The sequence below is a fragment of the Xiphophorus hellerii genome, chromosome 7, assembly GCF_003331165.1.
Source record: "Xiphophorus hellerii strain 12219 chromosome 7, Xiphophorus_hellerii-4.1, whole genome shotgun sequence".
NCBI lineage: Eukaryota > Metazoa > Chordata > Actinopteri > Cyprinodontiformes > Poeciliidae > Xiphophorus > Xiphophorus hellerii.
Genome location: NC_045678.1, coordinates 6,623,715 through 6,691,933, shown reverse-complemented (window position 1 = coordinate 6,691,933; position 68,219 = coordinate 6,623,715). Strand labels below are relative to the sequence as shown.

General features: G+C 39.5%; 1 protein-coding gene across 3 annotated transcripts; it reads left to right on the top strand.

The window, feature by feature from the left end:
* The first annotated feature begins 36,266 nt into the window (after positions 1-36,266).
* Positions 36,267-64,353, top strand: wars2 (tryptophanyl tRNA synthetase 2, mitochondrial). 3 transcript variants are annotated; one of them, XM_032567804.1, is made up of 7 exons: positions 36,267-36,383; positions 49,284-49,544; positions 53,905-53,985; positions 55,219-55,301; positions 57,039-57,157; positions 61,046-61,521; positions 63,493-64,353. In XM_032567804.1, the coding sequence occupies exons 1-6, from the start codon at positions 36,279-36,281 to the stop codon at positions 61,492-61,494; spliced, it is 1,098 nt and encodes a 365-aa protein (XP_032423695.1). In that variant the 5' UTR covers positions 36,267-36,278; the 3' UTR covers positions 61,495-61,521; positions 63,493-64,353. The 3 variants fall into 3 exon arrangements, with proteins under 3 accessions (XP_032423695.1, XP_032423696.1, XP_032423694.1); XM_032567805.1 differs by lacking the exon at positions 63,493-64,353 and adding an exon at positions 62,218-62,432; XM_032567803.1 differs by lacking the exon at positions 63,493-64,353 and having other exon boundaries at positions 61,046-62,432.
* Positions 64,354-68,219: the final 3,866 nt, after the last annotated feature.

The following is a 68,219-nucleotide window of genomic DNA, read 5'->3' as shown; positions in this document are numbered from 1 at the left end:
AAGAGACTAGAATGAGCCTCAGGACGAAATAAGAAATGCTAAAAATGATGCATTATAACGATGTTCACAAAGATGCCATTAGCTGTAAGTAGCTAGCACAAGCTAGTGCTAGCTACTATATTCAACACTGACACGCTGACCACAGTCCTTGTTAGTCTAAATGTTAAACATTAGTCACTTTTAACCCATTTGAAGTTGTTGTGTTAAATCAACCCAGGCTTAGATGAGTCACTGATGCAGGATCTAGCTTAAAAAAACCCCCAACAATTTCCAGTGTATCTGTGGTGCAGAAAAGCCAGGAGTGAGTATAATGCGTACATGACATAGAAAGCATTGGCTCTTTCCAAAAAGTCCTGTGAAATCTACCGCATTTCATACTCTGTAAGATCACTCTTTCACAGAGATGATAATTAAATAATGTTCTCAGAAAACTTAAAGGGTTTTAGGAACACTGTATTTCTCTAAATAAAACAAAGTAAAACATTTCAGAATAAGGTTTTCCACACGCCGGTCCAACCTCAAGCGACATTTTTCAGCTCCTAAAATGCATTCCAGTACTTTAGATGCTCAGTTAGTGAGACAATTAGCGAAAAGCATAAAAACATGCTTTTAGGGATGCCAGATTTTAGCATTTATTTAGTTGCTAGCAACTTAGATTTCAATTTCCACAATGATGATGGCATACAAATCAATGTATTCATAAAAAAAAACATAATTGAACTATTTCCATCAACAATGACTGAACATTTTATCAACGTCTGGTGAAACTTGTTCAGGAACTATATGTGCCAAAACTCCAAAAAACATGGCTATATTATTTAAAATAGGTAATTTAATGACAAGAAACAAAACAAAAAGCTGTTTTTTTTTGTGTGACATAACCCATATGTATTAGTTGATGTCAGACCACAATACATGAGAGGTGCTACCATTCTTCCTTCAAGTAAATGGTAAAGCTAATTTTCATTGACATTGTAGTTACTAACTAACAGATTTACAAATAAAGAACTGGATAAAAGGTTATATTATATTTGATATGTGTATTTAAATTGTACTTAGCAGTTGGTGTGTAGGTTCAGTTCACTGAGAAATTAGCTGGTAACCGGTTTCACACTTGAACAGCCCTGATTAGCACAACCACAGAAGGTAACATCCATAGTCTTCCTTAGCTCCGCTCTTACGGATACATCAAATCAGCACCAAGAGACTAGCTTTCTGGCAATACTCTGGACCAGGGGTGCTCAATACGTCGAGGGAAGGTTTTGAGTCAATCTCGGCAGTAGGTGACAAACTGGACGCTGCCTGAGACCAGCACTTCCTCTTCTGACACGCTTATCAGAATATTCACTAAGATCCTAAACGTTTGTAGCTTCATTAAAGAATAATAATTTTTTTAAAAATCAACAAAAAATGTTAAAATTAATCATCTCAGTAATTATTGTTTCAACACGGTGTTGTGCAATCCAGTGTGTTTCGGTTTCATTAAGAAAAACAAGGCGACTCAAAGACCAACTGACTAGCAGAGCAGGAGTTTACATTAGCTAATCCACCATCGCTGTGTTCATGAAAGGCTTATTAGTAATCAAGAAATAAATATCAAGCCTGGAAACCTGATATAGTAATGGGCTGAATGTTATGTTTTTGACGTAATCTTTGCTCGGCTTGCAGGGCGCAGGCAGTTGCCACGGCAACGGGTGTGCTTAACGACGAAGGGAGAGAGCGAGAGTAAAAAGGTAGGAGTGGTTATTTTACTTTTGTTTACCTTTGCTGTGGCGCATTACAACCGCTGTAGTTTCTAAACGTTCAATAAACGACAAACTTGGACTCATTACCTCGTTTGTGAGTATACGTCATTCACAACAAACATCAATATATTTAAGTTTTAACAAACAAATGGCTTCTACCGCGATAATTATGTGAAATTAAATTAATTATATCCCAACTTCAGAAGATTTGCCTTTACCTTTACAGAGCTCTTTGGTGCCTCCTATCAGTCTGTAGCTTCTCATATTGAGGTCAAAGTTCAGATCTACCATAACTGACTGACACCTGCTGGCCTCAGGTTTGCAACCAGCTTGTGACTGAGAAACCAGTAACCTCCTCCCAGAAGAAACTGCGTTAGGTTTTCTATCACTTTCTTATTTCTGCTATAACTGATGTATATTTGCATATAAAATAAGTCAATAGAGTTTCATTTACCATTTTTATGTGTTCGTGTCATGAGGTAGATCTCAGCCGGCTGGTGAGAGAAAAAGTCGATCGTGGTCTCAAAAAGTTTGGGCACCCCTGGTCTGGACCGATGTTCCACAGAAAACTACACAAATAAGTGCATCTTTGAATACTGAACCACAAATAGACGGGAATCCAGTGTAAAGAAAACAGAAAAACAACAAACAGCTAGACTTCAACAAACAGGAAGTTGAACATAGAACAGCAAAGTTGACCTCTTTAATCCGTCATGATGGAGCATGTTGGATTAAGAAATGTTGCCCTTAAAGTTAAGGTGAAAGTCTGCAATCTGTGCAGATAATACCCACACAGTCTGCTGTCAGTGACGCTAACTGTGCTAATTGCTAAAGATGCCGAAGAACATTCAAAATGTTTAATCTGTAATCATGCTACCCTGTTTTGAAGCAATGACGCTGTAGTTCTGCAGAGCAGTGTAAATGACTAACGATTGCGCATAACAAAGAGGCCCTTTATTTGCCATAGTAAAGGATTCAAATAGTAGAAATCTAACACATCTCACAATAAATCAGACTTGTTTCCTTTTAAAGTTGGACCCTTTTGGCATTTAGAATGAAATTATCTTGTAGAAAAAAATTACAAGTTTTTGTTACATTTTCTAGAGTGCATAGAATAAAACAAAAGTTAGAAAGCAATAATCACACTTTTAAAAGAGTTAAAGATGCATTGCAATTCTTTCTAGGTGGATTTTATGAATAGATTATATTTTGTTCCAAAACTTGGATCAAAAATGACTGAATTTGTAGATTTTCAGCTATAAATCTACACCACTCCAAAACTGTTTTGGAGAAATCGTTGTTTTAAATGACTCTGGAACAAATCAGTTTTAAATTAAATCTGGAAGTTAAAAAAACAAATGCATTACATTTATTTTATTTTTTTTAAGAGAAAATGTAATCAACTTAAATTAGTGTCTGCATGTAAAAGGCTTTAAAAAACCAGGTGATCCACAGTTAAACAGTAAATTTCTCTAACTAGGACCATGCTGAAGAGATACTTCATCTGAATTGACGCCCACTAGGCTATAATGGACAAAGACCAGAGTTAGAAAACACTGTGAAGGAGAAGAACTGTTTCCATCACAAGTCTTTTAGAGTGCAGTTTCCAGCTATGACCACTGGAGGGCAGTGCAGTACTGATGAAAACTCAAAATGCCATCCAGCATCTGTGTGGCAGATTAACAATAAATAGACCTGTGTATATAATCCATATATAGTTCACACCCTTCAGTCTGCTCTTAAAATACAAAACAATCATCTATATCCGTTAGAAAACTCAATATTTTGTTACATCCTAAGTTTCGATGAAGCAATGATTTTGTTTAAGATGTGAAAAAAACAATCTGATTAAAACTATTCAACTATGTCTGGCTGTATACTCCATGAAAACCAGTACAGTTTTTGGTTTGTGGTTTAAAACTGCCATCTTCCCCAGTTCTCTGCCTGCAGCCTCGTGGCCTGGTCTGTTTTGTTGTGCTGAATGTCGGCCTCTGTTTGCCGCCCGTGAAAGGTGCCGCTCATTTAGAGCGACTGAATGGCTGCTGGGAGAACAATGTTCAGTTGAACTTCTGGAAAGTGTTGACATTCTCTGTACTAAACTACAACCACCAACATAAAGATTTACACCGTTTAATATTATTATTATTTGCTTTTCTCAGATTCCCTAACCACTCTCAGGCCCTGACACCTTCCTGATGTCTTTTTCATAGCTTTTATTTTTGCCAATTGAAAAACCTCTGCCCATCTTGATGAAATTTGTGCTAAAACAAAACGGTTGTACGTTGTTTCCGGGTTTGGAGGTCAAATAAAGAGCACACAGTGTCATCAGCGTACGAAACAAGGCGGATGGAATCAGTCTCTTACCTGGCGTCGAGCTGTTTAATGGGCCCACGGTACGTGTTGGCTCACCTCTCATGTGACGGGGTCATGTCAGAGGGCAGACCCCTCTCCCCAACTGCCCCAACACCTCCCACTCTCACCCCTCCACCCACCGACTGGCTCCACCCACTCCAGCTCCACATCAGCTGAGCTGCTTGTCAGCACTCTAAAAAAAAACAAAAAAACCTTTGTTTCTTTCAATCACTCAATCAATCAAATTTTATTTGTATAGCACATTTCAGCAGCAAAGCATTTCAAAGTGCTTTACATCATATCAAACACAGAAACACAATGCAACATAGAATCAACAATCAAACCACGACATTAATTCAGGTTCCATCAATAAATTTGTAATTGATTACGTTTCAAATACAATCCTAAACAGGTGGGTTTTTAGTCGAGTTTGCATTCATAGAAGGTTTACCTGTTACACTCCTACTGTGTTATATGGAACAAAATACCTGTTGCTATTTTTATTCCCACTCACAATCACACAGTTTAAAATGATGTAGACAGCATTTTAATGCGCTTCTGGCACCAGGCTCTGTACACCTCTCACGGAATTTCGCTCTGGGACTCCGTCGTCCCTCACGGATTTTTGTGCAATTTCAACATAGAATCAACAATCAAACCATGACATTAAGTCAAGTTCCATCAATAAATTTGTAATTGATTACATTTCAAATACAATTCTAAACAGGTGGGTTTTTAGTTGAGATTTAAACGAAGTCAGTGTTTCAGCTGTTTTACAGTTTTCTGGAAGTTTGTTCCAAATTTGTGGTGTATAGATGCTGAATGCTGCTTCTCCTCGTTTGGTTCTGGTTCTGGGGATGCAGAGCAGAACCAGAACCAGAAGACCTGAGAGGTCTGGAAGGTTGATACAACAACAGCAGATCTTTAATGTATTGTGGTGCTAAGCCGTTCAGTGATTTATAAACTAACAACAGTATTTTAAAGTCTATTCTTTGAACTACAGGGAGCCAGTGTTGAGACTTTAAAACTGGTGTTATGTGCTCTATCTTCCTGGTTTTAGTGAGAACGCGAGCAGCAGCATTCTGGATCAGCTGCAGCTGTTTGATTGATTTGTTGGACAGACCTGTGAAGACGCTGTTGTAGTAATCAGTGCGACTGAAGATAAACGCATGAATTAGTTTCTCTAGATCTGGCCGAGACATTAGTCTCATAAATTCTTTAATTTATTGGTGCATCTCTTCACTTGGTCTGCCGTTCTTTTCTTGCTTCGTTTCTATGAGCAACGAAGCAAGTCGTATCCGTACTTTTCCTAACGCAAATGTAGAGAGGTCTCTGTTCTGTTCTTGGACACTTTTAAAGGTTAGAAGCAAAACCTTGACGCTATTAATGGCAGATAGTTCTATACTTCTCAAATTAATGATGGGAAAAACCTCATGAAGTAAACAAGAAAGGGAGGAAGTATGGAAGGAAAGGAATATAAATAGGAGAGAAGCAAAAAGAGAAGAGGAAGTATGACCGGAAATAAGAAAGAAATGGCAATAGGTTGGATAGATCGTAAGGACAAAAAGGATGAAAGAGGCTCAGTTGGTGGAGTAAGGAAATGAGGGATAGGAGGAAAGAAAAAAGTATGGAAGAAAGAATTGATAGATCTATAGATTGTAGGAAGTAAGGAACAATGGAAGGAAATGAAAAAAATAATGATATGATGGATAGGAGGAAAGATCAAAATATGAAAAAAAGGAATGAAGGATTGATGGATATGATGCAGAAAGAATGGAAGCAAAACAAAAGAAGTATGGAAGAAAGTCAGGTTGCACCAATTTCAGTTTTCTGTCCGATTACTGATCTTTAAATCGCCTGACCTAAGGAAATCAGCCCCGGTAAATCGGTGCACCCCTAGAAGAAAGGATTGACAGAAACAGATTTGGGAGGAAGGTGGGAAAGACAGATGGAAGGAAGAAAGGAAATAAATGGAGAAGAGGAAGGATAAGCAGAAAAATAGAGGGAAGGAAATATGAATAGAGCATTTTTTTCTAATATTTGAGATATGTAAAAACAATTCTATACTTTTCCAATCTCCATACGAAACTTATATTCTTTCCATTCCAATAATTTCTTTCTGTGACTTTTTTGTGCAGCTTTCCTCTCTCGTGCCTTGGATAAATCATTTAACTTTATATATAAAGAGTTTAATGCCTAATTATCAATGTACGTTGCAGAAGTTACGTAAAACTAGGGTTTCAATGTGAACACCTTTGGTCAAAAACTCAACTCATGAGTCTGAAGAGTGTAACTTAACTAAAATATGAAAAAATTTGCTTAAAAAAAACTTTTAAAAAAATAGAAAGAGAGAGAGCATCTTGCCAAGTAGAGGACAGATTGACAGACATTCTGAGTATACGTACATATAAAACAGATGTCTCGAGTTTGATATCGCGAGCCTGTTTTTTTTTAGGGTCCTACCCATACGCGATTGATCGATAGCAGGATGTGAGAAGAAGAAAAACACCAACGCCACTGTGTCTCAGCTCTCTGAGGACGAAACAAAACGCCTCAAGAAGTTGTTCAAGCATTTTAAAACAGCGCTGAGCTCAAATTAGATTATCCCTTTCTTATTGCATTACGGCGTTTGAATTCAATTTTCTCTTTTCGCAAAAGTAATATTGTTGGCAACAAAACCAGCCTTCCTGAGATATTTGCCTGCCTCCTGTCGGGACTCCGTGTTCGTGGAATGCGTGGACCTCCACGTGGAGGCGTGGGGGTTACCTGTACGCGGAGAGAGGGGGTGCAAATGGTGTTAATCCGCAGCTGGCTCGCGACGCTTGAAGCCGCGGCGGTATAATAGCGGTGAGCGCCGGGGATCCCGGTGGAGGGTGCTGGGCGTTCAGCTGAGTGGAAAACCTCTTCCACATGCCGGCCCGGCTGAGGCCATCTTGCCCCGAGGCCCAGCACACCGCCGCACATGTGGGTTGAATTGTCAAGGTGTTATGCGGCCCTGCTGAGGTTTCCAGCTTCACTGGCCGTCTCTCCCCGGGTTTATTACGAGACTGAATACGTCAGAATGCAAGGACAAGGCTCGCAGATACTGGGGAATATTTGTTTTTACTCTAAAGTCAGGTCTTAACCTTGTTTTGACGTAGACGAAGGCTGCCAAGGTTTTCATTCTGTATAGTTCGACATTTAAACTGAACGTTTTCTGGGACATGAGAGCCACTTTTCAGCTGATTTAAAGGAAAAAGAACATGATTTCTACCATCCAAGTTTGTATGCCCCTGTTAAAATAGCAAGTTTGGGGGCATGCTGTGGTGGCGCAGGGGGTTAGCACGCCCCACGGTTGGAGGCCTTAGTCCTCGACGCGGACGCCGCGGGTTCGACTCTTCCCCCCTCTCCTCACCCTCTCCTCACCCTCCTTCCTGTCTGCCTACTGTAGAAAAAATACAAGCCACTAGCGCCGCAAAAAAAAAAAAAGTTTGTGTGCTGCAAAAAAAATGAAGCCATGATAAATAATGTCAAATTTAATTTAATCATTCAGCCTTCTTTGTGGGAAGGTTGAATGATTAGCATCCCACATCCGGACTTCGTAACATTAGTCCAGTGGCTCTTGTGAAATTTCTTCAAATGTACTAAACCACAGGTGTCAAACTCCAGTCCTGGAGGGCCACTGCCCTGCAGCTTTTAGATGTGCCTCTGCTGCACCACACCTGAATAGAATAATTAGGTCATTAAGGCTCAAGGAGGAGGTAATTAAGCCATTTCATTCCTGTGTTTTGTACCTGTGGCTCATCTAAAAACTGCAGGACAGTGGCCCTTGAGGACTGGAGTTTGCGCCCCCCCCCCCCGACTGTCAGTAAGGACATCTCTAGTCCACAAGTGGCCTCTCAGACATCCTGTCAGGTGTAGAACTGGACTTTGACTAGGCCATTCCAAAAAGTCTAATTTTCTTCTCCTGAAGTAATTTTTTGATAATAAGGTATTTCAAAGAAAATACCTAAAAACATTAAGATATGGTATATATTTTTACATTACATTACATTACACTACGTGGTTGTATATTGCTTCCTGGACCAATCTGATAAGAACCTGTCTGCAAACTTTGGCTTTAGTGAAAGGGTTGTGACCAAAAATCAAGAAAATCGTAACATGGCAGCCAAACTTGATTCCCGGTACATTTGAATCACTAAAGGCAGCACTGCATTGATGTTGGCTTTAACTCCTGAAAATGAATCTAGGAGGCGGTTTAACAAAGTAGCACTCAAAATGGGTGCAAACTTATTCATCTGAAACATTTCACTTTCATTTTTGTTTTCTCTGACAAATTTGTTTGTTTTTCAGATGAAGGAATGTGAACCTTTGGCAATGACGGTGTAATTTTTTCCCCAAACAGTTGACAATTTTGAAATTAACCAAATGTCTTATTTATATTTTAACAGCCACTTGCTCATTTTGATATTTATTGTTTTTCATGTTTACTGATTAATGTACTGGAGTTTTTATTTGCCTGTTTCAGTCCATAGTAGGTGGTGTTTTTATTATTTGTTTTGAAAGTATTTCTTTTTATTAGTATTTTATATCAAGATTATATTCATCACCATGTTTTTTGTCAAAGTAAATTAATTTCGGTTCTTCATAAGGGCATTATTAATTTCTCCCTAAGGCCAACATTTCCAGTTTTCTCCGACATACTACGGTTGTACTTTAATTAACATGTTACTCCTGCAGTATCTCACTGTGTTTAAATCACACCAGCGCCTGAAATGTCACGTAGTGGATGATTGATGGATACTTGGAACATATTGTGTCTGGAAAAAAATCAGAGGGAAACTCACAGTCTGCAGTCACAGCACTTCAGACTTTTATGACTTACTTCACTGTTTCTCCAGGTTAAATTTGGATTCACATGAAGGATTTATTTCTGCGTGAAGTTTTGAAAATCAAATTGCGATGTCTGTGGGCTCCTCAGCAACGTTCACTTCCGTTTAGCCTGAACACTTTTCCTCCTTCTGTTTTCTTTCATACGCTTTTAAAATTTGATCTTTTGGCCAGTATGAAGCAGTTTCATTTTGTGTCTTTGGTGTAAATATTATGGAACTCTGTCCGATTCGGTTATGCAAAGGGAGCCTGATTTCTTCAGACTGAGTCATGCGTCACACACAAGTCAGAACTACAAGTCCCGTGTTTTCAACAAAAAGGTTAGTTGGGCATGACAAGAAACCAGAGGTGAACTAGCTTGTTTAAAACCAAGAAGAAAAGTACAATAACAAAAGATGTTTAACTTACTTCAGCTAATGCTGCCTTTTTAAAATTACCATCCAAGCCAGATTTCATTCCTACCTTCAGATTGGGTTTGCTGCATAAATGTGACTTTTTGTGTTTTATAGGTGTATGAAAACACAACCTGTCCAACGAAAAAAAGAAGGAACTTTTTTTTTTAACTCTAAACTTCAAAAATACTTCAAAAAATAATAATTCAATTCATTCACTTCAACCTCATATCTTTTCTATGTTCGGGTCAAGCATGTGCCTAAAATAAACTAAGTGAGATTTACTTTTGTACTAAGCAGCTGGAACTTTTATTTTACTGTTAAAGGTGCAGCCATTTTCAATAAATTAGAATATATGTTCCGATGAGGTTCTTTTGTCATATTAAAAGAAAGTTTAGAAAACAGAAACCTTTAAGGAGGTGCTAAACATACTTTTCTTTCAGCCCATCATTAGTCCGATGTAATATTCCAATCTTAAACGATGTTTTCATTAGTAGAAATTCATCATGATAATCAAAAAAAAACCTTGCAACCCATCAATCTGTGTGCAAATAATATTTGTAATGCGTCTCATTTGGTGAGCTGAGTTATTGAAATAAAATCAACTTTTCAATCATTTAGAAAACGGGTCAGCGAATCACTTCAGTCATATGAAAGTTAAACTGGAGGTTGAAATTTCGGGCGCGGATGAGCGGACACGAAGCCTCCCAAGCGAACCTCAACGCCAGGCAGAAAGTCTTCAGACGATGAGAGAAAGAAGTAAAAACAAAGAAAAGAAACAAGACGAGGACATGCACGTTGTGCACAATTTATGGCAGTGATGCATGAAATTGGTAGTCAGGAGTTTTAAATTGATCCAGAATATTTGCCACATACATAACAGTGAAGGGAAGCTGCTGCACGTCACGTGTTAATTTTATGCTCTGTGTGTGTTTTGGATTATTTAATGTCTTGAAGTGAAGGATTTAAACAGGTTCAAATGGAGCTGGAGAGGCTAGTAAAACTTGAAAGTTGTGAGTGTATTTTATTTGTAGTGCTAAATAGTGATAGTTACTCCATGTAAATTACTGGATCGTGAACAATACATTTGATTTACTTAATTTTGATGTCTTTAGTTAATTTAGAATAGGCCTTTCTTTAGATTTAAACTGATTTTGACTAATTAAGCTCGCGCTATTTTTCCCTCTCAGCTGGAATTACTTGAATGTCTCAACAAATCCACAATTAACATTTTGAATTTAGAAATAACTACTATCATCATTATTATTATCACTACTACTATTATTATTAATAACCTTACAGGCAAACTACGGCTACACATAGATGCAGTATGAAAAATGACATGCTACAGAAAATCCCCTAGAGGGCACCATACCACTACACATGAACTATCAGTTAAATGCAATAAAAATACACAGGACAAAAGTGAAAGGAATGGCAACTTTCATCTTTACAATAAGAATATGTTTGAGATATAATTTTAAATAAACCCTTCCACTATCGGGAGCCAGAAAAACACGAGGACAATGTCACCCCCTGGGCTAATTACTGACGCGAACACAAATTTTGGTCCGGAGAAGGTATACTTGCATAATAAAAACGTACACACGCCTCATGCACACTTGGTTAGCAAATGATTGATAGCATATGGCCATTCCTGGTCCGTGGATGCTGTTTTTATGTCACAGAGTCACACCGAAGCACAGAAAGGAATTTGCTCAGCTACATGAGATTGAAACTGTAAAGCAAACGGATGCATCATGGGTAACGTAGTGTTAAATGAAGGGACGAACTTTTAACAACAATAATAATCATAATAATTCGTCAAATTCGTATAGCGCTATAAATTTTAGGACATTAACAGACGCTAATCATACACTAATAATCTATTAACCCAGCCAGCTAGCCGTCTAGCTAGCTAGACTACTAGCAAGCTAACAACACAGCTAGCTAGCCGTCTAGCGAGATAGACTACTAGCTAGTAAGCTAGCTAGCTAGATGTTTAGTGGAAAATTATGTAAACAAAAAAAAAAATTGCCAGACAATTACACTTAACTCAAATACGTAAAAGGGGAGTTAAAGTTGAGCAGTTTTTAACTGTGGTAGATTTTTTGTCTGAGCAAAGACCCATAGTAATGCGTTTTCTGACTAACTGTGTCAGCACCATCGTCATGGCAGTGAGAAGTCATGGCAGAATTTCAGCTTTAATGATAATAATAAAAAAGAAAGGTAAATATATCAATTTTCTATGCATTAACTCAACACCATCCACCCACCACTAACTTGGCCTTAAAAGGGATTTTTGTACAATCTGCCCCTTTGATGTTGGAATCTGGCTGTGGGAGGATTTGTTTTTGATTTAGACTGAAGGCTAAGCTCTCATTCCCCTCCCGCCCCCCAAAAAGAACTGGACAAACTGTGGGCTTTTCTGTATACCAGCTGGCTTTGAGAGGGCGGGCATGTGCATACATATGTTTTTTGCATGCGTTTGAATCAGCTAAAATCAGATCTATGCCTCCAATTTCTATTAAAAGTCATTTAATTCTTAAAAGACGCGGTCGAAGCTTCGCCGACCTTCCCACAGACGCCGCCTCAATCCCCGAGGCCTTGTGGGGTTTGCTCCTCACCTGAAACAGAAAACCCAAAAGGCAAAACGCGAATGGAACAGGGCGCTGCATTAACGTGATGCTTTTTTTTTTTTTTTTTTTAGCTCGATTCGACAGGGTGTCAAATCTGCGAAAACACAAGGCGTATCAGATCGCAAATGAGAAACATTTTAGGGTTGTGTAGTTTGAGTTTGTGTGTGTGCATGTAGAGGAATTCTTTTATAAGATGAAGTTTCTAACTTTTATCCTCTACGCCATATGTCATCGCTGCAGGAAAATCAAGAAGGATTCTTGTTAAGAAGTCTAATCCAAAACACCAGAGTCGCAACACAGCTATTGGCAAACACTGGTTGTCTGATCGCATCAAGTCGTCCTGGTTATTCATTTTTTATTGTCTCTTGTGTAAAAAAGCTATAGCTGCTCCGGGGCGTGTGTGTGTGTGTGTGTGTGTGTCTCACACTGATGAGATGAGAATATATTTGATAATGTACTTTTCATCTTTTCTTACAAATGGAAAACATCCAGACCAAAATGTTTCTATCTGAGTTTTCCTTAGTACAAGTGCACAATAGCATATTGTTCTATTGGTGAAAATGAGAAAATAAAACAGCCTGACTGCATAAAAATGAACTTATTTCCAGTCAGACATGTAATAGGCTATCAGTTCTGTACTAACCCCTGGAGTTTGAAGTCCTTTGGTAAACACATAAAGCTCTGGCAGATTTAGAACGTGCCGTAAATCAAATTTTACTCCTGTTCTAGATTTCCTTCCTCGCAAATCTGATAAAAGTGCACAGAACAACCAGCAGAAAAGCAGGTTGAAAATCCTCCTGCTGTTAAAGACTTTTTTTAGGAAGATACAAAAAGAAAGATCAGGGCGGTGATGACAGATTTATACTCTCAGGAAGTAGGTTGCTGTCCTGAAGACGAGATTTCGACTGCGTGGAAAGTTGGGGTGGTTTAGAATCCAACATGGCTGCCCTGCAGACGAAGACTCGATCACAATACTCCCATTACGTCCTACGCCCCTCTATAAAGTGTTCACTCGGTTGAAGTACACATTAGTGTGCAGATTACACGCATGTAAAAATTGGAGGATTGGGACAGTACGGATTACTTCATAGAAATCCAAAATGGCAGGTCTAAGTGAAACAGTAATAACTGCCATAAGGATTTTAAGAAGGTGGCAGTACAGTGTGGTAAGGACGGGCATTTATTGTATCGATTTTTTCATTTATCGTGATAACCTTTTTTAATAATGTGAATTTAGATTTGTCGCTGTCACAATAAATTCCTATTGATGATGTTTAAAATCCTCCCAAACTGTTTATATTGTCAGGATTGTTGTTTTTACTATTTTCTCCAAGGTTTGTTCAATAATAGTACCAATACATTTGAAAATACGATTAAACGTGTGCAGTTTAGTGACACAAATAAGACTTCTTTATATGACTGGTGTCACATAGAAGCATATTATAAATGAGTATTTGCGTTTGTGGGACTATGATTGCTCTACCATGGAGGCACAGCTACACAGTTGTTTAGAAGATGTTTAATAAACAGTTCTTATTGTCACATTTATTATTATCGGAATATTACCACAAAATATGGTGATAAAACTTTAAGTCCATGTCGCCCACACCTACAGCAGAGGTATTTTTGCTTTCCAAAAGTAATTTCAGGAGATATTTGGCTGTGCAAATGTGTTTTGCTACGACTTTTTGAAAACAGAGCAAAATGCAATAGTTTTCATTCATGTACAGTAGAGTGAAGCAAAAATGATCTCAAAACTTTACATTTGAAAACTTACAATATTTTCGCGACAGACACGTTTTGCTCGGTGAAGGTTGCCGTGTTGCCGACTTTTAATTCAAGACGACACATGCAGCCGTGAATTATGGGTAATGCAACTTGCCAAAATCCGCTTGGATGCAGGCTTTAGCCGAAATGTGGCTGAAGGGGGCAAAGAGGGCGGGGCAAAAAATTACTCCAGAGAATTGGGACACACTAGGCACTTAAACCCTTCAATGCAAGTACCAGGATCGGGTCTGAATGGGTTCTTAAAGGAGCAGTATCATTTAAAATCAACTTTCATTTGAGTTTTACATCATGTTATAGTGTTATTCACTCATTAAAAACATCCATGGAGTGTTGCCCTGATTCTTTCATGCATGTTTGAGAAATCCTTTAATCTCCATGGCAACCATTCAACTGTGCAAAACACCTGGGTGAACCTAGCTCTGCCCTCGAGTTGCAGCTCCTTCTCAGAACTGCAGATTCCAAGCTTCTGCGTCACAGAGCATTCCTCCCCCACTCCGCTCCTTCAGACTAGCCAGCAGCAATTAGCAAACACCTGCAGCGCTACTTATATGAGCTACTTCTCAGTGCAACACTGTTGTTAATGTTGTTAAGGGGTTAACAGAGGAGCAATGTTGCCATGGCTTCCTGAAGGCGGAGTTTCAGAAAAAGCAGAAGTTTCTTAAAGCGACAGAGACCCAATTTGAAATTATGAAGTCAAATTTCTTTGAAGGTAACAGTTACTTCATTGTGCTATAGAATGGCACTATGTGTTAGGAAAATACATAATAATGCCTCTTTAATAAACCTGTAGCATCCATAGTGCTGTAAAGTACAAGTTTTTGAACATATTGTCTTTTGTTTTGGAGCGAAACATACAGCTATTTATTGTATAGCTGTATGTTATACAATACAGCTATATTGTATTGTATAACAATACAATTTCTGTTTCTAAAAGGACCGAATACAAACAGGAAACTCCTCTGCTTTCTGAGCGTCCTTGGTTTCCACCTGTCAGCTCAGGTGAGAAGCCCCTACCTGGAGACCCCAGGTCTTTATTGACGGTCATCAGTTTCAACAAGCCGTCCCCGCGCGTCAGAGAGCAGAGAAACGACGGAGCTTGCCCGTACGCACCGTGCGGGATGCCGCAGCAACACAGAACCTGGTTCCAGTTAAAAGCAGAAGCCCCCACAACAAAGTCCCTAGCAGGGGGAGTCGCAACGAGGAGAATATCATTTTTCTCTGGCCTCTGTGATCTGCCATTCTTACGTTACACTTTCAAAGCCCGGCTCACTGGCACAAGTTCTGCTCTCTGCATCTCTGAGCGAAGGAGGGAGTGCTGCGCTCCCCCCTCTCTTCCCTTCTCCTCACTTTACCTCTCCTCTTCTGGAAAAAAAAGGAGAGGAGGAAAAGAAGTAAGGACTTTGACACATCTGGAATAAAATCTGTCGAAGTTTTGTCTCTACAATAATCCCCCAACAAGCTGTTTAAGCCTGATGGCTTCCTGCTACAGAATTCTTTAGGATTCACAGGCCTTTTATAAAAGATACACCAACATGAACATTTGAGCCAATATCAATATCTGATATTGATATTGTAGTTGTAAATTACTTTTTCTACGAGATCATGTATCAATTTTGCCAACCTCCCCTCGCAACACACAAATGGCAGCAAGATAAAAATAAACACTGGTTATTACTAGAGGTGTGCCATGCTTCATATTTTGGTATTGATCCGATACCGATACTTTCTATTTAAGTTTGGTATATCATCAAACTTCTGACCTTCAGGTGTTTTTGTTGTTTTTTTCTTTGAAGTATTCTGTTCAAACCTAGGACAGAATTTGAATAAAGTTTATAAATGCTTATGAAATACTTTAATAGAACATAAACATGATTTGTGTGTATTTTTCAGAAATAAGCAAAGTGGAAAATATTATCATTGAGATCAAATCGGAAACAAAATCTTTTTTGAGATAGAGTTGACAAATACAAAAATAAAACAAAATTGAAAGGGTATATCGGAAACTAAAGTATCAATCTTACCACTCTATTATCGATCCGATACTAATACTGAATTGTTATCAATATTATTGATATTTTTGAATCGATCTGCCCTCCGTACATAGTAGGCCAAAACAGATAAAAGTCCTTTTTTTTTTTTTTTTTTACATAAAATTTACTTATTTTTATCTTTACTTCATGTTATAATGTTATTCCCTCTTCAAAAACATACATGGAGTGTTGCCTTGATTATTTCATGCATGTTTGAGAAATCCTTTAGTCTCCATAGCAACCATTCAACTGTACAAAATGCCTGGTTATACCTAGCCCCGCCTTCAAAGACGAAGCTCCTCCTCAGAGCTGCAGTTTCCAACCTTTTGAGCTTCTGCCCCACAGAGCATCCCTCTCCTCTCGACTCCTCCACTCAGCTCCTTTAGACTAGTTAGCAGCAATTAGCAAACACCTGATGGAACTGAGCATCAGCTGAGCTCGTTATAGGAGCTGCTTCTCAATGCAAAGGAGGTTAAGAAGTTAAGAGGTTAACCTCTATTAAGAGGTTAACAGAGGAGCCATATTGTGATGACTTCCTGAAGGCGGAGTTTCAGAGAGAACAGAAGCTTCTTAAAGAAACAGAGGCCCAGTTCCAATTTCTTGTTAGTCACATTTAATATATCCAGCATTTTTTTATGACCACTGAAGGAAACAGTTATTGGATTGTGCTATAAAATTACCTTGTGACTGGAAAATACTTAATAGTCCCCATAAAAAAAAACTATTAACAGAGGCTGCTACTGACGATCTATTGTGCATCCCTACTTCTTCTAGATTTTCCAACTTTTGCCACTGAAATGGACCATAATCCTTATTTTTCTTAAACTCTCTGAGTCTTGTTTGTAAAGTTTGCTCTTCTGCCGTTGCATTAGCTTGCTGTATAACCTGCTGTTTGGGTTGAATGGCAGTCAAGCAAACCTTTTTAATTAGCTGAACTCTGTCACAGGTGCGGCCTAATGTGACTACTTTACAATCTTGTCCCTTTTGCCACCCCATACTACAGCCACTTAAATTTGATAATTTATTATGAGCTGTTTTCAACCCTGATTCCCAGTGATACAACACGCTAAGACATATTTAGCGCAATAAATTAGGAGAGTTAGGTGTCATATTTTTGATGGACACGTCTTTAAATGTCAGGCCAGTCGCTGGATTAATACGCCGCTCTTTTCATCTGGAGTTGCGCGATGCATAATGTATAGCCCACCGAGTTATCTCCTGAGCCTCTCATGTGTTAAACAGATCTTGATACCCGCAGCAGGAGGTTGGGGGGGATATTATTCAGCGAGCTGGTATTTATAGACGGAAGGAAAGCGGCTTTGATAGGACGTCTCTTGAACGTCCTCCAAGAGGGGATATACTCGTGTCCTCAACCTCTTGCCACATCCCCTTTTCATCTCTTTTTATTCTCCGACGAACAATATGTGGACCTGCCGAAAGTCTGTGCGCGAAGATCTGATGTTCCGTTAAACTGTCAAGAGCCACAAAAAATCCCATTGAACTCATTTATAAAAGTCTTTACAGGTCATCCGAGGCCCGATCCCGTCATCAGACATCCAAGGAGTGGAAAGCCGATATTGGTTCAAAGCGAATCTCGTTGTCAGCTGGCATTCCTGAAAGAATTTCGCCGAGAAATCTGATTGCTTTTCTGACACTTACGGCGCTTTTACAGACTCATTGACACCCTGTGAACTTTTTTTTTCACACTTTTTTCCCACTTTGCAGAACTAACTTCAGAGCGTTTTATGATATGCATGTGACAGACCGACGCTGCAGAAACACAAAATCTCACCAAGTCATTCCAGCACAGTTTCTAGAGCAAATATCTCAGTACACTTGAAATAAGACAGAAATAACTTAGAAAGCAACTTTTCATCAACTTATCTCTTAGACTTCTTTGTATTTCTCTGGAGATTGTTGAGCAAAGGAGGATTTGCCATAAAATCAATAACATTGCGGTCAACACTGAGCATCTTCTTCATGAGACTGCTATACAAAAACAGAGGGTCTTCAGTCAGATGCTTCTACAAAAAAACTGTAACAAAGACTGCTACAGGTGATCTTTCCTGTCCACAGCCATCAGCACCTACAACTGATGGAAATTGGTTAATGTGAGTTAAATCAACATAAAATTTTCTTTTGTGATAAAGGAAGTATTTTTTTATTGAATTGAAAGTCTTAGCTTAACTTGGTTTACATTAGCTTAGCTTACTTTATCTTTGCTCATCTTACATTAGCTTAGCTTATCTTACCTTAGCTTATCTTATCTTACATTACCTTACATTATCTTACCTTACCTTAGTTAAGATAATCGTTATGCATTAGGTGTTAAGTCTTTACAGCTTTAACTCTACATGGTTCTTTGTAATCTGGTCCACACTCGGACTGATCAAGTTGTAGCAAACGAGCCTGTCTCCTAGCAACCAGGAACAAGAAATCATCTCAGAGCTGCTGTCGAAAGGACGTTTGTTTGGAAGCTAATCTGTCCTTACGACCACTACAGCGATTAACAAGGCTGGGAGAAGAGCAGTCGTGTATTGGATGATCAGGGGCCAATTCATAACTTTTATGGCTGAACCTATAAATAAAACTGATCCAAATGTAGAACTTTGTCTTCAAAATGAAACAACACAGAGCAACACATATGTCACAGAATATTCTGCTTTGAAGTTGAACAAATTCCCATGCAGCGATCAGAAATTAGTTTTAAAATATTCACAAAGCAACGCACTTAGGTAGGAATTAAAAAAAAAAAATTCATTTTGTATCTCAGCTTTTGCGGCAAAACCTCACAAAGCGTCAGCTGCTTCGGCACAGTTCAAGTAAAATCCCGGCTTTTGACTTCTCTGTCATTCTGAAAGACGGCTCCTGCTGCTCCAGCTCTTTGATTCTCTCTCTCTCTCTGTGGAAGAAACACATCCATCCATACATCTGTGCAGCAGGCCACAGAGAGAGCGCTAGGCTACATGCAAATAATCAATTTGCTGTTGAAGTCTGCTTCACATGTGTCAGAGATGTATCGGGTGGGGTTGATATGAGGATATATGTGTGGGCATGAAAGTTTGCTCTGTGTTGCTGTGGGAGGGAGAAATGGAGCAGGAGGAAACGACGATAACTAAATGATGTGAAACATTTAAAATAAACCAATCAATCAATCGAATTACTTTAGGGTGTTTTGGTCTCATAAATGTTCAACTTAAAATCAGGTATAAATCATGATTAAATGCGCTTGAAGAACAGAATCAACATGTCAGCATTAGCCTAAGCTAACTACAAACTGTGTCAGACGAAAACATAATCAGCACTACGTCAATTTCTGAAGTTCTTAAAAACCCCACAAAACTTACATTTCTGCTAACGTGGAACCCATGTGATATTTCTTTTTTTTTTGCAGAAAACAATAAATTACTGGGAGACAAAGATTTAATGCTCTTTACAAAATATAATTAACAATAAAATTTTACATAATCTTGTGAAGACATTTTTTTTTTTGTCGTTAAAAATTTATACATTATTCTTTTACTTTGAATGGCAGTGAGATGAGATGAGTGTGCTAGAAAAACAGAGTGTCTTCAGTCAGAGGCTTCTTCAAATTCGCTGTAACATAGGCCGCTACAGGAGATCATTCCTGCCAACAGCCGTCACTGTGTACAAGGACTCTTTGAAGAATTTGAATTACTATTAGTTACAATAACATTTAATTTTCCTGTGGGACCAATGAGGTATATTTGAATTTGAATTGAACCAATTTATTGTGAGGAATAAAAGTATTTAAAACATTTTTTTTTTTTTGTGAGAATAAAACAGAGGTCGCAGGGCTCTGCTAAAAAACAATTTCATTCTGTTTGTGAAAATACAAACAAAAGTCATTTGTTAGTATGTGCATGCTGGTTTGTTCAAGCTGCTGTTCGTTTTGTGAATGAAACCAAATGACACATCGACTGGACGTCGTCTCATTAGGACAGACTCACTGTCTTCTGACTGCATCTCTTCCTCTCCGTCAGGTCAAAGGTCTCATATTAACAGGTGGGCAGATAATGCGAACCAGGAGGGCGGCCATCCCCGGCTCATTCACACCGCCGCGGAGGAGAAACGACCGCGGAGCGCGGGATTGAGATTACTGGGATTGAAGCTGGCACTTCACACTCCTCCAAAGCTCCGGGGACGGGGGCCAGACTCCAGGCGTCCACTACGGGTGGAGGTGTGGAAGCTCCACTTCCTCTCGGACCAGCAGCGGGAGACTGCGGGAGAGGAAAGAAAATGAAAGACTTTTTTTTTTTTTAAACCTTTCTTTCATCTCTCTATCTTCCCTTCCTATCTGTTTTCCTCAAGGTTGAATAATGACAAACGAAGACAGACGTTTGCTCTCATGTGACGTGTGGATGATTCTCCACACACGTCGGATAAGAGTTGAATACTGAGTTCTTGTATGACAGCGAAAGGGAAGCATAAAGTTGCAACTATCCATTAAATAATTGATGGCTTTATTAAAACGGGGCTTTCATGAATTTTCTTGAAATAGAAAAGCTGGTCCTAATTTGACAACAAGCTACTGAAAAGGTTCTAGATTTGAGATTAAGTACTATATTTTTTTTAGGGGGGTTGAGATTATTTTTGTAAGATTAAGTTAATAATCACTAAATAATGATTACTTAATAGTTAATAGATCATCTTTTATATTCAGAAAGTGATGATATCTAAAGAACAATACTGATTGATGAACTAATTTACTACTATTGTACAAAATGCCTCAGAAACATACTCACGCCCTTTAAATTTTTTCCCACAATTATCCCATTACAGGCATAAACTTTAATGCGTTTTACTGGGATTCTGGGTAACACATTAACACAAAGTAAAGTAATAAATATCTATGAAATAAAATACATTTTGACTAAATGTAATATTTGTTGCTGGTTTGGTAATTTTCTGATGTAAAACAAATACTGTAAAAACTGTACAAATAAACTTGACTTAAAATGTGTAAAAATCTGAAAACTGTTGTAGTCAATCATTTCTATCAATGAATTAAACTCGCAAATAAATTCTCAAAGCAGTAATTCAGTTGTTTTAAGTGCAGCTTAAAAGGTTTGGGGGAAATTTTAAGTAGTGATAAATAATTTTACTTTGTGCCATTGATTCATTTTTGTTCAAGCTGACTTTACGTCCAACATGAAAGCCTTACTGAGCATGAAATGTTTATTGATCTTTAGTTTTTACACAGTGTTGTATTTTACAATAAAAGAAAGTAGAAGAATAAAAGAAATGTAACCAATCTGAACATCTGCTATTAGCACCACCTACTGGTCTGCTAGAGTTTGACACATTTGATGTTCACTGGAAAAAGAAAACAGTTCATCTGGCGAATAAAATGAGTTAATTTGTTACAAGTAATCAAATTAAGCTCATCCAAATAACTATATAAAGTTTATTAAGTTGTCACAAATCAAGTTAGCCAAACTTAATTTGATTACATGTTACAAATTAGCTCTTTTTTTTTTTTAGTTGGAGCTCCATTCTGTTTTTTCAGTGTGTCCTGTAATTGGTTTCCAATCAAAAAGTGAAGTTACGTGTGGGATTGTCAAACAAAAACCTGCAGGAACCAGTCTGTTAGATTGAATTTTAAGTCTTTTCTGTTGCGAACATTGAGTTGATCTCACCATGAAGTGAGAAAATAAACAGAAATTCACCTGGTTACCAACGTGAATTAGAAAAATTAAAAGGCACCCTTCTGTGTTCAGCTTTCTATGGCGACTGTATTAAATAAAAATGAAAAAATTCAGATTCAATCACCCGAATCCACCATCCTTGTGGTGTTTGTGATCCTTGATTAGCGCAGGATCTCTCTGCTTTATGTGATTTCTTTTTCTGTCCAAGAAGCGAACACTACTGTTGACCAGATGTGGCGTCGCTCCAACATCCCACGTCCCCACATCCTCATCTGGGTTTCCCGTAGGATATGCAACCCTGGAGTCGAGATGGTGATCACGGGGGCATCGTTTTCATTAGCCCAGCTCTTTCCCTTTCATTCACCCCGTGGGATCTTTTGGAAGCGATTACCCCCCGCAGTTCGCTTCGCGCGTTTACAGACGGCTTGCCTCGTTCCTGACCTTAGATTGTTCGTTTGCTAGCTTGCTTTTCTGCTAAAAGATGGATGGAAATGTTTGCAACGTCCCACTCGATCTTTTCTCTTCAATGCCATTCGTAACAGAGATCAAAAACACACTACCTGACCTGCGGTGGAAAACTGATAGGCAATAATCTAAATAACAATCAATAATCCAAAGACATGAACAGATTGGTAAGATGTCATGAGAAAAAGAGCTAATCTAGAAGCACCTCCTGCTTGTTCATCAATTGTTAGCTGCCTACAGAAATAACTTTGGTATGAAGCTGTAGTAATTCCAAACTGACTTAGATAACTACACGTACATTTCTGCTTATATTTATTTGTATTTCCACTCCGTCAAGCTTTGGCTTTGACCCCAAAACGCGTGGTTCTAACCTAGCAGTTAGCTGCTGCGCTAGCCTGGTAAAAACCAGCTCTTTGTTGTACACTTCACTTCGTCCAGAAAGTCTAGACCCTCGACTATTAAGAAACGAATGCTTCGTGGAAGCGTGTTGAGATTTAAAATTTTACCCGATCGCCAACGTTTGGACGTGACGTATGTAATGCACCAGTTTGATGCTATGAAGCTTACCTGAAATTGCCTGCGCTGCAAACAACCTGTGAAGAGAGAAGTGCTGAGCTGAACAAGATGGCTGTTAACGTTAGTTAATGTTAATTCAATGTTTATAAGTGTGACCAACACAGACTGAACGTCTTAGTTCACTTCGTCCGCTGCCATTGCTAGAACTAGCTAGCTAGCTGAAATACAATTCTACAACAGTGCAGAAAGTCGATGTCATCGTTCACAACGTCTTCTGTTCACTGATTGGCCTGTTCTGAAATTCTGTTGGAGGCTATCCAAGTGAATATTTTAATTATTTTAATTTCTATTCCCTGAATAGAAATTAAAATAAAATCTGAGGATGATTTGGCTTCTGGCCGTGCTAACAGTAACAATAATAAGAAACTTTTTCTAATCTCGGTGCAGTCCTTTTGTGTTTTCTGTTGGCAGACTCACAGAGGAACGTGTGTTTTGGCGTTTTCCGATAAATGAACTCGCAGTACGGCAACTAACATCGCAGCCGATGAGGAAACGTTCATCTCAGGTGGAGTGGCCGACCCAGAATCCGGCTGATGTTTAAACTCTCTCGCCCCGAGCCTGACTACTCGTGTTTCTTCCTCTCTAGCTTTCGGCTTGGAAAAAATGCAAAAATAAATTATACTCCCGACTGTGCATGTGTGTGCGTTTGTTTCTAATACCTTGTGGGGACCATTTTCCTGACATATACTACGTTGTGGGGACCAACTGCTACTTGTGGGGACCGAAGCCTGGTCCACACAAGGGGAAACACTGTTTTTGGGTCAGAGGTCAGATTTAGGACTAAGGTGTGAATTGAGTTTTGGTTAGGGTTAGGGATGTAATGGTTAGGGAAAAGGTAAGGGTAAGGTTTAGGCTGTAGAAATGAATGGAAGTCAATGGAAAGTTCCCACAAAGATAGCTGCGCAAACGTGTGTGTGCGGGGGTGTGTGTGTGTGTGTGTGTTTGCATTTTACTGCGATATGTCTTTCACTCCTCATCTTCTTGTCATTCGAGGCAACAGGGGCTTGCAAAAAAAAAAAGTAAATATTACAGACAAATGGCTGCCCGTTTTTTTTCCCCTCTCCCCTCTTTTAATTAAAAATAAATTTTTAGCACTTACCTCAAATAACTAATACTGCGACTCCTTGGAAGGAATTAATCATTGCTCTTCATGACAGCTCAGTGGTATGATTTAGGAAAATAGATGATGTGACTGTGAAACGTTTTGGTGGGATGTGTGTGTTTGTGCATGGGGGGGGGGGGGGGGGGGAAACACTTCTGATTTATGTGAGTGGGTGGGAGAGCTGCCATTTCAGACAATAAGCAGAGGCTTGTCGGTCTGCCCCCGGATAGCTGCGGGTGTGAATCCCTCAATGTTGGAGGCAGCTGAATAAACTCAGATGGAGAACGCTGCGGCCGGAGACACGCAGCGGAAGAAGAACGCGTTAGCAGTTCGCTGTTTACATTCGGGATCATCACTTCTGCTTTTAATGCTTCATTTACTGTAATTTACACTTCACATCTGACCGCTTTTATGCATCCCTGCGGACATGTTTAATGCTGCCTGGGGCTTACTGTAAAAGTGGCTGAAAATGCTGACAGTATTAAAGAAAGCGTACGTTTAGTCCTGAAGGTTACTTAAATTAAAATACGTAAACTTTTTATTGCTTTTAAAGGGGCGGTATTATGTGTTTAGCAGGCACATAGTGCCATTTTATGTTACCTTCACTTGTTATAAAAATGAATCAAATATAACTTAAACTTAAAACATTTTCACTTTGTAATTTTAACGCCTTGAAATTGGACGTCTGTCTCTTTAAGAAGCTGCTGCGCCCTCTGAAACTCCGCCTTCAGAACATGGCTCGTCCTCGAAGGCGGGGCTACAGGTCCACCCAGGCGTTTTGCACAGCTAGATGGTTTCCATGGAGATTAAAGGATTTTTCAAACATACGATGAGCGGATAGCATTGCAACATTAGGTAAAGCGCTAAAAAGTCGATTTTACATAATGCTGTCCTTGAATGAAGTTTCAAAGAAAACACACTAACTGCATTTCGTTAGATGAATCCTCATTCCTGTACTGTCCCACTCAACAAAATGAGAACCTGAATGCTGCCAGAATATTTGTATTCATAGCAATAAATGATTTGCCAATGCAGTGAATCACCGATCCAGGAGCTTTTAAAGCCTTCCAGTGAGTGCGGGTTTGTTAGACCTCCAAAGGCATTCAGACAAGAAGTCTCTGCACTTCCTCATCCTCACTGTATAAACCGCCATGAATAAATCTTCACCTTTTGAGCTCGAACTTGAGTCGGAAGCCTCACTGTCATTACTTTAAGTATAGTTTAAGAATATTTGGCACTGAACACGGAGAGAAAATATTAGCATGAAGTCAGCTCTGAGTTAGGGTTTGTAGTTGAAAAGTGACAAATGACAGAATCGCCTCCAGGAATAAATTTTAACTTACAGCTGAAAAGCATCTGAAGGTAAAAATATCCCCTTCATAAGTTTCTTTTTTTTTTTTTTTTTTTTTGGCCTAGCAACAGATCTTTTAGTAAAATATTTGTTTTTGGCAGGGATTAGGCAAAATATGATCTTAAATCTAGGTTTTCAGATTAAAAAGGAGCTTTAATGTGAAGTTCATCTAGCTGAATGCCGACATTGGAAGCTGCACTATATGACTTTCATAAGACTTTTTTGTTTGTTTGTTTACATATTTGTTGGAACTGTCACGATGTCGTATGAGGCAAAAAAAAAAATCTGTGAAAAAAAAAAAATCGAGCTCCTCTGTTTAACTACAAACAACCAATCAGAGCCAGGGGGAGGCGGGCCATAGCGCAGCTAGCATAGCTGTGCTCAAGATAGTTAGCATGGCTGATAAACTGGATTTCTTGTAACTTTAAGTCAGTTCTTCACTATTAGCACCGTAGTTTGTTCGTTCGTTTATTTATTTATTTATTTATACATTTAGCGGTAAGTACGCAAGGTTGCTTGACCCGCCTCCTGGCTCTGATTGGTTGTTTTTGGATCATTTCCTGGCTCTGATTGGTTGCTTTTGCTGCATTTGTTCAGAGACCAATAGCAGCACAGGGAGGAGGTGGAGGAGCTTGAGCTTTTCACAGATTATCTGCCACACAACATAACGTCACGACACGGTGACAGTTTTAACTAATATGTTAAAAAAAACTTTTTAAAATTTTATTTATAAAAGCTAAATACCGCAGTTTTCTGTACAATTGTCACTGACAAATGAAATGTAAATAATCCGGTATATTCATATAATCAACATGTATTTTATACCCTTTACTTACTTCGCTGGCTTAACCCTCTGAAACTTCATAGCTCTGTTTGTGAAGTCTGCTCACCAAACGCCTCACCTTCCATAAAAACAACACACACACACACACACACACACACCCCCCCCCCACACACACACACACACACACACACCAGCAGACTGACAGATCCATCACGACTCATAATTCCTCCTGAATCTCGGCAGCGTTCCTGTTTGCCAGCGAGCGGTTCGGCCGGGGGGAGACAGCAGGAGGCTCCAGCTGCATGTAAAACAATCCATCACACGCGTTCGAGGTCCGACGTGCTGACAGCAGTGATGAGGCCTGGTAACAGATATTACACATCTATTACACATGTGAACACAGCCATACATATGCATTAAAGCGCATATGCATGCATATGTGCCGTGGCCGCGTCTCTTCTCTACAGACGCGCACACGGTGATTTGTGGTTTTTCGACAGAAAATAAAAAAATGCGCACGGCTTGCGTTTTTTTTTTTTCTGGTTGGGAAAACGTTGAATTTATACCCGCCAATCAGTGGGGGTCATTTTCGTGCATCAGTTGGAGTAAATTCACTGTAACATCTACTAACGTGGCACCATGCAGATATTTCTCTGTTTGTATTCTTTCTTAAATTTGTCGCCGTAAAAGCGCAAATGCTGCTGCGTCAGCAGGACGCGTCTAAAACAGGATATGCTTCAGTAAACTGCAGTCTTTCGATGCTTATTTTTTTATTTGTTTATGTATTTTCTAGCATAATGTCTGCTAGTTACAGCAAGTGGCAGTTTTTAATTTGAAAGTTGAACGCCCAGGGTGGTGTTTGTGCAAGAACTTTCCATAAATAATATCTAATTTAACAAACAATACGCCAAACAACAATTGAAACTGAAACTGAAGATTTCCACTAATATGACATTGTGAAAAATTAGGTACAGTACTTACTATTCACTGAGTGGAGAATGGCAGTAGTTGCGTTTCCATTGACCATATAATTACTCAATTTGACAAACATTTTCTTAATGAAAACCCTCGTTTTTCGATAAAGACGAGCTGTTTTCTTTTTTTCCTCCATATCGAAATTGGTTTATTTCCCAAAACTGCAATAAAGATACTTTTTTCCCCCCAAAGGTGTCACATGACCAACAGCCGGATGTTGCCGCTGGCGCAAACCACAAAGAAGAAGAAGACTACAGGAAGTAGTTGGAGGCTGATATCTGCTGCGTTTTTTAATGACTTATATGAACAAACTTATTCAGCAGTAATTTTAATCGCGTTTAATGGAAACAGCTGTTGTTGTTTCCGACATTAGTGGAATATTGGCAAAGTTTCGCATATATTTGTGTTGGAACGTTTAGCTTACAGGACAAGATGAGATGTTGAAAGTTAGCTTTCTTAAATAAAGTAAAGCAGCGGTGTCCAAACTTTTTTGTTTTGTGGGTGAGATCTGTTCGTTCTAAAGTACCCACAAACCATATTCTTTCATTTTATGTGTACTTTTAAAAAACAATCTAAAATATAAAAAAGGAAAAGCTAGACTGGAAACATTTTAATGAATTCAGCAAGACATTTTTGTTTAAATGATATCTGTAAATCAGTGTAGATCCAACACAAATAAAGAATTTTGCACATAATAGAAAAATAATACAGGTTCCTAATGTTTGGGGGATGGTCCGGTAAAATGTAGGAAGTATAATTGACTCATAGAACATAAAAAAAATACCACAGTAGAATAAAAAATAAAAAAAAGACCTGTGTGTAAACCCGAGTGGTGCTGAATGTGATGGAAATGATAAAAATCTTTATATAATCAGATTTTTTTTTGTTCAATTTGATAACAGTATATCTTAAACAGACAATTTCAAATCACATAAACGTATTTATAGGAGTAATGTTAACTCAACACACTGGACTTTTTGTCTGTCGGTTTGTGTGAGTAAATTACTAAAACTGCACACGGCGTGTTTCAGTTTCAGGTGTGTGAAGGAAATACCACTGACCTCAGTTTTACACCTTCCAGCATTTAAATGAGAGTAAATTAGGTGTTATAACGTCGCAGCTTGTCTTGGTGCCAGCTGAGAACACATGCACACTTGAGCGACGACCAGCTCACACGTATTTACGCGCACATGTTGGATAACTTAATATTTGAGCGTGTTGGGACACAGTTTATTTAGTACGCTAACTCTCAATCAGTCATCGCGTTCAAGTGGACGCAGGTCGCTTTTGGGAACACACACAGGAAACGTATAAAGGTTAAATCAGTAGATCTGGAGTTCCTTTCTGGCCGCTAATCATGAAAATTATAGATTTTTCTTCTCTGGTTTTGCTGTAGGGTAAGGATCTGCATGTGCAGCACCTTTCACAAGTTTCCATACGCACTGACCCACTTTTTTCACTTCCGATACCGATACTGATACCGATATCTGAGGTTTTGCCGATATTGATCCGTCTGTCCTGCATAGTGAAGTGTTTCAGTTCTTCTGCTTACTTGTCTTAGGTCAAAGGATGACATTTAGCCACTGTGCTAATTCCTGCATTTTTACACTGCCATGAACTGTGGTAATGTTGATTAATGTGCACTTCTCTAATCAAATAAATTAGATGAATCAATAAATTAAACGAAACTCCGTCCTTCATTTGGTTCGGACACAGATAAAGAATTTTTTTTTTTAAAAGACTCGCAGGTTCAGTTAATTATTGTGGGGAAAACATATGTGTAGAGTGTTCCAGGAAAACCATTGTTGATGAAACACAATCAAACATTTTGTAAAGAATAAAAATAGTTGTAAAAGAAAGCAGCTTCATAAGCTTCATGATGCCTCTGCCATCTGTTAGCTCAAAGTTTATCCGCCACAGCTTTGGCTCATAACTTCACTTTTTAATCCAAGATGTCGACTGTTTCACAACTCTGGGTTGAACGTGTCTCCAACAGAGATACAGAGTATTTTTATTGAGCGAGGAAGATCATTCTAGAAAATACAGAAAACAATCTGTTTTGCTTTGTGTCCCAGTGACAGACCGTGACAGGCCTCCAGATGACGCATGCGACCGTATATGGGAGTACACCTTAGGTGTGAGGGAGGTTTTTGTTTTTTTAAAACAAATGATCTGCTTTGAGAACAATGGTACTGGGATATATTTATGTTTCACACTTTCAGCCTCTAAAATACGATGATATTTCGACTTTAATCAATGCCAGGAGAGCACGGCCTCATGTCTCTGGGTATTTTTCTTCTTCTCTGCGTGACGCAATCAAAGTGGCTGTCCCATGTAAAAAACAATGTAAAAATGCAACACATATTACTCATTATGATTAAATGACTGAGAAGAAGACCGAAACTGCGTTTGGCTGTGGGATCGAGGTTGTCTCAAGAAGTTAGAACGAGTTAAAACCTGTCATCTAAACAGAGTTTGTCTGTGTTCGCCTTCTAATTTCTTCAGTAGGCAGATTGGGGGAGGGAGGAAGAGAGCTGGGTTTGAATCCAAAGAAACCGCTTTTGTCTTCCACTTCACAGGGAAGAAACGAACGCTGTCAGGCTGACTAATGAGCGGTGCAGTGGAATCGGCAGAGAGTCTCGGTCTAATGTCAGACATTCGCCGATCGACCGGCCCTGATGGATTGTAGAATCTGGCTCTAGTTACGTCCTACACTGGCATTCGCTCATCCCTCCATTCCCTCTCTATTTTGGAAACGGACGATAAACATATATAACACGCTTGCTTCCTCACACTGATTCGGCTGCAAGCGCTCCCGTTTTTCATGAGAACCACACAGAAAAGATGATCTTGGCGTACTTAAATTAGGACACCTAATGTTTTTGTTGTAGAATATACAGTAAAAGTTTCAGAAATCTCAATAATCTCTACTAAACTATATGACTCAACCCAGTTTTAATAAGTTTATGCGAATTGATTCATCGATAATATCGACATCAAGTCGGTATTGGATCGATGCTAGAGCGATAAGATTGATACTTTTGTTTCAGTTCCACAAAGAAAAAAACTGAATGTAAAACGTTTGTCAAACTTAAATAATAAAAAGAATCGGTATTGGTAACGATATCAGTATCGGAATCGGCGATATTAGCCCTGTTTTTACTCAGTATTGTTTCAAAATCAAAATATGCCGTATCGCGCAACTCTACTAGATAGACCTTTTCAAGAATAAAATTTCTTCATGTTAACAGATGACTAAGTGAAGTATAGATGCATTATTTCTGTCTGCGTATTTAATGTCACTGCCAGGAGTGATTCTAGCATGAATGGTGCCCTGGGCTGGCCCCCTCATTCTGCCTTTAGATTGGCCACAAACCCAAATCCAACAACTGGACTGAAGTGGAATGACACGCAAACAAATAGCAAATAACAAAGGAAGTTAATGCAAATGAAAACCAGACAGTGAGCAGCAGAGAAAATGTGAAAACCTACAAATATCTGAGCTTATTGCCATTAGGTAGAAACTCACCCAAGCCAAGAATTAATAATTAGACCTTGTTGTTTGCATAATTTGTTGCCAATTACGTTCTTACATCTTTGAAGCAAATTGGAAAATGTAGAATTAGAATACTACTGCATTATTGAAAAAGTATGTTAAATAAAAAAACAGTGGGGTTATTAAAAATAGCGCCACACTGCGAGGTTGACGAGGCAGCCGTCTGATTGGCTGTAATTCTGCGCTTCACCCCGTCTGCCCCTTCACTGCCGTCCTGTCAACGCTACAACAGGAGAGGAGACAAGGTGCTGAAACCGCACAGCTCCCCATGGGACCCCCAAACGCCCACTGCTAAAACACACACACACACACACGCCCACCCCCACACACAAGAGTGTGTATAATGATATACTAGCAAAGGTTGCATGCACGGGTAGAACTGGTTGACACAGAAAAGGAGCCTGAAAACGAGCCAGAAAAGAAGGAGAATGATGATAGTGGCTCTTGTGGTAAATTGTTTTAAATCTTTTTGTTTCTGCCCAATTTGGACTGTGCCAAATAAAAAGTCACATTTTTATGTGTTTTCTGGGCTAAGTAGATATACTGATGTCAATGATTGGCCAGTATTTTTTGTATCTAAACCATATATTGTATTTTTGTTTGAAAAATTCATACAGAGTTGTTCGGAAAAACTCAAATTTCTGTGTTTTTTTTTTTTTCATATTCTTTGATCTTTCAATTCTAAATATTATTTTAAGGAGACCTTCCAGTCACAAAGACTCGGATCTCGTCAGTATTGATAAAACATTTAAAAACTGGAGGCATAAAGCTTTTTTACATGCAATTTTTTGGCAAAATGTAATTTTCTTTTCAAAAATAGTTACTTTCTTTAGAATGTTGTATTATGTGTCAAGAAAAAATCTACCTCTTGTCCTATAGGATGAAAAAATTATTGGTTAAATGAAAATCATTCTACATCTAAATCTAACAGGGCAATGAATAATCTTTGGTTTAATCATTTTTGGTTTCAACTGTAAATATGCAAATGAAAACTGCTTTCTTGGGACTTTGGTAAAGTTTGAATACAGTTCATGTGAAAGTTACAGTTTCTAATAAACAGGAGAGAATTAGAAAGATGTAATTAAAGCTGGCAAAGCCCAGGTTACAAATTAAATGCAAATAAATAGAGTAACACGTAGGCTCCATGATGTCATGATCTATATTTTTTTAAGAGTTTGTGTTGCTAACATTATTTTTAAAAATTATGTTTTCACTTTCAACTTAGTTCAAAACATTTATGTGATGAACTATTCAGTTTATTCAGTGAATGAACTGAACGTAATAAGAGTAAACCAACACAACACTGCTAGTAGATTTTCTCTCATTCTCTGAAATATTCAGTTTGCTTGAGTTATGTTCGACTGAGTTCACCAATATTTATTCAAGCTAACTTTAAAGAAGTCGCTTTTTTTCCTTTTGTCCAAACTCTGCTAACGTTAATTCTTTAATTTTCTCCATGATCCTCAGTCTTAAAGGGGCAGTATTATGTATTTTCCAGAAATGTGGTGCCATTTTATAGCACAATCAAGTAATTATGTTACACTGGGTTGCTAGAAAAATGCTATATCTATCAAGCATGACTTAAAAGAAATTTGACTTTGTAATTTAACACACTGAAATTGGACCTCTGTCTCTTTAAGAAGCTCCTGCTCTTTCTGAAACTCCGCCTTCAGGAAGTCATCATAACATGTCTCCTCTATTAACCCTTTAACAACATTTTTACCAGCGTTACACTGACATGCTTGCTAACTGCTGCTGGCTAGTCTGAAGGAGTTGAGTGGGGAAAGAGAGGTAAGCGAGGGGACTGGTCTGTGAGTTGGAAGCTTGGAAACTGCGGCTCCAAGGAGGAGCTTTATCTGAGAAGGCGGAGCTAGGTCCAACCAGGTGTTTTGAAAAGCTGAATGGTTGCCACGGGAGATTAAAGGATTTCTTAAACATGCATGAAAGAATCAAGGCAACACGCCAGGTGTGTTTTTGATGAGGGAATAACTTTATAACACGATGTAAAGTTCTAAAAAGTAAATTTGACATAAAACTGCCCGTTTAGGAGTTGCCTCATCGGAGCCAGTGGTTCTCCAGCTTTAGAACCCAAAGACGTCCTGGTCCTTCGCTGCTGTTCTCCTGAGAGGTTTATGTTAACACTTGATTCCCTCACCGCTCGTTTAATAACCACGCGAACGTCAGCGAAGCTCACTGATAGCTTGAGCATCCAAATCCACTTCGCTGTTGTTGTAGCGAAGAAGAGAAACGAGTCCAACTCCCCATTTCACACATGCACCGTCACACGTATCCGTAATGAGACCCAGATCCTCCCCTGGGAGCCAAACGTTGCTATGCACAAAATACTTTGTCCTGGATGTTTATTATGCTTGCTGAGGCTCATCCCGTCAGAGAGCAGCGTGTGTGGGGTCTCCCAATAAGTTATATATCTGCATTTCTTGTTATCGCGCTTTATTGTTGTTTTTTTTTTAAATTTTCGATTCCCTTCAGCCAGATTCCGCTCTCTGGTGTTTTTTAGCTCGGGGTGTGATTGATTGCCCCCACCGGCGGGACGTTTGCTCTCCTCTTCAGCTGTTCAAATCGGCGCGCATACTGCTCGGTCAGCGTCTGTCTATCTGTCCGCTGGCTGGCCGGCCCTCCACTCAGCCACCTGGGTGGTGGTCGTCCTGTTGACTCTGAACGCCTGAAATGTCAGAGGGGACAGCCCATCTTTCATCATCAGGCAGTAGCCCACACCCCTCCATCAGACCTTTTTTTTTTTTTTTTCTGTATTATGACAGGTGGACTGTCGGTCACCACCAGAAGGACTTTCCTACCAACATCTCTCCTTTGCTCAGGATGCATAGACTGCTTTTGTCCATTCTACAAGTCTGTAAATGTAGCACAAAACGCCTAGAAGATTAACACAATATTCTAGTGAAGAATGAAGAAAGTAAAACGATAAAATGGGCAGGATTTTTCCAGGAAACATAACTAAAGGGAAAAAAAGAAAGCACAAAATGAGACAAAGGAAAACAGAAAAGGATCCCAACGGAACTTTATATATGGATGTTAGGGAGAAACATTCCTACGGAGATCTGGATTAGCATGAAAAATGAATCGCCTTATTGGTGAAAAGTGGAAAAGATTTGTAACGAAAGCACGAAATCTTCACTCATCACCTGGTTGGCCTCGGGGCGCTCCCTGGAGATCAGACTGCGGATTTTCTGTTTTTTTTTCTCGGCTACAAATTGAGTGACGGACTGTTTTTTTTTGTTGCTGTTTTTTTTTTTTTAAAGTTATTTGCTCCCGATTATGTGCAGCAATCTAGAAGACATAATGTAGAACAACCATGATGAAAGAGGAGTGAATACAAACATTCAAACATAAGTTACATCAACAACTGCTTCGCTGTTCTCTGTACTAAAAAAGCTATTAAGCTATTCTGGTGTTTAGCTCAAAACAACACTCCACTGTTAGCTATTAGCTAGCTAACCAGTTAGCTAGTAAGCTAGTATCTGAGGACTAAACAATTCTCGCTTGACTTTTAAACAGACTTTCTGAAGAGTTAGTTGTTGTCACTGTTGTCATGTAACAAAATGTTCAGCATCTGCTTCATTATACAGAGAAATGTTCCTTATTTTAGGCTATGCTGAAAGTACAAATCCGTTATCATTAGGGTTATAGTAGATAAAAGAAAAAGAAAGTACAAGTAAATTTCCGGCAAGAAAATTTCTAAGATTAGTCTCGAAAATTTCTAAAAGAAAACAACAAAAAAACTTGGAAGTTTCTGAGCTTCAAAAATTGAAAATTGATTCTGTTTTCTAGCAAATTTTTGAGATTAATCTAAAACTTTCTGAGTTCTTTTTGAGCAAATATGGAACTTTTCACACTCAGAGGTTACCTTGTTTTTTCTAGAAAATCTCTGAGTTTTTTGGCAAAAGTCTACTCCATTGTTTGATCTACAATAGGCTTTATGCCTTTATATGATTTCTTATCTAATAAAAGCTGACTTTTACCACTTACATCACCACGTTGTGTTGGATCTGCTTTAGATGACCTCAACAGCAGCTTTTGTCTGTACATTACCTTGTTCCACATATCACATTACCTGAGTACTTGTTTAATGAGATTCACAATGATGTGATGGTAAGAGACGGAAAAGAAAGGGGAAGCAAGAGGACCAGCATCTACAGGGTGGCCAGGAAACAGGAGCAGAATGTCTCTGTACACACACACACGCATAGACACACACCAGTCGACATCTAAGCCCATTTCCCAACCAGTCTTTCTTGGCCGGCCCAAAACGAGGTCTCACATCGACCAGGCGTGAGAGAACATACCAGCTTAGGTCCAAATCTGACGCACCAAAGAGCTCCGAGACGGTGCCTGAGGAAATAGTAATGAATATGGAAAGATAGTCTGTATTTGGTTCTGCAAATGCAACCAGATGCACAAAGGTGGAGGGGAGGGAGGAAGAATCAGGAGCAGATGTTCCGAAAAACAAGAGGTCCCAGCGTCCGAGAGCAGCCGGTTGTGCCCTGCAAACATGTAACCTTACCCAGCGTGGCGCATAATCACTCGTAGCATGTATATCGCCACTTTGTAATGAGGTGAGGTATAGAGAAGAGAGGAGTCCTGCAGCTGCTGCCTGGGAAACTTCACTTTGCTTTGTCGAGAAGGCAAGCCAGACACAACACCGGTTAATTGACACGAAGACGAGGAAACCACACATGTCTGACACATTTCTATAGCCTACTGTAAATGTTGCGGTGGAGTTGCATATTATCTTCGCCTTCTATAGGCTACCCGGGGCTCAGACATGCATACGGCACAAAGAGAAGGAGTCTGGAGTACAGCTCAGCGAGAGAGCCCAGATGGTTCTGTGGTATTCCCACACTGTGGTGTTAGGGAATGAAGTTTTTTGAAAAAGACATGCGTCTAATTTGACTTTATGTCACAGCAATTACGTTTGCAAAACAAATCTGATTTACGCGATACTATTTGTGCAAACTTGCAAATATACAACTCCAGGAAACAAGATACTACTATCGCTACTGCTAGCATTGCTGATTGTACTGTTACGCTACTAGTTCAGTTCATTTTAATTCACTGTATTTAATAACGTGAACTAAGTAAAGTATTTTGAAAGTCCGCCGAAAGTCTATTGGTGTTTAATTTTGACGTCTGGAAAACGTAACCGCGGGACGTTCAGCGAACGTTCAAGGCAACGTTCAGCGCACATCGTCGGAACATTCAATGCTAGCTGGGGTACTTCAAGGATAACAGAGAAAGAAAGAAATAATAATTATATTATTGTAAAAATCAAACAAAGCATATAAATTACAATATATGGCAATATAATCCCTTTTTGTTGACACTGCTACTACTAATAATAAATTATTTATTATTGTTGTCATCATTAATAAAACTAGTTTAAAATCATAAATTAGATTAAAGTGATATTTATGTCGTTTACCTTTACCTATATTAGAGACTATGGTTCATTTCTTTAAAACAAAACAGCAAAACAAAATACAAAAACAATGCTTAAAGGGTAACCCAAAAAATAGCTTGTGCGCCACCATTTATCTTCCATTCCAGTGTGAAACGCATACTGACAGCAAAACATGCAGCTAATTTTTGAGCTGAGAAACAGGGTGATATAAAAGAAAAGTAGCATAAAAAAAAACGTTGAAGTTAAGTGAAGATTTTACTGAATTTAACACAGCCTTATTTTGTATTCGGCAGTTACTATTTTTGCGCCAAAGAAACTGTATTATATATTCAACTTCCTCTTTTGTTCATGTTTATTTCTGTTGGCTTGTTTGGCCTTGCTTCCTGGTTTATTTTGTGATTTTATTTTTTCTCTCTTTTCGGTAAATAGCATACAGAGTTCTAGGTTTCAGTTTCCTTGCTAGATCCTGCCGAAACTCCTTCTGAACTGAAACGCGGTGGAATCTATTGTCCTTGAACAGCCACCGTAGCGTGAACTCCCATTCCAACATGGCGCTCCCCTTGCGGACCAATTTGAAACATTTCATCCGCTTCATTCAGAGGTTTAAGCCCCTGAAAAGGTGCTTCTGCGCTGCTGTCTGCCCGGAAATCAAGGTACGTGTCGTAGAGCGAAGGTAGTTCCGGTCTCGGCTGTGAGAAAAGTATTTCTTAGCGTTTTTTCTTTTTCTTTTTAAGTTTAGAGAACATTGGTGCGGTCGGCAGCAGGTCGTCCTGTCTGTCTCTGCTGTAAACAGAGCAGTGAGCTACAGTATGTTGGCGGTATAAATCTCTACTAAACGTGCTGCCAGCTCTGGGTTGTGGAAAGAACTCACACCGTCACGACTGCAACAACTTTTAGAGGCGTTTTAAAGCAGCGTAAGACTAGAAACAAAACTCGTAGTTGTTGTTGCTGAAATGCTGGAAAAATATCCGTCTATAGGGTTTAATATGTTTTTCGGAGGAGCTGATTCGCGACAGGTCGACGTCATGTTTTTATGCCGTGGAGCAACGCGGAATAACAATGTAGTTTATTGTCACGTGCTTTATCTGAGCTCATATCAATCATTACATTGTGAATTTACTCACATGAAAGGAAATATTTAACCCAAAATGTTGCTTTAAAGGGCATTCCGAAAAATATAGTAAATTATCTATCTATAAAACCGAAAAAGGGATTAAATTTAGGACACTTTCGCGTTCCTCGAAGCCCTTTAATTTAAAGGAATTTCCAAAGATGTCCAACATAATGTTAAACTGAGACATATTTCATCATAACTTTAGCGAAAAATGATAAGGTCCATGTTTTCCTATTTTTTTATTTTTAAGTCTCGAAACGTACATCTTGCTATGACTTTAAGGCCCTATGGTAAAACGATCCTATTTTGTTGAGCCCAAGATCTGAAAAAAAAGAAAAGAAAATTAGGTTGCAGATTAAAAACAAAACAAAACACTCAAAGCAATTCACTGTAAAACACTTAAAGGTGGTATAACTTGAAAGTTAAGGTTGATCTTCTGCCTTGAAAACACAAGCAAAGTCAACTAGAAAATTGTCTCGGTTTTAACTCGGAAAGTGAGTATCATTAAGTCGATTTAACAAGACAAATTCTCTAAATATTGTTTTGGAAGTTCTTCTGATAGCTTATTGTTCTTAAATTGTGAGTTGTTATAATTTAATACTGTAATTATTTTTACATTATGCAAGAAAACTGTCCTCACCTAGTGGAACATGTACACATTTCTGTATTATTTTCACTCTCAACAACTTAAAATAACGACATATTTTACGTTAGAAGTATTTAATCAACTTTTAGGAACAAAACATTGGATGCAAAAATATGCCGCTAAGCATCCTGGGGTATAGTCCCCACTCCCACCTAAAAACCCTCGTTTACACAACTCAACAAAATTAATTAAAAAGTGAACACAATTTATTGCTGTAAGTTTATCTTTCACAAAATCACATATATTAAGTTCAAAATCTAAAACTCGCAAGATTTCTTTGACTCGTAGAAGGTAGTAAACACAACTAAACGCTGCTCAGGTGTTTTACAGATCTATTGGACTGGTAATGGTTACAAAGTCATTTCTAAGGTTTTGGGAAATCAGAGGAACCCAATAAAAATCATTACACAGGGAGAAAACATGGAACAGTGGTACAGGAGTCACTGACTTACCAAAATTACTACAAGAGTGCATTGATGACCAGGAGGTGACAAAAGAACCCAGAACAATATCTTAAATTAAGCGCTGTGGCAACTGAACATCAAGCACCATTTTAAAGGGGCAGTATTATGCAAAATCAACACTTTTGAGCTTCCATCATGTTATAAAGTTATTCCCTCATCAAAAACATACCTGGAGTGTTACCTTGATTCTTTTATGCGTGTTGAGAAATCCTTTAATCTCCCATGGCAACCATTCACCTGTGCAAAACACCAGGGGGGAACCCAGCCCCGCCTTCAAGGCGCGGTGCATCCTCTGAGCTGCAGTTTCCAAGTTTCCGATCTTCCACCTTCCCCCATGACTCCTCCACTCAGTTCCTTTAGACTAGCCAGCAGCAATTAGCAAACACCTGGTGGAACTGAGCATCAGCTGAGCTCATCATAGGAGCTACTTCTCAGTGAAAATGCTGGTAAAACGTTGGTAAAGGGTTAATATAGGAGCCATGTTGTGATGACTTCCTGAAGGCGTAGCTTCAGAAAAACTAGGAGTTTCTTAAAGAGACAGAGGCGTTAGATTACAAAGTCAAATTCTCTAAAGTCATATCTTATACATAATTTATAACATCTGAAGTTGTGTAGTTGATTGTGCTATAAAACAGCACTGTGTGGCTGGGAAATGCATAATACTGCCCCTTTAAAATTTGACACAATAATCCCTTTGATCTCGGCATAAAGGCTGACAAAATCTTCCAAAAACAGAACCAAATAAACAAGCAAAAAAGACAAAAAAAGAGTTATAAACTCAGCTTGGACCAAAACCGCTTCTGAAGTGACCTTCTTTTAGTCAGAGAAGAAAGAGGCTGGTCATCCTCCCTCAACCCAACTTAAAGTAAAATTTCAACCTGAAAAGAACTGCCTACATTCATTAAAACAATTTCCAGTTGAAAGGAAAGCTTCATATTCACCGTTTTACCATTTAAAACAAATTGAAACATCTTACATTATAAATCTTTATTAATATCATTATTATAAATCTTATGGGAGTGTCTCAATGAAGGCCAGCTATTTGTTTCTTCGACCTTTCAGCCCCACACCGGCTATAAAAATCCAGCCCTGTGTTCTGATATCCCGCTCCTGTGGTCCAGTTATTGGCTGATATCAGTCATGTCAGCTGCAGGCTGCAGGAAAGAGGAAGTGACTTCTAATTTGCCCCTCTCTCTCTCTCTGTCTCTCTTCCCCCCCCTCCCAGTTAGCCTCAAATTCAGTTACTCGGGTGTCAGCTAAAACCATTAGAGCAGCTCCTGCGCCACATGGGAGAGGCCAGCGAGAGTGGGGGGAAACGTGGCCTCTCTTTTGAGGATGTTCATTAACTGCCCTATTTATTTTCAACTGTCAGAAAAGCCCGCTAATTCACAGCAGTCCCTCCTGTGTAATTAAGTCTGTCGTAATCATTCTCCGGCCAGAGCCTTTGCTCAGAACGTTCTGCGTTTAGCCTTTTTTTTTCTCTCTCTCTCTCAGCAGCAGTCCCGCGTGCCTACTTATTACTGTTGTTGAAAATTCATCTCACTAAGTCGAATTACAGAACCGGTCCGTAGAAAAGCAGCCGCAGCGGAGCTCTGGGAGCCCCGTAACGTTTCGGTTTTGTTGCCTGAGCTTTTCTCCTGACCGTCGGCGTTTTAATTAAAACAAACCGAGCATGCGATACTGTGCCTTTTGAGCTGCCACTCCGGTCACAATTCTGCTGCCTTTGCAGGAGGAAATGACTAACCTCCACTGAGATGTTGGAGGTGCAGGTTTGCCCTGAGTGTTACCATAATTACATACTGATAAATTTACGACGTGTGCACTCTAGGTGGTTTTTTTTTTTGCTTTCTTCTTTTTAAATTTTTTTTTTTGCTGTGGTGGGACCTTTTTTTTTGTGTGTGTGTATTCAGGTATTAGCTTTAATGTCAGTCGTTTGTTTCCTGTGAGTTAAGTAAAAACTGCAGTGTGGACTGTAACACTGGAGGAGGTGAAGAAAGAGTTGGGGAAAAACAAAACAAGAAAACTGTTGATCTGAAGCAAGCAGCCAAAAAGAAAAACATAAGCTAATGTTTTTTCACTGCTGCTCCATATGCGAGTGTACAAAAGGAATGTGAAGTTCTTCCACACTGGAGAACTAATCAACGCTTTGATTTACTTAAACAACTAAATCAGAAATTTTAAAAGATGAAGTTGTGTAATTTCTGATTTTCAAAGTTGAATTTCTTATCTTTATGACATGTTTATTATGACGTTTGTCTCACATGAATGATGTAGAAGTCATCAATGATGACTTTACATCACTGATGACATCAGTAATAATCAATAATCAGATACAAAAACAGTATCTGATTGTTTTGGCTTTGAAAACAATCAGATGCTCCTCCGATTCTGCATATGGAAGTGGCAGAAATCTTTTCTTCTTTTTTAGGCGGAGGTAAAAAGATCAGAGTTGATCCCTCCAGACTGCCGTGAAAACCTCAAATATGGGCATTGGCCTGCTGTGTGAACGCAGCCTTCGACTGGACCTGGACACACACAGCTGCCCTCTTAGATTTCTTTCAATTAAATCTGACCGGCAGCAACGGACTCCTTAAAATAGATTTTTAGATGAACAGAAACCTTTGCTCTGTTTGCCAGAAACACAAAAGGGAGCATCTTGAATGCTAATCGACACGAGCATCACCGTAGAACTAAAAACCCCAAATATAGTAAATAGTAGCAAAACCTGGGCTGAAATATTTACACACGTTCTTTAAAACCTCTTAACGTATTCACAAAGCCAACTTTAACAGTATTAGGTGTTGCCAAAAGAAAAAAAAACTTGTTCTTTTGTATTATTTTTTTCTCTTGTCTGGTTTAGCCACTCTGGATGAGGACGACATTCTTCAGCGGTATAAAACTTTCTTTTTAAAATCATTATAAATGCTGAGTATAAAATCTTTTATAGGCAGCTGACCAGAGAAGGTTTTTAATGTTCAGTATGTAATGAGGTTGATGGCGGCTTCCGGCCCCGAGCGGGAGCCGCTCACGTCCCCCAGGCTCTGGTTGAAGTGTGCTTCCTTCAGAAGCCTGTTAGGGCCGGAGGCCGTGGGCTGCCACCCCTGCCAGGTTATTTTTGGAGGACTGTCAGGGCCTGTTTTTGAAGGGTCTCCAGTCCCATTAATCAGCCGAGGGACCCCACTGTGCGAGCGGGCCCCGAGCGGGCCCCGAGCCCTGTCCTGCTACACTGCAGTGTTCTGTTCCTGTACCCCCGCTCTCCGCACAGTGTGAAGCTCAGAGGAACCTCATCAATCTCACCTGTCCCACACGTCAACCGCAGATTTAATCAAACGCTCCTTCTGGGCCTTCCCCCTTCGCTGCCCCTCCAACATACAACTCCGACTGGGGAAGAAAAAAGGGAAAGTTCTTCACTGAGACTCAATGTCAAAACTCAAGTTTTACAGCAATACCCCCCGGTTTTTGTTGTATTTCTATCTTTATCCTCTGCTAGCTCCGTGTGTCTGTGGACATTCATGTATGAATGTTTTCCTTTGCGGTCAAATGCACTTTGTTTCAAGCTGTGGCACGTTCAAGCGGCTGAACACACACATGCCTTCGGGGATGTGGAAGGGGTAATACAGTAAGGTCCGTTTCCTGTTTGATAGCGGACTGAAGTGGCACTCTGTTGGTCTCCGGCTTTAACAGGCCCCAAAGTGAGCGGACGGCCGAGACGAAGAGAGGCACGCAGGAATGAGCCGAGTTTCAGCGTGGCGCTGGTGTTAATGGGAACGCCCGTTGTGTCCAGGAAAAGAGGAGGAACACTGAGTCCTGTGTGCAAGACACCGAGCAGGAGACACGTGAGAAGTCCTGCGACCACGGGCCCGTCTCTGTGTCCTGGATGTAGTCGGACCTGGAGCTCATTGCTGGGCGAGCGGCGCTGCCAGGTGTTTGTGCTACTTGTTGAAACTGGTGTGGTCAAGTGTCGCGCCCTTTCCTCGGCTCCTTGTTGAGAGAGATGTCAGTGGACCGCCCCAGGGTACCGAGGCTCTGATATGATGGATGGGCCCTGAAAAGCAGCACAGAGCGGGTCGGGGATGAGGAATGGACCGTTTTGCGAGCACAAGCTCAGCCATCGTGAATGATTTCATGGAGTGTAGCAAGGCTGTGCATCTATAAATCCTGCAGGACACAAATCCTCACTAAATAAAAACCATGTCAAGCTCAAGTCTGTGTTTACCACATGGTTTATTTAGACCATGGAAATCCTACCAGGGCTTAATGTTAAAAAGCCAGCAGTAAGAATGATGGAGACCTAAACCCATCATCATCAGAGATTCACTCAAAGAATCTGCAGGTGACTGGATTCTGATGACTTTTCAGATTGATCGGCCCAGACCAGCCTGGTCAGAAACCCCCCAAAGGTTTTCTGATCAGTGAACACACCATACGCACTGCCAGCTTGTGCTGTTAATCAGTATGGGTGCTGTTACTGTGTAAAGCAGACTTGTTTGCCTTGATTCCAGTAAGTGGTGCGACGCAAGCCAATGCGGTTTGGTTTGTGTTTTCAGCCCATTCAACCGAACTGTACCACACCATTCCTACATCCTCTTCAGCTGTAGGTAGATAGGACAATGGTGCCATACGGTTAAGGCGGAGCTACCGGTGTCACCTAACACAGTCCACTGGATGACAAAAAAAGTCACTGCTTGTGACAACCTTGAGACATACTAGTGCACTAGCATGATTCAACACTAGGTGTTTGGGTTCACCTTAAGTTGCCCAGTGAGAGTCCAGCTCCACTGAATACACCCGACCATAAAATTGCGTACAGAAACCACAACGACCCATGCCATGCTGCATGGCAACAAGGCAATATTGAGCAATTATCAGTATCAGTGACATGTTGAACATTAAGTCAAATTAGCTGGAGGTTAGTTACCACAACCTCCTGCAAATTGCTAAAATCAATCTACAAATACTTGAAACGCTGAAAATGCTCATAACTGCCTATTTTAATTGTTCACACACCAAATATAACCGTATATGCATGAATACACACAATAGAAACCATCTTATCACTGCTTCAGAAGCTAATTTACAGTCTTCCTTATTCCTTATCTCCTCTCTTGACTGCCAATAAGCACCAGGGAAAATGAATGGAGTACTTGGATTGGCTGCTTTTCAAACACCAACCAATGGCATCTGAAGTAGCACCATACTTGGGTATTTTAGCTTCTGAAGGTGCATTTTCTTTCAAATATTTAGACATTCTCTTTGAGAAAAATCTGCAAATAGGTGAATTTTTTTGTGAACAATTTTGAGTTCCACAAAAAAAATCTGTGAATACTGAACCATGAAGAGGCAGAGGGTCCATTGTACAATCTCCAGGAATATGGCTGTTTTATTAACGGTAGCTATGCTATTTGTTGGTAAAAGATACTAAAGACACATTAGTATTGTAGTGTCAACTATGTTATCATTTTGTCTTTAAAACAAGAAAGACACAGCAACGCCTTCAGCTTTATTGATCAAAGTGAAATCTTTCCATAGCAACTGAAATGCTGTTTTTACTTTAAATGTCGCAGTTGATGTGAGAAATCTGGTCATGTTGCTCTTTTCAACTGGCTGTCATTTCTTTCCACTGCCTGCCAGACCATGATGTGAGCTGTCAAATCCTTATGAACGGACACCTTCACAACTCCACTAATGTTGATGTAGGCTAAGACCACAACACGCGCGGACGATCGTCTGTTTGCACACGACCTCCATCCCAATGGACACTACCACACACACCGGCGAACGAACGAACGCATATTCCAGGAAAGGAACTGCAAGTGTGAAAACATGGCCTTTTTAGTGTACGTAACCTTCCAGCTGTTGGCGTTGATGTCCCACGCACATGGTGCCTAATGTATTAAGCATATGGTGGACACGGACGAAGAAGGTTTTCGTCACCTCTGCAGTGGCGCGGTCCATCTACGTTGTGCCTGTGGGGAAAAACGGCATTGGTCCGTTATTTTGGATTTGAAGGTGTCCATCTTGGCGAGAACTCTAGAAAGCGAGTGTGAGATTGGACCACTGGTCAAAGGTCTCTTTGATCCCGTCTCTGAACATCCCGAGGCTTTTTCTTGCCCCGTCATAACTCGGACTAGTAACCGGTGACTTTTTCTTGTGTGTGTCTCAGTTACCGTTTGATGGATTGCCTTGAAACTTAGTACAGGCATCCAGGTGCCCCTCAGAGTGAACTTCAATAACATTAAGGACCTTTTCATCTGCAGCTTTCATCTGCTCTGCTCAGTTTTGTGTTTTTAACTTGTGACTGACTCTCTCCAAGTGCATGATCTTCAAAACAATTGAAACTTATGTTGATGCTAATTAAAGGATTTCGAGAGATTGCTTTTTTGGGGGGTGGGGGGTTATTTATTAAAAAACCACCCAGGTATCTACAAAAGAGAACAGCTTCCATGGAAAACTATTTTAAGAGTTATCAGACAATGTTAAACAAGCTGCCAGACGCCTATCTACAAATGCTATACAATGAAATCCCAATATTTAACCAGTCTTGACGTCATTAAAAACTATGACAAATATGAATTATTTCATTTTGGAGATTTAGTAACTCAGAATGAATCGATTGTCCATGTGTCCTAGGTGGACTTGTTCTTGTTAGGTGTAAACTAGCAGAAGCCATAAAACACTGCTTTGTGAAGAAAGAAAAAATATTGTTTAAAAAAACAATTTAATGTATTTTAGCTCGTGTTTTTACAGGGTGTTGAAGTCGGAATCTGCATGCGGTGCATTTACTCCGTCCCCGTGTTATTTTAGTAGCTCATAAGGTATTATTATATATGCAGCCAGTACATTTTTGCACCCTGAAAGTACTTCAAAAGTAAGAATATGAACATACACAGAGGCACTTTAAGCTAAAGCGTAGTAGTTGGTGATATTTCCTTACTTTTCGCTTTGCATAGTAGGATTCATTACAAATATAAATTGCTTTACAACATCCCCCGTCTCGTCTGTCATCGTTCCGCGGCTGATTTACTTCTTTTTCCTCCAACAGCTATTAAAGCACATGTTCGTATAGCAGTTAGACACCAAAAGTAATACAGAGGTGTCTGGTGAAGCAGGGGCTTAGCAAGCGCTAGGCCCTTGATTGCCCAGTGGCCAGTAAGTCATGGCGTTGACTCTTATTTGACACTCAATTGGTTCAAATGACACCATTACCATGTCTGCATGGCTAATGGCCTCCCCGGGGCCACAGAGTGGAGGAGGGTGGGGGGGAACATGCGTTAGGTGTGTCAGTCTGAGGTGAGAACACACATGAGCCAGGCACAGGGCCCAGTTCACACCCAAATCAATCCTGACACCTCTTAAGAGGCTCTCAGCATCAGTGGCACTCCAGCGCAATTACCCCTTCGGTAATGACATAAGCACCCAGTTCCTTCCTGCCTGCCTCCTGGTAGAAAGCCTCTTCTGCAGGCCGGTAGATGGGGATGTTGTTGGTCCTCGGAGCAGTTGATACCCGATCCCCTCCGGGCCCTGAGATCTGGACGCCGCAGGCCCTTGCTTGGGGAGAGGGAGCGGCTTTTATCTGATCGGGAGATGCTGTGCCTTTAGCCGTCCTTCAGCCAGATTGGAGGTGATGGAGCTCAGCAAGCTGTCAAGATAGCAGTGGGCAAAGAGGATTTCCTCTGAACGCTTCAAGTTTTAGTGGTTAGTTATGATAACCTCAGAGAGTGTAGCTGGGAAACATGTGATTGCCAGTCAGATTTGAGGCGATAACGCAGAGATCCCCGGGGGTTTTGAGAGGAGCAGATTTAAAAAATGGGGTCCTCTGAAATGTCCAGGTGTTGCTGTTAAAGGGTCAGTGTTATGTGTTTTCCAGCTACATAGAAACATTTTGTAGCACAATCAAATAACTATGACACCTTCAGGTGTTATAAAAATGCTGTATATATCAAATATGACTTAAAAGAAATTTGACTTTGTAATTTAATACCTTGAAATTGGGCCTCTGTCTCTTTAAGAAGCTCCTGCTTTTTCTGAAACTCCACCTTTAGGAAGTCATCACAACATGGCTCCTCTGTTAACCCTTTAGCAACATTTTTACCAGCGTTGAACTGAGAAGTGCAATGCTGGTAATGAACTCAGAAGATGCACAGTTCCACCAGGTGTTTGCTAATTTCTGCTGGCTAGTTTGAAGGAGTTGAGTGGAGGAGTCACAGGGGAGGGCTGCTCTATGAGGCAGAATCTCAAAAGCTTGGAAACTGCAGCTCCAAGGTGGAGCTTCGTCCTAGAAGGCAGAGCTAAGTCCAACCAGGCGTTTTGCTCAGATGAATGGTTGCCATAGAGATTAAATCATTTCTCAAACATGCATGAAAGAATCAAGGCAACATTCCAGATATGTTTTTGATGAAGGAATAACATTATTACATGATTTAAAGCTCAACAAAGTGGATTTTAGCCCTAAAGACCAACACATCAATGCAAACTCAAGCTGAACTTCTCCTTTTGAACTCGTCTGGTTAACAAGGCGGTCCAGCCTTCAGCGTTTTTAAAGAGTTATTTCTCACAAAGGGGAATTTTTTCTGTACATGTTTGCTTGTGATAAATGGAAAAACCGTCATTTTGCTGAAAATTAGAAGTTATGAAACACCTTCTACTCTGACCTCTCGTATGATTGATTTCTCAGAGCCACTCCATCAAACATGCAGCCTTCATCGTGCATTTCAATAAGGCCTCAGTTAGTTGGCATGAAGAGGAAACCTCCTAGAGGAGGCTTCAGAGAAGTCATTGTACCGCACAGTGTTGCAGCAAGTTTGCCGTGCATTCGACACAAAGCGTGCTGTTTTCATGTAAATGGTCTGCCGTTCATGTCATGGCATCGAATGGTGATGGTAAAGAGTAAGTCAATGTTATCATGGATCAAAGCGTTTTAAAATGAACACACACTTGCACACACAAAACAGCTTTTCAGAAAGAGGACCTGGAAAACTATGCATGCAAAGAAACATCTGCATGTATGAAACCATGTGCACACCTAATCTTTCACAACTTTACCTAAGAATGCCAGCAATTGTAAAATTAAACACACGTTCATGACTCGGTTTTCCGTAAATAACTCTAGTATAACGCTGTTCTCTTCTACAGTAAAAAGTGCCGTTTCATACTGAACCAAAATGTTTAATCAACAGTGTCAAAAATAGAGCTGAGATTTCTTGTTAAAGCACTATAGTGAAATTTTCCAGAAAATGAGCTAATTTCACCATTTTTTTCCCATGTTGTTTCAAAATAGCTAAAATTGCTTATTTATATGTTTTCTTTTTATTGAGAAGCCAGAAAAAAGTACCAAAGTAACTGGAGATTTCTCTGGCTCTTTGAATATTAAAGCATTGCTGCCTCCCCAACCCCATCTGTTTTTTTTTTACACCAAACGCCTAGTTATCTTGATCTGGACTTCTACACGTTCTCCCTTCCTGATTTCTTAAATTCAGTCCCGCTCTGGAAACTAAAGGAGCCTCACTCTTTATGAACACCAGATGGCTAAAAACGTACAACTGCTAAAGAAATTTAGCAGGTGTTTAATGTCTATTTTCCATCAAATTTTAATATAGATTACCAAATTCAACATGGTCGGACTGCACTATTGCAGAAATCTAAATTGGCATGGTGGTGTTTTTAATTCAAGGTGATGATAAATTGATAATCAAATCTCATCTTTCAACTTTAGAAACCCAGTTGGTGGTAAAAATCACCCAATCATAAAACACTGCGTCGTTTCCCTACGGCCTTTGTTTTTGTGACCACCGCAGTTTTGCCCAAGTCCAAGTTTTTGTATACCAGTGCGGTTTGAATTCTCCTGTCTTTGATTGCACCATTTAGTAATAGTGCTACAGGCAGTGGTTAAATTCTCTCTATAAAGCCAAAGTTAAGTGATGGGGGGGGGGGGGGGGGGGTCCATGCCAGAAGAAACAAGGTGGTTTGGTGCAGCTTGGCTTTGCATGTGGAGCAACACAGTGTTGGCCCAATCATACAACGAGAGCAGAACCAGTCGGTTGTTTTCAGGATAAGACCTCCCCATCTTCCTTCACTGCTTCAACCACGTAGGGTTCTTTGGTGATGCGTTTCTTCTCTCGACAATCTTCTTCCCGGTTTTGAATCTTAATTTTTTTATCAGCTATGGTATATTAACCACACGGCTGTAGATACTGACAGTAGAATGCATTGTTCACTCAAAGTTGAATGTTAGTTCATTACCTTCTAAAGGCAAATTCTAGCTAAAAGACCTGAAAGACGTGGCCCAAAGACTTGAAGTCCAAGAATGATCCATAGCAAGACTTATACTGACTGCATGAGACTATTAGACTGGCCATCTGATAAACTGAATAGATTTTTATGCATCCACATTTAACCTCCATTTAATAGCACTAACAACGATGGATTATAAAACCTTCAGCCAAAGTGAAGATTTGCGAGTTCTTCTTTTTTACGTTTGCGTGTGGACGTTGGAAACCGGAGAACTGTAAACATATGTTTGTCTGTGACAAATTATGTGGCGCTAACATAGCATATGTGACCATTGGCCATGCAGTGAAAGAAAGATGACTTCTACTAGAGAGGTGCTGAATTTTATGTTTGTCCATACATTTTTTACTTTTTACAAGCTCAACTGCTCCAATACTTTGAGTCGTAAAGAGCGTTTGGAGGTCTGCTGTTTCACACCAGTTGTTCCTCCCAATCAAGGTGCAATGCCGTTCAACCTCCATGTGTTGACATCGTCTTCTGTTTTATTAATTTTATATTCTAACACCGCATTTAAAAGCAGTTCATCCTCTCTGTTTGTCCATGTAAATCATTCTTTTGGCGCCATGTTTAACTCCTAACAGGAAGACGTGGTTGTTTTGAAGAATTGTGATTGGCTGATGCAGGTTTTAGCTTTACGCTACGCTGCCTCCTGTGGGTTTGGTATGTTTAAAACAATGCTCAGTGACGTAATTCTGCGGGTTTGTGTGGGTTCTTAGACCGATCGGGCATGAACAAGATTATTTTATGGAAACAATGTTCTCTGCTATATGATCTGTATAGTTACTGTACGGTTACTGAGGTATAGTCAGTCCTGTTTGTTTTTTGGGGAGATTTCCTATTGGCATTAGGTCGGTTGGTGCAAACACACTACCTGTTCCTTTAAAATGAGGCTCTTTGGCAGAAGCATTTAAAGACCTCCATAAAATACAACTTTAAGTATGCAAGAAAGTTAATCAGGGCCAGTAATTTGGCACATTTCATTCACAATCAGGCCAGCTCCAGCTTCCTAAGTAATACCGAGTTTGTTTTCCCTTCTTCCCAGGAGCCTCCATTAAATGCTCGCGTGTTCTCAGGGATCCAGCCGACCGGAGTGCCGCATCTAGGCAACTACTTGGGTGCTCTGGAAAACTGGGTGGCCCTGCAGAACCAGTACCCCTCGGTGCTCTACAGCATCGTGGACCTGCACTCCATCACTCAGCCTCAGGATCCAGACAAGCTCAGGAACAACATCCTGGACATGGCAGCGAGCTTGCTGGCCTGTGGAATCAACCCAGAGAAGGCGATCCTGTTTCAGCAGTCTCAGGTGGGTGGGAGAGAGTGAGTGATGGCCGCCTGCTGTGGATTGTGCTGCTGCTGTTTTCAGATACCAAAGAGATGGAAAGGTAAGTCATGAAGCCTCTTCAGTGTCATCCCCAGGATGATATAGAACTACTGAAATCAGAGTTTGATGGCGTAAATTGCTGCCTCGTGCAGTTCTACTGTGTGCAAGTTTCTGACTTGTAACTCATGTGGCTCCTAACTCTGGAGCTAGACTTTAAAAGACTAAGACTGTATTTTCACCTTAATACACTTAACTTGTACTTTACGATAAGTAAGACAGAAATTATGTATGATACAGAGTCAAATGTGCATTAAGGTTATTTTTACCATTGTGTCTGGACTCCATTGGATTAGAAGGGAAGTATACAGTAGTAGGACGGGAATAAAAGTAGGGGGACGTCTTTGTTCCTTAATAAACAATATACATTTGTAGCTAGCTGGCTTGTGGTACATTTCTAGAGTTGCTTTGGGTAACACTTTATTTGAAGGGGTGTGCAAAAGAGTGACATGACACTTTCTTAAATATGACATAACACCTGTCATGAACATGAAGGAGTCTTCATGAATGTTCATGACTGTTGTCATGAAGTGTCATTCAGTAAATAATGACACTTTTAATGCAAAGTCGACTCTTTTAATTGACTTTTAATGCAAGTTTTAATACGACTTTCCATAAAAAGTCATTATTTACCAAATAATGCTAAGTTGATACTTTTAAAGCGCATTAAAAGTATCAACTTTTAATGAAAATTTGCATTAAATTGTCATTATTTACCAAAAGACACTTCATGACAACAGTCATAAACATGCATGTTCATGACTGATGTCATGTCATGTTTATGACAGCATAATGCCAGTCTTGTGCACACCCCTTCAAATAAAGTGTTACCACGGTGGGTTTTAGCTTGTGATAAAAAGATCTGAGTGGAATGTTAAAACAGAGGTACAGGCACATCAGACTGCTTTAACTCACACCAAACCATGGTTTATAAAAAACATGGCGTAATCCACTCTATTGTTCCGCCTGCGTCTAGTTGTAGCTACTGCATCGGATCACTCAGATACACCTTTCATATTCTCGGGAACCCTTGTTTCACTTTCAAACACATCAAAACGTTATGTAACGTAAAGCTGGTGTGACCCTACAGCCCTCTACAGACTTTTGGCACACAGTTTCCTCTCTCTGTTTGTATATTTGGTCCAGGAGAAAGCGTTTATTATTGGCTGTCAGCTCTGACGTTGTTGACCCTCCGACATGCCAACCGCCCCAGATATCCGCCGGTCTATTGCTACCGATTCTTACCGCCGCCATTTCTGCTGCTAATTTGTGCACAGTTCCAAAAACACAAGCTGCTGAGCCTCACTTTACATAAAGGATCACGTTTGGATTTTAGCTTTCTTGTGACCAGGTTGCTATGTATTGCAAATTTTTTGCCCAGGTCCCTCTTGAAAATGAGATCTAGATCTCAACGGGGTTTGCCTGGTTAAATAAAGGAAATATATATATATACATACAGTATATATAATATATAGCTTTACGTCCAGATAAAAAAGAAGACGACGAAAATCAGAATAGCTGTTCTGTTCTCTCGCCCCGACTCTGGATGTGTTTTCTTTTCTTACAACTCTGGAAGTCGGTACGCATGTGTGTGTTAAGTTCAGTCCATCTGTGTTTCTTTACCTCCCTTCCCCGCTCCTCTTCCTCCTCCTCCGCCTCTACACACACATCCAGGCCTATTTTTATTCGCGCTTAGCTTCGTGCCACATAACTTGGCAGCGACACGACCCCCGTGTCGAACACGCCTGCTCCACATGTAAAAATACGACGGCCGCCCAAAGAAAATACTCAACTTCATTGAAAAAAAAAGAAGAAGAAGAAGAAGGGAGCAGAGCTTGTGTGAGTGAGTAGATGAACTCAAAGGACGTGTGGGTCTGCTGATTAATGGACTTGCTTTTTTTTATAATATATATATATAACTATATATATATAGGTATATATATATATATAAGTATTTAGCAGAAAATGGAATGGACTGTGAAAAGATGGCCAAAAATTCCTGCTTTATGGCCTAAATCGTCGACTGCATGATGAGTTAATCACTTAATCGCTGAAGCTAACTGCCAAGTGCGGTGCGCTCTGTCCACGCGCCAAGGTTAATTACCACTCAGTCTCTATCACGCGCTTCCTGTGCGGTTATCAACATCTGACCCATCTCTTGTCAGAGTGCAGTGGAATCAGCAGACCCACATATCTTATTTTCTTTTTCCTTTTTTGTAGGAAGTGGGATATTTAACGACTGACGCGTCCCCCTGACATGTTAGCCGGATGTCCTGCTTTATGTTCCTGCTGTCTGGTTGGTGACGTTAGGTCGTCCGTTAGGCGTTTTCCAGTTACAGGAGACACAAACGATGGCAAATAAACAGAAATTCATAAGCCTTAATCAGGAAAAGCAGAGGGATGTTCGCGCTCTCTCACAGACACACACGTCCTCTTTATCACATCAAACCCTGGAGTTCATTCAGCACCCCGTTGACGCTCTTAATTACTCCGCAATGGGTTCCGCAGTTGAAGGAATGAAGAGCCTATTTGTGTTTATGTAATTTAGGTTGGAAGAGACGAGAAAAAGTGTGGGGAAAAAAAACTATAAAAGCTAAATTGTGCAAGTTTGTAGACGGAAGGGAGTGTCAATGTAATCTAAAGTATTTTCTATTGTCTCTAACTTTGTATTAATACATCCACAGAAACTGCAGCCTCCGACTTAGACACGTAATGAAAATAAATAAACTAAAATCCTTTGGGATAATTTTAAAGTGTGAACAGATACATTCAACAGATATTTCAAACACTTTTGCCTGTGACTATAACTAATTTTGCCGGGCGATAAATTGTTCCAGAAATCATTGCGATAAACAACAATAATGTCCTTTTGAGACAATTTTCAACTATAGATAATAAGATAATTGTATAAAAAGGCAAGTTCGCCCTCACTAATCAGCTTTAATTTTGTACAAAACACTCAACACTGGAACTGGAAAATATTTTAAATATCCAAAAATAAAACACACACAACCAGAAACGATAAACAGAAAGACAATAAATAAATAAAATAGATTGTGTAGTCTCTCTAAACGAAATTGCATTTCAAAAAATATTAATCATCGGAATGGAAATTTTGGAGCTCATTTTAATTGATTAATTGATTAATTGCTTATTGCGACAGGCTAAATTACTTTAGTTTTCCTAATTTGTTAAATGTATTGGAGAATCTTTATTTTAAAATAATTCATAATTAAGAAAAAATATATAAAATCTCTTTATTCAAAGTGGCATAATATAACTATAAGTGGTTAGTTAAACCCTGAAAGTAGGAGTAGAAAATTTAAAAACAGGGCTGCAAACACTAAAGATTACAGTAAAAAAAAATTAAATCCATTTTACAGTAATTTTAGTATTTATGGGTTATTTGTTTTTTCTTTTTCTTTTCATTGCTGTAACTATTTCATATTTTGTTTTATAGTGAAATTCACATTTATTATTTTTGGATTGTTGAATCTTTAGGCCCCTAAAAGTTTACTAAAAGCAAAATAACTTATTTTTTCAGCAACAGCTAAATAAGCAGTTAACACTTTTCAATTTTAAAACATTACAGACTTTTTATCATACTATTATTTTAGTAAAATGCATATAATATATTGTGAAAATGTTAAAAAAAAATACTAAAAATAATTTATTGAATTCTGTACTAGAAGATGACCTTTATTACAATTCCTCATTGTTTATCAAGGTAGTTCACGTTTAATTTTAAAGGCGGCTGGCTCGGTGAACACAGGTGTGACGGACTGCACCTGTTTTAGCGAGGATGGTAGTGAACTCCGGGGTGCAGTACTCTCCCTGTCCACCTGGAGGCAGTATAACGACCCGCATTTTCCTCTGCTTCGTTCAGCAAAAGAGTTTTTATCTGGTTCATTTGTCTGTTTGCTTTCTTCCCTCCCCCTCTTTCTGGAAACAAAAATAAGAAGAAGTCAGTTTTCAAAGTGTGTGTTTTTTGTGATTATTTATTACACTGCAAGAAAATAAAATGAGTGTAAAAGGAAACAGCTTTTCATTGGATCAGTGTGAGTTCTTATACTTAGGGGGGGAAAAAATCAGGGTTTGCATCACTCAGTGGTTTTAGTTTTAAGTATTCCTAACTCATATCAATAATGATAATGTCATAAATCAGGCATCCGTAGGAAATATTCTGTATTAGAGCTAAATGAATTCTGACCGTTTTGGTGGGTGAGTGTGTGTAAAGTGTGTGTAAAGTGTGTGTAAGGTGTGTGTCCCTCCATCCTCCCTGCAGGTGTCCGAGCACGCTGAGTTCTGCTGGATCCTCGGCTGCCTGACCAGCATGCCCCGGCTACGCCACCTACCCCAATGGAAGGTTAGGGCCCCTTGCTACACGCACACACACGCCCACACACACACACACACACACAGATCGAGTAGCTCAGTGTGAAAAGCAAGTAATTCATTTTTTAAATGTTCAGATTTAAATTCTTCCATGTTTTTTAGTTGTATTAATAACACAGAAACACCTTTTATGTTTCTTTTTAAAAAAGGTTCCCATAAAAATTTTGTATGTTTCTATTTTTTGCTCACTTTAAAAAAAATAAAATAAAATAAATGTATGTGTAGTTTTTTCCATCCCATTTATTAAAATTAAAACAATCTTAAGACACCAGATGAGCGGTCCGTTAAGAACAACCAGACTCCTCATCGTCAGCATCTGTCCCGCCAACATCTAAGATTAAAAAAATTACATTAAAAAACAACTTGGCATTTTTTACAGAGTACATATTGGTGTGAAAAATGTAGCTAAAAGTAGAAACTCAATTAAATTTATTGTAGTGTTAAATAGTCAGCTTTTAAAAGGCAAACACAATATTTAGCCTTTCAGCAGCAATAAAGTCGGCTTGAAAATGGCCAACTCCCTCAACTGTTAGATGCAGCATTTCACCTCGCTAATACCTGAAGCTGTTAAATATAAATGTAGGTCACCAGAGCCACAGTCTTTTATAACTCAACAGTAGTTGTACGTTTATTTGTAGCCGTTTAAAAAACAAAGAAGAAAACAGTTCTTGACTATGAGTTTTAGACTGAAAATGCTACAACAGAAAATAACTTTACATCACAAACCCACAATAAGTCACACAGTTTGTCTTTTTTTTTTTTTATGATGGGACGTAGGAAGAACCCTCCACAAGGCAAGCTGTTATTTGTATCTAAATATAGTTTTATAACGTCAGATGCATATTTTGCGTCTGCAGTGGGATCTCCCTCCAGATCCACATCCGTGTCGGTGGAGATGTTGCCACGTCTTGCGACTCCCCCTTTTTTTTTAATTTCCTGTTTTTCCTTGTGTCTATTGTCTCTGGCGTCGTTGTTTTTGAAATCATAACTGCAGTCACGTCCCAGACCTCATATATTCCTAAAGCAGCCGCTGCCTCTCTGCACCTCACATTAGATGACTTAATGCAGATGACTTAATGCGTCGATGAGTCGTTAAAAGTGAAAATGGCTCTTTGTGGATTGGAAGAGGTGAAAGAAAACCCACTTGTTTTCTCACTGTGTGTTTTTTTCCCCCCCCCATCCTGTCTCTCAAACTGTGGTGAAGATGAAGAGCAAGCAGAAGAACGAGGGCAGCGTTGGGCTCTACATCTACCCCGTCCTGCAGGCCGCCGACATCCTGCTCTACAAGTGAGATTTCCCTTCTCGTCAGATTCTCTGTTGGTCTCGTTAGCGCCAGGGTTTCTCTGCACGTGTGTCAGATTATCAGTGATTCTGCTATTTACTGCGGAAGAGGATTAGTGCCACTGGAAAAAATATTATATTTTCTTTTTCTTTTTTTTTTCTCTCATAATTCGGACTTTAATCCCAGAATTCTGAAAAGTCAAAATTCTAGAAAAACATCAGAATGACTTACTTTAATCTCAGAATTGACTTTTGTGCCTCAGAATTCTAAGATTAAAGTCTAAAGTTCTGAGAGACAAAGTCAGAATTCAGAGACTCTGAGACTAAATCCTCTTCCGTAATTTACAATATATATACTGAAAAATGATCATCCACAATCAATTGAACCTGAGCATTCACTCCTGCTAAAAAGTGCATTTTAAAATCCATTAATTGATTGATTTTTCAATGTGTTCTCGCTTACACAGTATGAGGTTGTACCGTCCACATAGCAGCCTGTACATAGTTGCTGAAAGCAGTTTGTAAATGTTCTCTTTGCTACAGCGCACACGCATCTGCAGCCGTCCTGTGCTCAAAGCAGATTTATTCGTGTAATATTTGAAAGCCAAAACATCTGTCTGCATTTTATCACCATTGGGAAAAAAATGCCTAAAAGAAGGACTTAATAGAAAAAAGTTTGAATCTCTAAATAGAATCTGTAAATGACTAAAATGGGAATTTTTAGAAATGCTTTATATATATATATATATATATATATATATATATATATATATATATATATATATATTTTGTCTCTAAACAAGACTTTAAGCAGCCATTCTAAAAGACATAGGAGTTTGATTTTTACACTTATACATTAGTTAGTTTTTAATTAAATGTCCCAGATGTTCTTATTGGTAATAATTATGCAGCTGAAAGTAATTTAGACCAAAATGTTATGAATAGAATATTTTTGAAGTCGGAATGGAGCAAAAATAAATGTTTTTACTGTTTTAATGTTTTACTCTGAGCTGTGAGATGGAGGGAGGCATTCCCAACAGTATCCGTGGAAACGCAGCGTTAATGTTGCCAAATAATTCAAACGAAGGAGCACTTCAGCCGACGTAACGGCCTAGTTCAAACCTTCTTCCTAGAGAAGCAGGAACACTTTGGTGCATTTTGGAAGAATCTAAACCTAGAGTAGTAAAGGGTTGTCTTTGACTCAAGACGTGTGAGATAAATCTAGATTTATTGCCAATTGATGACTTCAAACCTAATATAACCGAGTCAAGTATTATTCATACACCTAGCAAATTTAAACATAAAGTTTTCTTCAAGAAGTTTGTTTGTGATTAGAAATTAAAAGATTAAGGAAGATCATCATCTGATGTAAACAAATGATATTTTGTTGTCTAACAAAATGTGTATTTTTCTCAATAATTTATCAGATTCAAATTGTAACTCTATATGATAGTATTAACAATATTATTGGTCAACTTTAAAGATGGCTTTGAATCTGAATCATCCTAGAATATGTATAATTTTCTATAGATTTTCACCATTAGGTTAGACACGGCCCTTCTTTTCAAATCTATTGGCATTTTGCATGGGCAACACTCAGGGCTCAGTCATACACCGTCTGGCCTTTGGACGCCCAAGAATGACCTGGAGGTCATCGCTAGGCAACGGGATGTCTGGGGAAGCGGCAAGATTAAGCGAAACCTCTGCGCACAACTTTTAAAACTTTCACGGATGCACCCTCAGGTCCACACACGTCCCCGTCGGAGAGGACCAGGTCCAGCATCTGGAGCTGGCTCAGGATCTCGCCCGGATCTTCAACCTGCATTACGGAGAGCTGTTCCCCGAGGCGCGGGCTCTGCTGAGTAAGAGCAACACACACACACACACACGCACACACACACCCACACACACGCCACACATTTCCTTCACACAGAGTAAAGGAGCATGTTAGCACTTGGCATTTCATCTTTTTATGCCTCTCCTCCTCACTGCCTTTCTTTCCTGTGATTTCCCGAGAGAAGACAAAACAAACAAAAAAGGTTCTGTCCGTTTACAGGATTTGATTGCTTTTCTGAAAAAAGTCCGTTTCAGTACTTTTTTTTTTTTTGGCAAATGTATTAGAAGATTAACAACAAATATTTAAACCAGTCTCTTCTGCAGGTCTCTAGTTTCTGGGTCTTCTCAAGCAGCCGACCTTTGCAACACAGGTTGTTTTGAAAAAGGGTGTCTGTGCATCCTTAAAAAATACTCTTAAATTCATGTATCTAAAAGGAAGTAGGCCTCAAAACACATCAATCACAGACCTGAAATCTTTTAGTGGCTACGTACGTTTTTTTATTACGGGACTTTTGTATCAGGCAAAAGTTTAAGTCGCACACGGACATGATGACTCACAGCCTTGTGTTTGCCGAGGCGGCTAACAAGCTGCTAACATTTGCTAGCTAGCAAGTATTAGTAGTTTGTTATTGCCGAAAAAGCTTTATATTTATAACTAGCCAGCTTTTTTGCTAGCTGGTTAGTTTGTTACCTAGCTAGCTAACACTAGTAAGAGTTCTCTGCATGTTACTTGGCTAGCAAGTATTAGCAACTTCTTACTGCAAAAAAAATCTAGCTAACTAGCTTACTTTTCTCTTTTTTTTTTTGATAACCATCTAGTTTATTTTTTAAAATCTTTTTTGTGAACTCGCTAACTTTTTTTGCACCTATTATAGCTAGGCCTAAATGTACATTTATCAAGCGTTGCCTGGACGACATTCATCTTTGCTACTTTCTCACTTCTGTTGCCGACCCATATGAGGCTACTGGCATAGATGTAGAGAGCTGTATGTCATGTGAGAAACACATAGCCGCTGCCAAGAGTCACCAGAAAAACCCCCAAAAAATCAGATAAATTTTACAATTTTAGTCTCCTGAAAAAAAAACAAAAAAACATTTACCTATGCTTTTCTTTTGAAGATTTCTGTCGTGATATATGTGTTAAATTTTATTCTAAAAGTCTTAACTTAAAACGTCTTAAATTTGATTTGGTGAAGCCTGAAAGAAGCCTCTGAAATGTCCTGTATTCCATAAATAAAAAATGAGGTGCTGAGGATTAATATTGCTACATGTTGTGTCTTTGTGTGCTGCTATGAATTTATTCTCTCCCTGTGGATTTGATTTGTCCTGAAGGATTTTCAGGCAGATTTCTGCTCTCATAGGAAAACATTTTTTCTTCATGGCTTTTTCCTCCGAAATAATGACATCAGTATTTTTCCTACATCACTAAGTTTTGTCATTTTAATTTAACATGAACGCCAGTTTTTGATGCGCCGCTCAAGAAAGAGCAGCTTCATAAAACTCATTTCATCGTGGTGATATACGGTTTGTTTTTGTAGATTTAAGCAGAAGCAATCATTAAAAAAATGTTTTAAGAAAAGTTTTTTTTTTTTTTTTGGCAGATTAAAGTCTAACCAAACGGGCATATGTTTCATAACGCAGCTAATAAGATGAACTTGTGCATCACACGGCCAAGTAGAAAACGATTTATGCACAAAAACGTAAATGTTGAGCTGCTTGGAGTAACGGGTGGTTCCAAACTGGAAGTCGCTCGGATTTTAACCATCCGGACTTTAGCAGGACGGCTTCCGTCTCTGCGGCTTAAAATAAAGACGAAATTAAAACCAGAACCAAGCATCTCTCTCCACATATCTGAGTGATTATTACTATTATGCAAACGATATTTTTGTTTTCAAATGATCACAGCTTTCCAAGATGCACTCTGATCCTTCACTAACTCCTGGCCGACATGGTCCTCCCTCATTACCACCGTCATAATAGCAAAGGATGGACTCAGTGGACGCTTACACTAAAGACGTCTCTTCTTCCTGTTGCACCAGAATAATTCAGGGAGAACGGATTAGCACGTCCAGTACAAAGGTATTTATGTCTACGTACTGCAACAACAATCTTCAGTTGGGGTTTTTATGTAATCACTACACTAACTCCGTGTAGTGATTGAAAAGGATAGACGGCTGACTTAAATAAATCAAAAATGTTGGTATGATCTCTTTTCGGACATCAGAAGCGTTGTAAAGCCGTGTTGTGCTGCCATGACAGCTGGGATTTAGTGTTTGAGACGATGTGTGAGCGTTGTTTGTTGAAACCTGAAAGTTTGAATTTGATCTCCTCTGATTTGCTGTGGATCCCACGTAACTTGCTGCAAACTTTAAGTGGGACGTTTTGTGGCTCTCTTTCAAAAACACCAAATTTATGAAGCTGCACCGATGGATTGACCCCATTTTTGGTAAAAGGGCCGGTATTTACTTGAGAAATACCTCTGCAAAAGGTTTGAAAATCAGCCGCTGTTCCCTTTGGCTCTGTCAAAAGTCACCCACTGCCAGCTCAGCGACTTTGTTTGTTTCATGCAAAAAATAATCATTTTTGGACAAAATCTGAATCGGCAGGTCTGACTTTTTTAAAGATCGGTAAACGGGCAGCCGTAGTTTGAAGTTCTGCCGTACTTTTACCTTTACCGAATGATCGATTGATCTGTGATCTGATCAAAGAGTGGGGCGTTGCTCTGGAAACGAACGCTCCTCGGTTTCCTCCCTCACCTGTCTGCTGTGTTCTTTGCTCTTCATGATGCTGTTTGTTCTCCGACAAACTTCTTGCCGCGTTTCCATTACAGATGTCCGCAAATCTTTGTCTGTATTCTGCTGGTGTTGAATCAATTATTTGGAGATAACAGAGTAAAGGGGTCTGCAGCTAAATGTGCATCACGCTGATCAGGTTTGTATTTATTTAAATAAAAAAAAGAAGAAGTTGTCTGCTTTACAGCCGTGCTACACTTCGTGTTGATTTATCGCATAAATGACTCTGCCGTTTGTTGTCGTATCGTCTTGAGACACAAACGGTGAAGGTCTGTGAATACTTTCTAAATCACTGGCGGATCTCGTCCTCGTTCCGAAAGTTAATACTTTCCCTTTGAAATCAAACCAAAGCCTCAAAGGGCCTTTTAATCCGCTGGAGATGAAGACGTCTCCGGGGTGATAAACAGGACACATGTGGACATATGGAGCTGGCAAGATGGCGGCAGGGACGCCTGTTGATGGATGACAAAGGAAAGGAAACCCCGGCTCCGTCGTCTGCTCATCACTTCACGCCAGGATACGTCTGCCTTACATCAGGACACGTCTGCGCCAGCACGCCCACGCCAGACGGCCATATTTGGGATGACGTTGCTGCGCCTTTTCACCGACTCTGGGAGGGGCTGGTTTCATCTGCTTAAAACGGAAAAAAGAAAACATAAAAAACTCAGTTGAAAAAGTTGTGAAAATAATCGAAAATAGCCGGATGAAAGTGTTTGTGGATACTACTTTTCTTAAATTTGTCTTTGTTGATAAAAGTGCTTAATGCTCAATTTAAGAAATCCTTTAATCTCCATGGCAACCATTCAGCTGGGAAAACATCCTAAAGAACCGCATGACGAATGGGAATGATTTTCAAGAGGTGTGTTTGTGTTTGTGGGGACATAATTGCTGTGACACCCAGTTGTAATCATACAGTTCCCAAAAAAAAGATGTAATAAATAGTTCTTATCATCACATTTCTTGTTGTATCACAATAATGCAGAAAAATATCGAGATAAAACTTATTCTGAAACCTGCTTTCCCTTCCCGTATCACATATTTCCAGTGATTGCGTCTCATTGAGTCGTCGGTTGTCTCACATTGTCCACATTTCCGCACATTTTTATTTATTTTCCTCCACAGGTTCGACACGAAAGGTCAAGTCCCTCCGCGACCCCTCCTCCAAAATGTCAAAGTCCGACTCGCAGGCGATGGCCACCATCGCCATCACCGACTCCCCGGACGACATCGCCCAGAAGATCCGCCGCGCCGTCACGGACTTCACCTCCGAGGTCACCTTCGACCCGCAGGCGCGCCCCGGCGTGTCCAACCTGGTGACCATCCACGCCGCCGTGGCCAGGCTCAGCGTGGAGGAGGCGGTGTCGGCAGCCAAAGGGCTGGACACGGGGGCGTACAAGGGGCTGGTGAGCGAGGCGGTGATCCAGAGGCTGGCGCCCCTCAGGGAGGAGATCCAGAGGCGGAGGGCGGACCCGGCGCACCTGGAGGCGCTGCTGGCCCTGGGGAGCCACAGGGCCCGGCAGCTGGCCGCACCCGTGCTGGACGAGGTCCGACACAGAGTGGGCTTCAGCTGAAAGACGACAAAAGCTGGGGAAGATACGGTTAGTTAAGCTGCTGGGGTTAAAGATGCCGGATGTTAGTTTTATTTAAGAAAAATATGTTTTTGACATATTTGTTCAAACTGTCACCATGGCGTGGCGTTATGAGACATATAATCTGTGAAAAGATCGATCTCCTGATTTCCCTTGGCTACTGCTGTCGTCTGAAGAAATGCACCAAAATCAACCAATCAGAGCCAGGAGGCGGGTTTTAACGCAGTCAATCAGCGCTAAAACCCGCTGAACGTTTAGCACGTTCTACGCTGCTAAACGTGCTAATGGCGGCCAAACAGCTGACCGTTACAGGAAAACTGTTAACTACTGCTAACGAGCTTAGCATTCACAAGCTAGTTAGGCTGTGCTATCAGGAAGAAGCAGAGAAGAAGAGAGGAAGGATGAACACCACCTCACGGAGGGTGATTGACAGCGCTAAGATCCGCCTCCTGTCTCTGGTTGCTTCTTGTTAGCACTAGAAGAAGGCAGAGGCTCTTGTTTTTTTTTTTTGGGGGGGGGGGGGTTCACAGGTTATGTCTCACACCATACTGTCACGACATGGTGACAGTTTCTATATGTAGAAAAATATTTTCTTTTATGAAAATTACATACTAGAGCTTTAATAAATAGACTTTTTTAATGACAAGACATGTTGCAGTGATTGTTCCTCTGCTGAAATGTTGTTCTTGGCTGTGACTCCCACAGTGGGATGTTTGAAGTCTGACCACTGGCCACAGACCGATGGATCAGAGTTTGTCACATCAAACACTGGACTCATTTATTTAGCTCCAAGTCCTCAATACAACACAGGCTGTTTTTCATGTTACCCACTGTGTGTGTTTTTTTTTTTGCCATATTTCGTGTGCTGCCAAAACATTCAAATCTTCTGAAAGCTCAACAATAAAAACTCGCCTCACTTAGAGAGTCTTCAGGTTTTATTGTGAATTGTTCAAAAGAAACCAAGCGGCATCGGTTTTACTTGAGCAGATGAACCCGGTCGGGAAGATTATTTTGTTTCTGGTTTTCTCTTTTATTTTTTTTTTGCTTCTTGCAGAAGAAGCTGGACCTTAATACAAAAACTGAAAACTGAATGATAGCTTTCCTTTTTTCCTTGTGTTTTTTTTTTTTGCTTTCCTATTTTGCTTTAAAACTCAAGACTACAATCATGCTGACATAATCTACTTTAATGCTTTCCTTTTATTTTAACTGTAGATTTTTTAAAATATTTTTGGAAACTGAAGATTACTTATGGCAGCATAATCTAATTTAGCGTGTCTGATGTTTTCCTTTTTCCAAAACCTGAAGATCGGACAAAACCGACAATCACTTATTGTTTAATGCTTTACTTTTTTTTTTTTGCTTCAAAACTGAATATTATAGTTTGAAGCAAACTGTAATAAGACACTTACTGCTTTACTTCATTTTAATTAAATTGATTTCATTTTTTCCCCCCCAAAACTGAAGATTATACTTAAGGTGACAGAATGCACATATTTTAAGATGTTTGGTGGTTTTCTTTCTTTTATTATTATTTTTCCAAAACCGAAGATTAAAGTTATGGTAACAGAATCTACTTTAAAGTATTTGGTGCTTCCCTTTCTTTTATTATTATTTTTTTTCATCTAAAACTGAAGATTACTTATGGTGACAGGATCTACTTTAATGCTCTCCTTTTTTATTGTTATTGTTTTGTTTTATTTTTACTTCAAAACTGAAGATTATAGTTGTGGTGACATAATCTACTTTGCAGTACTTAATGTTTTCTTTTTCTTTTTTTTTTTTTTTATATATTTTTGTTATTTTTCCAAAATTGAAGTTGATATTTAAAATGACAGAATCTCCTTTCAGGTGCTTAATGTTTTCCTTTTTTTTTTTTTTTTTTCAAAACTGTAGATTATACTTGCGGTGACATAATCTCCTGTAAATACTTTGATTGTTCCCTTTCTCTTCTTTATTTCATATTGTTTTTCTAAACTGAAGGTTACTCCTGGAGTCAGGATCTGCTTGGTGACGTTTGACGCTTTGGTTGCTCATCTTTCCGCCTTGGCGCCGACGCTCTGCTGTGTGCGCTGCTGTTGCCGCGTCGGCCTGAAACGAGCGGATGTGTTTGGCTGACTCCACGGTAACGAACCGTGTGTGCAGATTGGCGCCCTTTACCCCCCAAAAAAAAAAAAGCCTTCGTGCAAATGAATTTTTCAATCCAGTTGTGTGATCTCACTCTGAACATTTTAGAAAAGCCCAGCCATTAGTTCGACTAATTATTATGTGGAGCAAAAAAAAGAAAGAAAATCCAAAAGTCTAATGTTAAATAATTGATTTGTTTTCTACAAAAGCGTTTAAGTTTGGAAGCTGCCAGAGCCGGGGAAATAAATTCAGGAGCGGGATCTCGTTATGGCGAGGTATAAAACTGCATTCCTCTGACGGATTTCGACTTCATGGGCATACAGGGACTCCCTCTGACTCTCCGTGTTCTCACTCTGTTCCTCTAGAAGACGTTCAGACATCCCGCGAGGTGTTGCCGTTTTACTGTTACGATCTCCCCCTCGTTTAACCGGGAACATATTTCGGTTTTAATGAGGTATAAATCTTGTCCTAACGAGTCTTGTATCTCGCCTTGAAACGAGGAAAACGTTCTCGTTTTTAACAAGGTTTGTATCTCTCTTTTAGCTTTCCAATAAATCAAGGTGTCACAGTTATTTGGATCTCCGCTGTTTGTACTTTGTCCAGCCTCCATTTGGCAACGCAGCGGCACATATTCTTCTCCTGTAACGTTTTACAAGGCTGGAGCATGCTCCACAGTTTTTTCATTTAAAAAAAAAAACAAAAAAACAAGGTTTGGGTCCAATGGCTGGAGCCATTTAATAAGGCTAAGGTTTGCGTCTGATGAAGCATTTCTCTTGTTTTGGCCTATTTGGGTCAATGTCCGACTGGAATTCCCAGTTCATAGACAGAATCCACCAGATTTATAAGTATTTATTTCACAGAACTCATGATTTCATTAACAAGATTCTTTGTTAGAGAGAGACACTCACCGCATCATAGATACTATACCGTACTTTATAGTGATTAAAAGTGGTTTTCCTGGAATTTCACCATTTGTTTAAATGATAGACACACTCTCCTCTGACCAAATTGCAGAGTTCAAGTTTTGAAGTAGTTGTACATTTTAGTGAACTTCCAGTTCCAGTTGGCGTAACCATTAAAGCTATAAATGGGTCCTTGTCCAACCTTGATAATCAATTTTATTCTTTTTTTTGTCATTTAATTTATTGCTCTGTCTTCTATGCTTACTAAAAATTGCTTGTTCTTTTGTCTTTCCTATTTAAAGGGGCAGTATGGCTTAAAATTGGGTGTTTTTGAGCTTCACATCATGTTATAGTGTTATTCCCTCATCAAAAACATACCTGGAGTGTTGCTTTGATTCTTTCGTGCATGTTTGAGAAATACTTCAATCTCCATGGCAACCATTCAGCTGTGCAAAACACCTGTGTGGACCTAGCCCCGCCTTCGAGGACGAAGCTCCTCCTGGAAGCTGCGGTTTCCAAGCTTCCGCCTCACGGAGCATCCCTCCCCCATGGCCGCTCCGCTCGGCTCCTTCAGACTAGCCAGCAGCAATTAGCAAACACCTGGTGGGACTGAGCATCAGCTGAGCTCATTATAGGAGCTACATCTCAGTGATACGCTGGTAAAAAAAAAAAAAAAACGTTGCTAAAGGGTTAATAGAGGAGCCATGTTGTGACGACTTCCTTAGGGCGGAGCGTTATAAAGAGCAGGAGCTTCTTAAAGAGACAGAGGCCCAATTTCAAGGCGTTAAATTAATTTCTTTTAAGTCGTATTTGATATTTATAGCATTTTTTTTTCTAACAAGTGAAGATAACATAGATAGGATTAGCAATTTAAAGTGTAGACAATTTGATCAACGTAAAATACTAAAGTATTCATTGCAAAAGGGTTTCATTAAACATTTTTATTAGCAAAAATGACCCAAATAATGTATTTGTAAAAATGTAAATGAAAGAATGTACTCACATAGAAGGTTGTATTCATTTTAATATGACATTTCTGCAATAACTTGTGTTTATTTAAAGGCTCTGTCACGTCCCAGAGATACTGCAGTGCATGTGTTGCGTTCACCTCTGCAAAATGTCAATCCAAACCTAAAACTCACGAGAAAGCAGAATTGCTACAGTTTATGTCACGGTTACTGTTACAGAAATATATATATATATATATATGTCTTTAATATTAAAGAGGATGAAAAATGCACATTGAATTAATCAGGACATGAAAAGTATATTTTTTAAATAAAAAAAAACGCAGAGTCCAAATGTGAGCTGTTCATTCACAAACACGTGTCCAAAGTTACCTCTATGCACAATTTAATATGACAGGCTGCTGTGTTTGAAAGAGACAACTTTTGTACATAATAAAATATATAAAAATAAAAATATATTTTCTTTTCATTGCCTCCTTTTAATTGTTTTTTTCATTATTATTATTACTTCCATATCACCATCTTCCTCTTTTAGTTCGACTCTTGTTTTGTTTCCTCCCCCCCCCCCCCCCCCCCCCCCCCCCCCCTTCTTGTCCCTTTGAACTCCAAATATTAAAAGATAAATTTCTCGTTTTGTAGCAGATTTATTTAGGTTGCACTCCCTCTGGTTTTTCCATCCATTTATCATCCCTTCATTTGCCCGGTCCCTCCGTCACGGTCCACATCCTCCTGCTCCGTTTTCTTCTTGAATAGACTCATCTATGTAGTCCAAAAATGGTGGTCATGAGCTCGACCACATTTTAGTTACATTTTTCCCCCCCTCCATCCACGTATTTGAATACCCATCAGATTATAATAATATTATTAAATAAACAGTAGATAAATTCAGACGTTCAGGGTGTAAATCACTGAGTTGTATGCGCGTGCTTCAGGCCGAGCCGTTTTACGCGCTGTTTACACCTTTAAAATATACGTATAATAAATTTTGCCGTTTAAATTAACATTGCACGGAAACAAATACTGTGCAGCGAAATAAAAAATTAATAATAAAGAGAGACCTTTTACTGCTGTTGGTTTAAGGAGGAACTCCCGCTGTGAGCAGAAAGGAAACTCGAATGCAGCTTGAAAATGATGCCTTTTTTTTTTTTTTACTCCCGTCGAAAGTCACTGCGCCATTAATGCGTCACGGTAAGTTTATTTAGGATGCAAACGTGTTTGCTTTCGGTTTACACATGAAGCCATGCTGGGCTACAAGATCTCAATAAGTCCAGACTTGAATTTATTTCCTTCTCTCTCTTTTTTTTTTTTTTTTTTTTTGTCAATGTGCTCCAAAAATAAAAATAAAATCCTTCACCTGACATGGGGATGGATGAGTTTAGCGTTTGAATAACACACTTCTGTTCTTCTTTAGCACAACTTTGGAGCCGAAGTTCCCTTTAGAGTTTAATTTTCGGAGCTTATATTCGGAGCTACATTTCGAACAAAATCAATTTACCTGTGAAGTTGAGCTCGCAGATGAATTCTGGGAAGCCAAGACGTAGATATGGCAGACACATGTTTTCTTATTCAAAAACATCTGTAGAAAATTTACTGTAGTTGACACTGGTGCCGCTTTGGACGCAAGTTTGAAAAACACGGCCGAAAATGTCCAGAAATTCAGGCCAGAAAGACAGAGCAACGTTAAGGAGAGCTAAGCTAACTTAGCTGGCTGTGAACATAGCTAGCTAGCTAGCTAGCTACTAGCGACACAGAGTGAAGCCAGCCAACTGGTTTTTGAAGAGCAGTTGTTTCCACCATTGCCTGAGACCCCAAGTAAGCCGCCAGGTGCCAAAAAGACTAATGTGCGTGAGTCTGACTTTGTCACTGCCAAAGGAAAAAGTTAACGACACGGTTAGCAGGCTTGCTAACCAATTTAACACCAGATGCTCCAGAGAAAACATGGAGGAGGTTATTAATGAGAGAATATGTCTGGAGTTGAATCAGAGTCAGTCATCAGAGTGACAGACTGTCTGATTTGGAGCAATATGGCCGACACTGTAATCTTTGACTCTGGCGTGACACAGACAGAGATGATGTCCTAGCCAAAGTTATCGACGTATGCCAGGAAATTATATCAGAGAATTATATCAGAGGAGAGGCTCCCCGATGCTATGTTGTGTTGGGAAACATTGCCAGAATAACAGGAGGGCCTGTAGCATCATTGTGAGGTAATAATAATTAATGCTTATGGTTATAACTCAAAGCAAGAAAATGAGAACCCTTTTCTCTCCATAGAGAACGTTTCAATAAGTTGGTGTGGCAAGTATCCTATGGTCACACAGGAGGAACCACACTGTGCTAATTTTAGATGCTAATTTTAAAAATTAGCATCTAAACTTAGCATTTTAGATGAACGAAGGATAAATGGCTACCCGGTGTACGTAATAGAACAAATCCAAAATTCTCCATTCCAATGAAAACGTATATGGAAGACTAGGTCAAGAGTAGATTATTGGTTAATATCTGACCACTTACTAATCACGTAGCCATTTCAATTTTAAATAAAAGTTGAAACAAGGAAACTATTAAGAAAACGTAGAAGTCAGAAAGCCGCATTAAGGAAAGCAAATAATGTTGATATTTTAAGGAATATCTGCACTATTTCCAAAAAAAGACCAGAAACTTTACTAGAGGAAGACAAATATGAATGATCAAATCTCCAGGTAGTTGAATT

Excerpts from the sequence above, each read along its gene's own strand:
- wars2 (XM_032567804.1), top strand. The coding sequence starts at position 36,279 with ATGGCGCTCCCCTTGCGGACCAATTTGAAACATTTCATCCGCTTCATT. Across the intron at positions 36,384-49,283 it reads CTGTCTGCCCGGAAATCAAG|GAGCCTCCATTAAATGCTCG; the intron begins GTACGTGTCGTA and ends CCTTCTTCCCAG. Across the intron at positions 53,986-55,218 it reads GCCACCTACCCCAATGGAAG|ATGAAGAGCAAGCAGAAGAA; the intron begins GTTAGGGCCCCT and ends ACTGTGGTGAAG.